Raw genomic sequence first — 72,089 nt, 5'->3', positions numbered from 1 at the left:
CTCTGACGTCTGATAAGCTGATGTTTCTCTAACTTCTCACAGTTTTTGTTGGATGAACACGAGATGATCATCATCGAGAAACCCGGGAGGTAGACAGTGATGATTGTCTTCGCTCTTTACTCGGCACAGGCGTTTCCCGTGATGAACGTTAAAACTTCCTTTCTGCTGCTTCCTGTAAAGGAGTAAAGGTGTGTTTTCCTTTGCTGACAGGTGACTCGTTTCTCAGCCTGTCATCAGAGATTGAAGCCGCCTATAAGGAGTACCTGGCGCACTACAATCATGTGACGGAGGTGGAGAACAGCTACAAACAGAAGGAGGCTCTGTGGAACGAGGTTGTCAGAGTCATCAAGGCTGCGGCGTGAGTTTACGGCGCCTCGTCTCGCCTTGGACAGGAAGTGCTCAGAGCCGAGGAGCTGACTGATGAGTCTTGTGTCTCTCTTGACCTTCAGGCCTGACGTCAACGCCACCTCGTTGAGCTTCTTTTTGGTGATGCCCGTGCAGCGGATCGCCCGCTACCCCCTGCTGCTGCAGACCATCCAGAAGCACACCGACGCCTCCCACCCGGCCTACGCCCTGCTGGAGCAGACCGCTCACACCTCTGTCGCCTTAAACTGTCGCATCAACGAATACAAGCGCTTCCGGGAAGTCGGTGAGGAGCGTGACTAATGGGGCCGGATGTTGGCGTGAGAAAGCAGAAGGTTTTAACTGTCACTCGTGTTTTCTAGCTGACAAATACAGGAAGATGGAAATGCTGACCATCAAGGACAAGATCGTTCGCCTCAACACCCACAGCATCGCCAAGAAGACCGCCAGGCTCGGTCAGCAGATCAAACACGAGGCCGGACTCAAACCTAAGGTAGGCCGATCCCTGAGCCTCAGCCACAGGAAGCTCCGCCCACATGTTTGTGAGGAGCAGCCAATCAGTAGAATGCTGTCTTAAAGGAGGTGGAGCTAAAACAGCTTGTGTCAGACAGCACCAGGATGACGCACAGAAGGATTACTGTGAACTGTGGATCATGCAAAGCTGCTCTGGTGGAGTCCAGGAGTGAGAACAGCAGGTTACAGCTCATGCAAAGCCTCCGTCAGTCATACACTATAATCATACATGTGGAAGGATCAGCAGGGGGAGCAGGCTGCAGACAGGAAGTGTCTGATCAGACCTCCCACTCTCCCCAGTCCACTGCTGTGTTCAGACCCACTCACCGTGGGTGTGAATGTCCGAGCCAGAGTGACTGTACAGCACACATCCTCCATGAGTATAAAAATTACAATCGATGTCTCGCAGTAAGTTACTGTCAGGTTTGCTGTGCTGGACTCTGAACTGTGCAATCAGACAAGTGGGTTTATTTACAACACCGGTGATGTGTACATGTATAGAGTGAGGCAGGGAGAAGGGGGCTGTGAAAAAGGGGAACGCACGCTCAGTCCAAATCCAGAGTCCACACCGTGCTCACTCTCACTCACGCTCATCTGGGAAGGGTCCAGAGACGGATTGTAAAAGGGAGAGGGAGATAGACGTCAGAGCAAGGCTCAGGGAGATCAGCATCAGTCTGAGCCGGGCTACACTAACACTAGTGAGTACAGCGCTCCACTCCAACCGGGCCTTAAGTTTGGGTGGTGTTATTCAGCCGTGGTGAGCCACAGGTGCATGTGCGTGGGTGTGAAGCTCAGGTGACCACTGGAAGGTCTGATCGACCAAATGCTGTTGGGTGGAAGCACAGCTGTGGAGTGGGGACAGTGGAAGGTCTGATCAGACACTTCCTGTCTGCAGCCTGCTCCCCCTGCTGATCTTTCCACACGTATCATTACAGTGTATGACTGACGGAGGCTTTGCATGAGCTGTAACCTGCTGTTCTCACTCCTGGATTCCACCAGAGTAGCTTTGCATGATCCACAGTTCACAGTAATCCTTCTGTGCGTCATCCTGGTGCTTCTCCTATAAGACAAATGTCTTCTGATTGGCTGCGCCTCACAAACAGCAGGTGGGTATCTTCTCTGAACCTCTCGCTCCTACTGACACTGACCCCATTACTACATGTTTTAAAGCAGCGTGTCACAGGTAGCACAGCTGGTTTATGTAGCGCAGCAGTGTGTGAGCTCAGAGCATCTATTTAGACCGGAGTGTTGGATGTCTTGCAGCTGGTGGACGAGGAATTTGATGCCCTGGAAGGATTCTTCTATGTTTTGGAAAACGGCATCCTGGAGCTGCTGGAGAACGTGGAGATGTACCTGCAGCACCTCCAGGTAAACTCACACTCACACTTTGTCCTGTCTCTCGACTTCAAAGCTTTAGTGGACTTTAGTGACTAAATATCAAACCTGAATAAACTCATTGTAAAACATGAGTTTCTCTAACGGTGGGTTTTGGCTGCACGGGTCAGCAGCAGTCACTGTTTCAGGCTGTGACTCACGGTCAGCGTCTGCAGCAGATGCTATAATTAGACGTGCAGTCATGAGTTTGTGAGTCTCTGTCAGGAGGCCACACACATGTTTGTGTACCTTTCTGTTTTCCTCATTCTGTCCTTCACACCAACACTCAGCTCTTTGTATCTCTCTGCTGTTTAGCTTGTTTAGACGTTAGCGAGGACGACCGGCCCACATCTCCTGCTCTCCGTCTGCAGTTTCTTTGTTTCAGCTTCACTCTGATGTGTTTGCATGTACATGTTTGGTTTGTAAAATAACGCGCTGGGGTCGGCGAATCGTGTTTGGGCAGCCGAGCGCTCAGCTGTGTGTGGTTGCTCTGCAGGGCTTCCTGTCCTGCCGCACGGAGGACTTTGACTTGGACATGGACGGAGAAAAGGCACCGATCTGCTACAAGGAGATCACGACGGCGCTCCGACAGTGGATCCTCCCGATGTTTGTGAGTGATTAACTCTGAGAGCGGTGCTGCGGTCTTTACAGGTGCAGGAAGTGTTGCAGCACTGCATCCTGTCGGCTCGTGTCCAGTTAAGAGGACAGAATGAACTACGATCACAGACACAGCACCAAACTTTACAGATTACATCACAGACTTCTCTCTGTGTAAACAGCTTCTGATTGGTGGACGGTCTGCATCCTGCATCCCGCCTCCGATCTCCTCTGCACACGCTCAGAACATGATCAGAGGTCAGACACAGGCCGCTGCGTCTCTGAGTGCGTGCAGAGGTGGACATGCATATTTTGCCCCCTGTGAAAGGATGATGCAGTGAACGACGGTCTGCTGATGTCGATCTGTTCTTTGTTCCTTCTTCTAGGAGAAGAGGATGAGGAAGCTGATCCACCAGCCGCTCTGCGCTCTCCGGGACCTCCTGGTGGGCCCGAGGAACCTAATCAGGAAGAGACTCGACAAGCTGCTCGACTACGAGGTGATCGAAGGAAAACCCAACCTGAGCTACGAGGAGCAGGCTGTGGCCAACACGTACAGGTGGGAACTGGTTTCTGATGGTTCCTGATGGCTGGAGCTGTGAGTGATCTCCTCTACTCCCCTCTCCTCCTGACAGGACGTTGAACACACTGCTCCTGACGGAGCTCCCTCAGTTTAACGGGCTGGCTCTGCAGATGATGTGGAGCACGTTGGGGACGTTCAGCTGTCTGCACAGAGATCTCGCAGCAGACATGGAGCAGCTGTTTCACAGCTTCGCTCAGCAGGTGACGTCCTTACAGACAGGCTGATGCATGAAAACACGTTGGATATCTGTGCTCATCCTTCACGTGTCTCCCTGCAGCTCCCTCACAGCAGCCTTTCTCCTGGTGCATTCTGGGAGTGGGCAGAGTCTTCGGTGCTGGAAGGCGCGAGGAGGCTGCAGCATTTATGTCGAATGCTGGAGGACAAGCTCAACGCGCCGGATGCCCAGGTTAGTGTTCAGATCGGCTTTCATTCATTTATACAGCAGCAAACCACCTCAGGGCGCTTTACACTGTAAGCTACAGAGCACTATGGGTGACAGTGGACCACTCAGCTGACCTCAGACATGTTTGCTTTGAGCTGATTGGTTACTGCTGAGAGGTGAGAGTAAAAAATATAACAGTGATTTTATCATCCAGTAAACATCCTTTTCCGAATATTTAACCACACCGACGCCATGGTGTCACACCGACGCTCCCAGTCTGAGCTTCAGTTTCCTGAGATTGTCGGTGTTCGGTGGGCGGAGTTTGCTGTGTGAGCTTCGAGCATCGTTCGCCACCTGTATTTCCTGTTCTGCCGCGTGTTTCGTGTGAACTGGTTCAGCTGCTGGTCCCAGTAAAGATCTGATGTTCCAGTCACGTCACATTTAGCTGGAGGTTACAATACAAGGTTCTGGCTGAAGAATGTGGCGAATCATCATCATACGTCATTCGCGGGCGATAAAAAGTCAGAGACGAAGACGCTGTGAATGTGCCACTTCTGGTTCTGCAACTTTGCAGCTGCAGAACCAGAAGTGTCTCCTTCTGAGTCATTGTTTTCATTTCTGAACACCTTCCAGGTAAATTTGAACATGTGTGAGTAATTCAGCAGCTCTGCCCTCTCTGAGATCTGACGTCTGCTCGTGTCTTTCAGCCTCTCAGCCCGTCCTCTCAGCGCCGTCTGAAGCAGCTAACGCATAAGCACGGCTCTGGAAAGATCTTCCAGGTGATGAGCACGGTCGTGGGCACCCGGGACCTGGACCTGAACTTGACTAAGGGCGAGCTGGTGGCGGTGATTAGCGAGGCCGACAGCCGTGGAGACAGAAGGAGGTGGCTGGTCGATGCAGGAGGTGAGACTTCAGGTTTTATGACGTTTGCACTAAAACCTGAGAGGAAGAACTGTGGCGCCATCTGCTGGCAAGCCGCTGTTATTACAACTGAAACAGACGAGCAGCCAATGGGATCGCTCTGTGAGGGCACACCGGGTTGGTCTGACACTGTGAACAAATAAATGTTAAACTATATTTACGTCTTCACGCAGGGAAGCGAGGCTACGCTGCTGCCTCGAAACTCATTCGCTATCACCAGCCAACAGACGACCCGCCCCCTTCACCACACCCGAGCCTGGCAGAAGACGTGACCGCACGCAGAAGACACTCCTACAGCCCGGCAGGCAATGCCCCACTGCCCATGAGTCAGCCCTGCTTCCAGGTAATTAAATTCCTCTGCACTGGACTGTCCAGGAGACGGAGGCCGCGTGCTGTCCACCAGCGCAGGACTGCAGGGTGATCATCCAGCTGCAGTCAGAATACTTTAATAAGTCGCCCCGAGATAATAAGAACAGACTGAACTAATTAAATAACACAACATGTTACAAAGTTCGCTCTGATATGTACAAACGGGCAGGAATGACTTCCTGTGTCGTTCAGTGGTGCATTAAGGGTAATGTCAGTCTCTGACTGCGCGTGCTCCTGTGACTGGCCAGCACGTTGTGGCGTGGGTGGGAGGTGTCGTCCTTATCTTGGACAACATCCTCCTCTCCACCTTGACAGCGTCCAGCTCCACCTGTTACTGGCCGTCCCAGCATGCAGCGGCACAGAGGACAGCTCTGGTCACGACAGTAAGACTGAATTTGTTGTTGTGCACAGCAAATGCGACGCTGTCACATCCTCGTAGGCGTTGATACGCTGCTTGATGGAGCGCCAGACTCTCGGCGGTCTGCTCCTGAACAGTAATGTGACACAGAGCGGCTCTACCTGAGCAGGTGATTTAAAGACAGGCAGCTGTCAGTGTTTACAGTGTTTGGCCCACCCAGTAACAGCCTTCACGTGGATCTGACTCGGTCACACGCTGTGGGCTCCTACGACACGCTGCTGATGCTCCAACACAGCATCCAAGGAAGCTTCACGTTTTCATTCAGTGTTTGCACACGTTTGTAGTGATCAGTAAGAATGACAGATACAATCCTGTTCCACCCACAGCCCGTGGGTATTCTGCGAGGCGTTCATGGAAAGATCTGCTTTGTGCCAGTGCATGCACACGTCTCCAGCAGCAGGCCTGTGTCCACCTGTCCTCACACGCTGTCCTTCTGTACCTCAGAGGCGCAGTCCACACCGGTCTCTCAAACCTACAGTTTTTATACCATCATCAGCTGATTGTTTCTTAAACGGTAGAAGAAGATGTGTTCTGTGCTACCCTCGTCTTACACGTGACGACGTGTGCTCGGAGTACTTCTTCTTGTCTTCGTGTTGATGCGTCGCACTTCTCTGAGCGTAATTCAGTGCAAAATAAGCGCCGAGCTGCAGTGTGTGCAGCAGAAGTCTCCTCAGCATCTCTCCTCGTCCTCGTGCTGAAGTGAAGGTGTGTCGTCTGCAGACGCTGTCGTGGTTGTTGATGTTACAGTCGCAGCGTCGCTGCTGTTGAGCACGGTTCGTTAGAAAAAGCCGGGTCAGGTGGTAGTAACGACCCCACGCTGGTGTTTACAGCCGAGTGTGTGTGTGTGTGTGTGTGTGTGTGTGTGTGTGGGCTGATGACACACTGATGTGTGTAATGCTGCTGTATCAGCCTCTGCAGCTGGAAACATCTGCAACTCGCAGTGTCGTTCTGACCTTTATTTAAACGCCGTCAGGGAAGACGCTGTCGCTTTCTGCCTCTGTTTCCTGTGCGGTCTGCAGGTATGAAAGGAGCGACTGAGTGGAGCTTAATCACAGATTGACTCTGTAACGCTGATGATGTTTGGTCCTCCTGACAGCCAGGAGGTGCATGTACGTGATAGAGGAAGGATGTGTGGATACAAATGACGGTGTGGAAGCGGAGACCGTTAAATGCTGATTTTTTTTAATGTTTCCAGGTTGTGGGCGCCTACGACTTCACGGCCAGATCCAAACACGAAGTTTCCTTCCGGGCCGGAGAACCCGTTCGTGTCCTGGAGCCTCACGACAAACGAGGGAGCCCCGAGTGGAGCCTGGTGGAGGTCAGAGGAGGTCAGAGAGGCTACGTGCCCTCCACCTACCTGGCAATCATTCCCATGGGAGCGGGCCTGCCCCCGAACCCTGGCTTCTTCCTTTAGGGGGTGGAAACTGCAGCTGGTGTCGATGAGAGGATGGATGGAAGAGCCTCCCGGGATCAGCTGTTTACAGTCTCAGTGTTAATCCTGCCACTTTATCCTGTTTACGACTGGAAGTGTAAAGTTTCTCCTGTGACGTTTCCTGCTTCCACTTCCTGTGCAGCGTACACAGGAGCGAAGCTTCAGGAGCAGCAAATGAAGTTTACTGACGGTGAAGCGCTCATTTCCCATGAACCTCAGAGTGATGCTGCATACATGCAGGGTGTGAGCTCTCTCAAGCTAACTGTAACGTGTGTGTGTGTGTGTGTGTGTGTGTGTGTGAGAGAACCCTCTTCACCTGCAGCAGAGCTGACGGGTACACGGCACTCTCATCATCTCAGACTGAGTAATGTGATGTAAATGTGACACGTCTCCGAGGCCGAGGAAGAACAAGACTCAGGAGGAGGAGGAGCTGGGAGAGGGGTGAAGGACAGCGGCAGTTTCTGCTTTGCCTATGAGCGGATTTAAATTTCGTTGTGCTTTGAATCCAGAGTTTTACGTAGGAGTGAAATGGGTCAGGACAGAATAACCTCCTCCTGCCTTCACCTGACGATGCTTGTTGCTATGGATACGGCTCAGGGAGTGCAGGTCACGTCTGTGGCGTTTGCTCGGCCGGACTAAAGCTGCAGCAGCATTTCTTGATTCCCGCACTTTTGGGTCAGAATCATTTGAAAGCATCTCTGAGCCTCCTGATTGGCTCTCAGGTCATAGACAGGAAGCTGAGCTCCAGTAGTTTTGCAGATAACAGCAGCTTGAACGTTTGAGCACCACAGACTCTCTCCTGGCCTCCTCCTGTGGGGCTGAGCAGCCTCAGCTGCTGTGAGGGTGGAGCAGAGGGAGGGAGGCCGGGAGTCAGAGCTGCTCAGCTGTTCCCATCAGGCTGAATGTCAGGAGGAGGAGGAGGAGGAGGAGGATGCTTCTCTCCTAAAATACCAGATGTCCTCAGGTTAGTCAGATAGACTGAAACCTCAGCCTGAGAACATTTACCTGATTTCCCCTCCTCAGAGCCCGGTTTAGGATGAGGGGAGCGGTTCATTCCTCAGTTATTTTGGGAAGTTTTAATCCCACAGACGTGCAGATGAAGCTGCAGCGTTCCTTATGTGGAGGAAGTAGATATTTGAACCCATACACACACGGAAACCACAGAGGGAACATTTCTGGCTTTTTCTGTCTGATCAGAAACCAGGTCAGCATCTTCCTCGCATGCTGTTCTCATTTTCACCACCAGAAGGAGGCAGAGACTCGGAGCGTGTGTGCATGATCAGACTAACTGTGTGTGTGTTTGGTAATCGCGGCCACAGTGTGTTTTCTGTGTGGTTTCATGAACCTGCTGCTCAGTTGGTCCTGCTGAGTCATTCTGATGTTTCCTCGATGCTACAGGGCTGCGTGACCTCTGCTGAGCTGCCACAGTTGTGATGTTGAACTCAGTCACACAGCAGGTGGGAGGCTGAGCAGCAGCAGAGAGTGTGGCTTCAATAAAACTAAACTCAAAACTTTTTTGTGGCGTTGCATCATTTCATAATCAGTTGTTAGTTGTGAGAAGAAGCACCTGAATATTTGTGATGATTTACGAAGCTGTGGGGTCCACACCCACTCAGCCCCTTTTACAGTTAAACATCTGGAGACACAGCTGTTCTTGTTCATGTATCATCATCATCATCAGTGTGCACATTTGCACACAGCCTACAAGTTTTCTTTATCTATTGAATAACAAGCTGAAACAGGAAGCTGCAGTTCCTCTGGTGTCCAGCAGAGGCAGCAGTCCCCATACACGCCAGTGTTAAGTAAACAGCCTGATACAGAAACGACATTGGTCTCCATAGATAATTTACTCCTTCATAACAGCTGTCTTAACCCTGTGTTGTACAGAATAAAGATAAGAGGAATAATAAAAAAAAGTCATTATATGCAGATTAGAGATGGCATGATACCACTTTTTTATGTCCGATACCGATATAAATTTGGATATCTGCCGATACAGAAATGAATCCGATAAGTGTGTTTTTTAATCAATACAACTGTTTTTTTTTTAAATATCTTGCTGCTTTTTGTATAAGTTCATACTCAAGTTAAAAAACAAACAAACACTAAAGCTATTCTGTTATACCTGTATGCAAAAAATACACTGCACCCAAAATATTTCATAGTTCAGCAACACTGATCAATCTAATAAACTTAAACCTGCTCCATCCTCCCTATTCTGGTATTTTAAAGAGTACTTAGCAGAAATATTAAACAACCTAACTAATAGGGTTGCAAACTCCCAGCAAAAAAAAAAAATAGGGAACCACCCCCCACCCTCCACCTCATGATGCTTAATCAATGTAATCAACTTTAATTTGATGCAGTGTGAAAAAAAAATCCACAGAAATAAATTATTTTTGAAGAATAATTAAATAGATTCAACATCTTTCTTCAACAGAATTGCAGACTGCACAGATGGTACCTTCCCAAAGGAAAAAGTACTATAGCTTACTAGGGTATATTAGACTTAACAGTTACTATATACAGTGATGGACTTCTATACATTTTACATCAGATTAAAACTTTGGGTGTAAGATTCAGATAATTATTTATTAAAAGCGAGACATTTTAAATGAGAATAAGAAAGAAAAGTATGTCTTTGTGCCCCCTTTTCCCTGTTCATGCCCTATCGGCCCCCTTGGCTAAACTTTGCTAGATCCGCCCCTGCACGTAGAAAAGGATCCTGGTGTAGAAAGTAATATTAAATACATTCTAACGACAGCTTATCAAGGTTAAACGTGCTGCTGTTGTTCAGCCGCTGGTTTCCTCTTTCTGGTGCAAAGTGGGCCAAAAACAAAGAAGAGAGACGGACTCGCGACAGAAAAGCCGATCAGCTGATCATTTATGGGCTCAAAATGTGGTCATAAATATTTTGTACTTGTAAATCAGGATTTGTATGTGTAAAAAGAATTTGTGCGTGCGTAAAAAAGATTTGTATGTGTAAAAAAGATTTGTGTGTGTGTAAAAAAGATTTGTATGTGTAAAAAAGATTTGTGTGTGTGTAAAAAAGATTTGTATGTGTAAAAAGAATTTGTGCGTGCGTAAAAAAGATTTGTATGTGTAAAAAAGATTTGTGTGTGTGTAAAAAAGATTTGTATGTGTAAAAAAGATTTGTGTGTGGACTTAGCCAAAAAAAACCCTGCAAGTTACAAGTACGAATTTTGACCCTATTTTTCTTCCTGTCATCTGATTGGTCAATGTCATGTCAATCACAAATGTAACAATCCAATCAGAGAACAGATGGGTTTGGCTGTCGGAGGGGCACTTTTTTGAACTGCAGGTCCTTGAAGGGTAATACAGTTTGAAGCTGGAGGATCTCTATATAAATATCCGATAGCAGCTAGGTCCGCTAACTTTCAGCAGCTGTTGAAAGGATAAAGTTGTGGTATATCAGTGGTTAGAAATACCATTATTACTTTAGGATTAGTTTAACACAAAGTCAGGGCTGACCCGGGACCATTGCTGTGAGTCACAGTGCGCAGCATAAAGGTCCTTTCACATCGGATGCAGGATGTGCTGCTAATGCTAACTGCTAACTAAAAGCAAAGGATCCAGAATTTGTTGCGCTGGCTGCTGAGCTCTGTGGGTTTTTGCAGCAGCTCTACCTGTACTAGATGCACCTGCTCCTTGTCGTTTCTATCTCTGACTTTATGTCCTCTACAAGAGTTTCTGGTTTTTTTGCTGGTTCTTCAAATGTTCAATAAAAACATGTATGCTAATTCATAACGAAGAAAGCTTTGTAATGAAGACTGTCATTTCCAAAACACTGCCCCCCCGCGGTCCACAGCGCTGTATTAAACACGTAGACCTGTGACACAAAAATCACCAAACTCAGGACGACCACAGACTGTTTTCCTTCGTGGTGATGAAGGAAAACGCTGGGTTGGCATGTAAAAAGGCATTTATTCCCTTCAAAGACCTGCAGTTCAAAAAAAGCGCCCCTCCGACAGCCAAACCCATCTGTTCTCTGATTGGATTGTTACATTTGTGATTGACATGACATTGACCAATCATATGACAGGAAGAAAAATAGGGTCAAAATTCATACTTGTAACTTGCAGGGTTTTTTTTGGCTAAGTCCACACACAAATCTTTTTTACACACACACAAATCTTTTTTACACATACAAATCTTTTTTACGCACGCACAAATTCTTTTTACACACACAAATCTTTTTTACACATACAAATCTTTTTTACACACACAAATCTTTTTTACACATACAAATCTTTTTTACGCACGCACAAATTCTTTTTACACATACAAATCCTGATTTACAAGTACAAAATATTTATGACCACATTTTGAGCCCATAATCATTGATCAGTTTCATGATTGAAGTAGCAGCAGGAGAGAGAGAGAGAGGCAGTCGCTCCATATATCGCTTATTAAGCTTAACATGGGAACGCTTCACAAACATTCAGAGATGAACTTACACACTTGCTTTACTTCTCTCTGGGATAACTTCCTCGGAGATGAAATGCTCGTTTGACGCACACTGCTCTGATGTGCTAAAGTTATGAGCCGAGTTATGCGGTGTCACAAGTTTTGTGAGGTGCTTTTTTGATATTTAATGGATCGGATTACATCTTTTATTTCTCTCCGATATCCAATCCAGGAATTTATGTCAGTATCGGACCGACACGTAATATTGGATCGGTCCATCTCAAAAACAAACAAACAAACAAACAAACAAACAAACAAACAAACAAACAAACAAACAACAACCCATCGGCCCATGAAAACAAAAAATCGATTTTTTGTTTTCATGTCTGAAACAGACAGAAAGCTCAGTGTAGGAAGCATATGTGAGCTTGTCCTTTTTGGATTAGAGGGCTGGGCCCTGTTTCAGAAAGCTGGTTTAGAAAACTCAGAGTTAAAAATGATACTCAGGGTTGAGTAACCCCGAACTGTCCAACTCGGAATATTCGGTTTCAGAAAGGCTGATAACAATTAGTTCAATCAACGCGGAGTTGCTTTAACCCCAAGTTAAGCGCGCGCACGAGGATACATAAAGCCCTGATTAGTGGAGCACAGATTAAGCGAGTCACCATGGAGACGGAGGGAAAGAAGGCGCGGTCAATGTATTTTACAGCGCTTGAGGCCGAAATTCTGATGGCAGCATATGCCGATAACATGCAAATTTTGCGGAAAAAAAGTAACACAGCCGCAGCTGCAAAAGAAAGGGAGCATGCATGGCAAAACATAGCCGACAGAGTCAATGCGTGAGTGTTAATTTAAACATTGATCTAGGGATTTCCACCCATTTAACACGTTATTTTATTATATTTCATTTTATTTTTTATGTTATACATTTTATTTTGTGATGTGATGTGAGCGCATGTGCAACCCAACAGGCCCCAAACGTTCCTGGCAGCAAGTAAAAATGAAATATAAAAATATAGTCCAAACAGGTAAGGTGTAATTGTATTATGAGCCATAGTGCTTGGTCTGTTTGTTCTATGTAAATCAATTGCAGTTAGAGGCCACCTTAATTTTCTTTCTGTAAGCACTTATTGAAATTATCTGAGCACATTACAAGTACATAGTTGCTTACTCTGTATGCTCAAATGTGACCCGTTATAGCCGACAGAAAAAAAGCGGAGGCCCAAAAAACAGGTGGGGGTCCTCCACCACCACCACTCACAGAGACTGAGCAGTTGGCCCCAGCCAAAACAGTGGGCGCCCTGTGGCTGAAGGCATCTCTGCGGGGACATCCTCTGAGTCAATAACCCCACAAGACACAAGTGCCTACATAAGAGGTAAATTACTATACTCCATTACAATAATGAAATAATTTGTTAGTTTGAAATGCTACAGGGAACTATGTACCTGTACATTAATGCTGTGGAAAGACTTCCTGTTCACATAGTCTCCTTCATTTACTGAAGGAGCAATGATTGGAATGTGAGTGCCATCTACACAGCCAATCACGCCTGGGAACCCTGAAAATAAATGTAAAATCTAAGTAGTAGTTCAAGTATCACCACATCATGAATTAGGTTTTGTTCATCCTGATACCTGCAATTTTGTGGAATCCCTCTTTGATAAATCTTGTGGGTCTATGACCGGGGAACACCACAAACGAGTACAGGAGACGTTTCAGTGCAACTGTAACATTCCTGACTGCCCGACAGACGGTAGCCTTGGAAACGTGCTCAGCGTCACCAATATTATACAGAAAGCTCCCGTTTGCAAAAAAAACGAAGTGCAATACAAATAATATGTACAGAACGGAGAGAATGTCCGCGATGTGTCACATGAGCAATATAAGGCCTGAGGATGTTATTCAAATAAATTATAGATTGTGCTGAAAAACGTTCACACAGAAAATCATCAGGAAATGATAAAATGTCCAAACGCGCTCTAATCACTCTCTCCCGGCGGAGAGCTCTGCGGAGAATTTGGGCTTCAACATCTACTGGCTCTTCAAGGAAGGGGCACGCCATGTCTGACACTTCCTACAGTCAGATTTCCGACAAAGAGGCGGAGAAAGTCAGGGTTAGTTGAAGTAAACCTGCTAGGGGGCAGGTTAGCTTCACGGAGTGTGTCGTCATAGTAACTCACCCAGAATTAATCTAAACTCGCTTTGTGAAACCGAAAACTCAGAGTTTTCGTTAACTCAGGGTATACTTACTCAGAGTTTGCACTAAACCGGCTTTCTGAAACAGGGCCCTGGTTTAGTCCACACGCTGTATTGGTGCACGGTTGTGGGGCGTGGCTCCCGGGTATGTATTAGAGGATAAATAATGGCACTCACCTGTTCACCGCACCTGCTGTTTGATGAGCGGAAAGGTAGGGTGAGCATGAGGAGAAGCTTTCTGTTGACCGCAGCTTAATGCACAGTTTGATGCCGTAGGCTGATTCTCTGAGTGAATATTTGCTGGAATAATTGGTGTAACACTTTGTGAGTCGCAGTCATGTTTGTTTGCACAGTCTGAGCACTTGTTGTATGTTTGCTCCTGTGTCCTGTTGTGTGCTTGTGGGCGGTATAATGGTTGAATAAAAGGCGCAAATACTAAATGTTGTAAAAAAATGACTCGGAAAAAACATGTTTTTGTAAGATTTAGAGCTAAATGTGGAAAAATGTTGCCGTTAATTTCGGCATGTTTCAGTTTACAAACGGCGCCCCATATAGAAGTGTTTATTGTTGCAAGTAGTCAGTGTCCCCATGTTTAGCCTGCGGCGGTCGTTGGTTATATTGGAGGAGGCGCAATATCGTGTCAAGAGAAGAGATTATAAGTTTTATATTCGATTATTTATATGGAGATACGAGTTTTTACTGGTGAGCCCGGTTCGCTGCTGCCGTTGTCCACGCAGCCTTTAGAATAAGCTTATGGCTTCACACAGCTGGTTTCAATCAGGAGTTATTTACTCCCCTGTTAGGTTTCAGCAGTACAGCTGCATTAGGCGTTGTACTGATTTGTTTTCTAGCTATTGTGCATCAGGCGGCTGAAGCCATTGGCTTGGGAGTACCGCCGCAGTCCTTGTTTAAGACTGTCTGTCTTGTTCGAGGCTGTCGGTATGGAGGTACATAAATACCCACCGCTAGTATGCACAGAAGACTAGGCTGAGTTAGCTAGTTTAGTTTAACAGGTAGATTAGTGGGGGATACATTTCTCCTGTTAATGGTGTGTGTGGCCAAAGTTTATTGAACTGAATGTCATTAACTGATGAAGCTGTTTGGCTGATAAGGTGCAGTTTAATTTTAATTTTTTTTTTAAAGAAAAATGGAGGCAAACCAATGAATGCAATAGAAAGAAAAGACATCAGAAACGTACTGTTACAGCCTCGGGAAATTAAAGGTTTCAAACAGAATGCCGCGTTGAGATTAATGAAATTAAAAGTGCTATAAAGGTTATTAAAGAATGAATGCAATTTGAGGATAATGTTTCTAATGTCTAGTCTCAGTTAGAAAATTTGTCTGCGTTGCTTGATGCAGCTCATCTGCATGAAGCACTGGTTCCCTTGTTTCCCCAAGAAGAACAAACTGCTTGGTTCTCCAGCACCCGTGCACATAATATTGGATTTATTAAAGGGATTAAGAAGTGGGGACCCACAGAGTACAGACCAGGTGTCTGTGGAAAAACTTGATTTGGGACAGTCAAAATTGTTCTGGTGTAATACCTGTTGGAAAGGGTTCTTGTGTTTCTAGGCAGACTGGGAATGATGGCAAAGGTGCTGCTATAGATGATGTTAAATTCAAATTTGATTTGTCTCATACAAGGAACAACGTGCAATGAAATGCTTGTTGCTCTGCAATGCCTGACCATAAAACTACAGTATAAAAAACAAATATGTGTGTGTGTGGGTACATTTGGGGTGGGGCTCGATTTAAAAAAAATAAATAAAATAAAATAAAATCAGAGGCTTTGTAAATAACTAATCTCAATTAATTACACAAGAGGATTTTCCCCAAAGCTCAAATGTGTTTTATTTAAAAGGGTTTTAGTGGTCAACAGATTAAAATAATAGACGGGGGGGGCATTTAAACAGCATCTCAATTCAAAACAACAATAACATCCCTGGCCAAAATTGGGCAGACTTAAAAATAAAGTGCTATTTTAAGTACATTTTCACAATTGTATTGTCTTTAAATAATAACAACAATATCAACACAAAGTGCTGTTTTTCTTCTTAAAAAAATAAGGCACAAACATAAAAGGTTATTTGAGCAGCTTCACCCTACACCAACTCTGAGGAACCTCAGCCAACATTATTTTGTACGTTAGGCTAAACGGTTTGATCATCCAACATTTTAGTGCAAAAAATAACAAACCCATTGGACTCACAATGCCTCCATGCTTATTTACTGTCTCTTTCAGCCAGTTACTTAGACAAACTGTTCACATGTTCAGAGCAGCTTTTCGTTACTATGTTACTGTAAGTGAGAACAGTCTGTCACATGGGACAAAAGTGGCAGGACCAATCAGATACTTGCAGGCCAGGACAGACAGCTGTGGGTGGGTCCCTGCTCCACCGGACCACCACTGCAGTGGGCAGTCTGTCTCACTGATGGTGCATTCTGCTCTGTACAATGTCGGGGCCCTTTTACACAGGGCTTCCTCATCTGAATCAGAGAGGAGGAGGCACTTTATCTCTGCTGGCTCTTCTGCGGTGGCATCTTCACACTGTTCCTGCAGCAGGGCTGCTCCAAACCTCTTCTCGCTCTCCCCTTGCAAGACATTTTAAATCCTTTAAAGCCTGGGTCAAGCACAGTAGCTGTCTTGAGCCACTGATGGTTGAGTGTAGCTACATGTTGGGATAGGTCTTTTGTGAAGGCAGTCTTAAATTTCACCATGTAGTTTGAGTCATCATCAGAGACCTCCATGGTGTGATGCAGGTGGCAGAAAGCAGGTGAAGCCACTGAACACGAGATGTATGTCTCACCTCCAAGAAGCTCGGTCACAAACCTGTAGTAGACAGTTCAAGAAAATTGGTTTTTAATCTCCACAATAACTGTCAGCTATTGAGCTGACCGTTACAATAAGAAACGGTAACAATAAGTTGAGTAGTTTTCTTTACCTGCATGACTCAAGTACAGCTGCCAGCTTTTGGAGGTTTACCAGCTCTGATGGAGTTAAAATGACCAGCTTGTGCTTTTGTTCGTCTAAAGCAGCAAAAACAGCCTCTTGATTCTTAAGTAGACGAGAAACCGTCTCCTGCGTTGAATTCTGCTGTGTGGAAACATCCTGTGTGAGTGGCTCTTTCTGTTCCCCAGTCTTGTTTGCTCCTGGTGTAGTTCCTCCATATTAGCAGGGCTGTCATGTGGTGGGTGAGAGAGTGCAGTTCTACACCAGGACTATCCCTCTGTAACCAAAGTGTTAGTCTCTAATGTTGCAAATAGAAGTTGGAGAGGTAGGGGCTGTTGTTTTAAAAGCGGCAGTCCCGGCAGGAGCATGTCTTTTTCGCCACGGTCGTCACGTGTTCGATGAATCCAGAGAAATTCTCTAATGCGACGACCATGGCGTGATGTTCATGGGAGCTTTTTATATAAGTGTGCAAACGGAAGAGAAAAGAATTTACTTTTATTTTTGTTTTAAAAGCGGCAGTCCCGGCAGGAGCATGTCTTTTTCGCCACGGTCGTCACGTGTTCGATGAATCCAGAGAAATTCTCTAATGCGACGACCATGGCGTGATGTTCATGGGAGCTTTTTATATAAGTGTGCAAACGGAAGAGAAAAGAATTTACTTTTATTTTTGTTTAAAAGCGGCAGTCCCTGCAGGAGCATGTCTTTTTCGCCACGGTCGTCACGTGTTCGATGAATCCAGAGAAATTCTCTAATGCGACGACCATGGCGTGGGCTCCATGGGAGCTTCCTATAAAAGTGAGCAAACAGAAGAGAGAAAAAAAAATTGCATGAGTGGAAGTAAGCGTCAGTGGCTTTCAAACAAAACCCTATAAATACCAACCCCTTCCTCTTTCAAAGGAGTCTCCAAACTTAGTGTGAGGCATTCTCATTACATTTGGCCCACATTCCCTGTCAAAAGCACCTCCAATCCCACAGTCCATCTCTGACAATGGACGAGATGAAACAACCAGACATCCAGCAAAACGTGAAACTGTTCCACGCTTGTTCTGGAGTGCTGAGTAGGTTCTCAAAACATCCTTACCATTCATTCTGCCCATCCCTGAAGACGTTAACACAGAGGGCACAATGTGAGATCTTTAAACATAGATACATTTATATCCTTTGATTATTGCTCATAAAATGAATCCCATTGAATAATGGTTTTTCTTTGAATACTCTTTGTGATGGAGCACAAAACTGCTGCTACAGTTTCACTGTTGTTGAAAAGTATGAACAGTCATGTTTCGTGATCTTGGAAGGAGTCACGTTCTGTCTGGAAAGACCAAATGTAGGTCGACTCAGTTTTACTACATGCCTCCTCCCCTCAGGCCTCCCATGTTGCCCAAGCCCATAACTACAGCAATGAGCCTTTCCTTCCACTGCTGTCTTTTAGTCAACGGATTAAAAATGCATCAGTTACTTTGTTTGGTTTCACGAATGTGCAGTTCGGTACCTCCAGGACAAGAAGACATTAAACTCTCCAAACCTCCAATGTACGCTTTTATTCTAGAGCAAAGCTAGAGTGTATACTCACGGGGAAGAGCAGCTGCTGGTGGTCCTGGTGGTCGCACACCAGTGTGAGATTCTTCGTTCTGTAAAAATAAAAGTCATTCTATGCATACTCAAGTCATACAGGTGTAAAGACTAAGTAAAGACTATGCAACATAGCAGTTTGACCTGCATTGTTCTGTTGAACAGCAGCTGTCCATTGAACATTGCTTTGAAATCATTAAGGAAAACAGACATCTTGAACCAAGTCACTATAATAGCACGTTTCACAGTTTCTCCCCTCTGCAGCCTGTTACTTTCAGGGGTTGGCCACTGAGTGACATCACTATACACAATCTCATGCGGTTCAACGTTCATCACTGTCAGTTGGCAGTAGAGCATTGGTCACATCCCTGTGCTTCCAACAATAGGCAGATAATCCCCAGTGACAGGATTCCCAAAGTTTTCCAGCAGTTCTATGGAATGAGTTTTATTTATCAACCATCTAGCAGCCTTGTTACAACCTCTTGCAGACCATGTTTCTGTATCTGAACAATGGCCAGCATAGTAAATAAGGAAACCAAAGCTAGTGTGTCTCAGCTTGTTCCTATGCTTCCTTTGCTTTACTAAACTATGGTCAACTATGACAAAACCCCACAACACAAAAACCCATAAGCATGAATCTGAACAGATAAGAGAGAAACCTGGAGAAACCTGAAGACAGACTGAATAGTAGTGCTAACACACACAGAAGGCAGGAAAGTGGAAAAACCTGGGGAGACACAGCTGACACCTATCAGGATGACGCCACAGAGGACGTAAAAACAACAAAACACATTGAAAGCCTAGTTTCCATGTTCAAAATAAAACAGGAAACATGGAGCTGTAGACATGACACAACCTTGACAACATGAACACAACACAGACATGAAATGACAAATAACCAAGGAGACATGGATGAAACCAAAACCAGAATAAAACTAATCAAAAGCAACACATCAGGAGGTGGATACCACACGAGTCCATAACCAAACATTTCTCACCCTCTGCCAGCTGCAAACAAATGCAACCTCCTCAGAGTGCACCCAAATGCTGTGACTCATTTACTCAAACCCTTAACAAAAAGAAAGGCAGTAGGCCCTGTTCAGAGAAACTAAATAATTTAAAAAAAACAAAGGTGCGGATAAAACAAAAAAAACTGGTTTCTTTTTTCCACAATAACCGTGTTTTATCATGTCAAAAACATGACATGAGTCAATCCCTAAGCCTGATGCCTGACCTTTCTCTTTCCTCTGGGCTTTGAGGGCCTGCCATTTAACATCATACAGGATGTTACTTACAGAAAGGCGAGCTCTCTTGGTGACGCGGCGACCACCACGTCTCTTCTGCTTTCTCTTCTTCCTGCGGGCAAAGTTTAGAAAACTTTCTAAGTGTACTTTGACAAGCTTTTAGAAGACTTGGAAAACTTTATTGCACTGCCCTGTCCATTACATCTTCCATTTTTACGATTCTATATCATGTCATTTTTGAGCAGGAAGATCAGAAAGCCCCTGGGGCATTTATCAAAAGCAGTCTGCTATCTGCAATGCAGCCACTTAACTAGGCCTCTTCCTGGATACAGTGGGCCCATGCTTCATTAAACTGTTTTAAAATAATGACAAAGAGAAAAAAAAAAGATACAAAGTGACCAAACAAAGTGAAATGTGTCCACTTTCTGCTGCAACAAAGCAATACTACATGTACTTCTCATCCCTGACAGACACACAGTAATGTATAACACAGGGTTGCATTTAGTAAATAGACGGGCCCCAAACGCACACCGTCCATTCATCACAGAACCTTAATGAATGGATTTACCCCTGCTGGTGCTGCTCCTCCATGGATCGGCTCCCATGGGGAGGCTCCTGCCGGGACGCCTCAGATAGGGAGGCCTCAGGAGTGGTCCCCACCTGCTCTCCGTCAGGTGCGGCCACTACCTCCTCTGCTGCAGCTGACATTTTTTATTTTTTTATTTTATTTATTTATTTTTTTTGTTATTTATTTATTGTTTTTTAACAGTACAATCAGAACACCAACAGAGCAAAACACAAGGCTTAAATACACTGAGGGATAATGAGGGACATGAGGGACACACAGCTGGGAGAAATCAGACTTAACGAGACAGGGGAAGTAAAAATAGACACACTGACAAGAGACACGGAACTTCAAAGTAAAACCGGAAACACACCATCTGAACTCTAGACATGAAAGCTTAAAAGAGACTGGAGAGACAGAGCATAGAGGCCTGAAACACAGGACAGAAAGGCACAAAGAAAGCACAACATGGAACACACGAAGCCATATAACAACACCTAAGAACTAAAACCATATTCTAGGGTAATAGAATAAAATAAACGAGCAGCTGTCATTTCTAGAAATACTGACAAATTTATTAACCCCCCCCCCAAAAATATGGCTATCCAGAGTTGGAACCAGGAAGCAGAGCTGCAGTCTTACACACCACTCTGCAGCTTCTCTCCTCCTGCTATCCTTTCATATCAAACATCCTTGAAAGAGTAGTTGTCAAACAGCTAACTGCTCATCTGCAGAGTGAAGTTTCAGTCAGGTTTCAGAGCTCATCACAGCACAGAAGCACCTTTAGTGAAGGTAAATGGCCTGTATTTGTATAGCGCTTTACACGTTCAGTCATCCACCCATTCACACACTGGTGATGGCAAGCTACATTGTAGCCACAGCCGCCCTGGAGCGCACTGACAGAGGCGAGGCTGCCGGACACTGGCACCACCGGGCCCTCTGACCACCACCAGTAGGCAACGGGTGAAGGACACAACGACCGAGACTGTCCGAGCCGGGGCTCGAACCGGCAACCTTCCGATAACAAGACAAACTGCCAACTCTTGAGCCACGATCGAGGTTACAAATGATCTTCTTATGGCCTCTGACAGTGGACTCATCTCTGTGCTTGTCCTGCTAGACCTCATTATGGTCGACAGTATCGAACGCTGCACTATCCTATTAGAGCGATTAGAACATGCTGTAGGTATTACAGGTACTGCGTTGCAGTGGTTTGTATCATATCTATCTAATAGACTCCAATTTGTACATGTAAATGGAGAGTCCTCTTCACACACTAAGGTCAATTATGGTGTTCCACAGGGTTCAGTGCTAGGACCAATTCTGTTTACATTATACATGCTTCCCCTAGGCATCATCATTTGAAGACATAGCATAAATTTTCACTGCTATGCAGATGACACGCAGCTCTATCTGTCCATGAAGCCAGGTAACACACACCAATTAGTTAAACTGCAGGAAAGACCTGGATGGCCGCTAACTTTCTGCTTCTTAATTCAGATCAAACTGAGGTTATTGTACTTGGCCCTGAAAATCTTAGAAATATGGTATCTAACCAGATTCTTAGTCTGGATGGCATTACCTTGGCCTCCAGTAATGCTGTGAGGAACCTTGGAGTCATTTTTGACCAGGACATGTCCTTCAACGCACATATTAAACAAATATGTAAGACTGCTTTCTTCCATTTGCGCAACGTCTCCAAAGTTCGAAATATCCTGTCACTTAGTGACGCTGAAAAACTAGTTCATGCATTTATTACTTCCAGGCTGGACTACTGTAATTCATTATTATCAGGATGCCCAAAAAACTCACTGAAAAGCCTTCAGCTGATCCAAGAGTCCTGACAGGGACTAGAAAGAGAGAGCATATTTCTCCTGTTTTGGCTTCCCTTCATTGGCTTCCTGTTAAATCCAGAATTGAATTCTACATTGAATTTTACAATAATTGATTACACAGCAGTGGAGAGTAGACTTTATCAAAGTAGATGTGTTTCTGAAAGTGCTGTAACTAAGTTTAAGAATATAATCCACCCACTGTTATCATCTTCAATGCCCTGTACCAACATAGAGCAGAGCAGCTATCTGAACGCTACTCCAACAGAGGTCGATTATCTTGTTAATAATTTTACCTCCTCTCTACGTACGACTCTGGATACTGTAGCTCCTGTGAAAACTAAAGCCTCAAATCCGAAGTACCTGACTCCGTGGTATAATTCTCAAACGCGTAGCCTAAAGCAGATAACTCGTAAGCTGGAGAGGAAATGGCGTGTCACAAATTTAGAGGATCATCATTTAGCCTGGAGAAATAGTTTGCTGCTTTATAAGAAAGCCCTCCGCAAAGCCAGAACATCTTACTATTCGTCACTGATTGAAGAAAATAAGAACAACCCCAGGTTTCTCTTCAGCACTGTAGCCAGGCTGACAAAAAGTCAGAGCTCTACTGAGCCAACAATCCCTTTAACATTAACTAGTAATGACTTCATGAACTTCTTCACAAATAAAATTTTTATCATTAGAGAAAAAATTACCAATAATCATCCCACAGATGTAATATTATCTACAGCTACTTTTAGTACCATCGGTGTTAAGTTAGACTCTTTTTCTCCAATTGATCTTTCTGAGTTAACTTCAATAATTAATTCCTCCAAACCATCAACGTGTCTTTTAGACCCCATTCCTACAAAACTGCTCAAAGAAGTCCTGCCATTAATTAATTCTTCGATCTTAAATATGATCAACCTATCTCTAATAATCGGCTATGTACCACAGGCCTTCAAGCTGGCTGTAGTTAAACCTTTACTTAAAAAGCCATCTCTAGACCCAGCTGTCTTAGCTAATTATAGGCCAATCTCCAACCTTCCTTTCATATCAAAAATCCTTGAAAGAGTAGTTGTCAAACAGCTAACAGATCATCTGCAGAGGAATGGCTTATTTGAAGAGTTTCAGTCAGGTTTCAGAGCTCATCACAGCACAGAAACAGCTTTAGTGAAGGTTACAAATGATCTTCTTATGGCCTCTGACAGTGGACTCATCTCTGTGCTTGTCCTGCTAGACCTCAGTGCTGCGTTTGATACTGTTGACCATAATATCCTATTAGAGCGATTAGAACATGCTGTAGGTATTACAGGTACTGCACTGCAGTGGTTTGTATCATATCTATCTAATAGACTCAAATTTGTTCAAGTAAATGGAGAGTCCTCTTCACACACTAAGGTTTAAATATGGTGTTCCACAGGGTTCAGTGCTAGGACCAATTCTATTTACATTATACATGCTTCCCTTAGGCAGCATCATTAGAAGACATAGCATAAATTTTCACTGCTATGCAGATGACACGCAGCTCTATCTATCCATGAAGCCAGGTAACACACACCAATTAGTGAAACTGCAGGAATGTCTTAAAGACATAAAGACCTGGATGGCCGCTAACTTTCTGCTTCTTAATTCAGATAAAACTGAGGTTATTGTACTCGGCCCTGAAAATCTTAGAACTATGGTATCTAAGCAGATTCTTACTCTGGATGGCATTACCTCGGCCTCCAGTAACACTGTGAGGAACCTTGGAGTCATTTTTGACCAGGACATGTCCTTCAATGCACATATTAAACAAATATGTAAGACTGCTTTCTTCCATTTGCGCAACATCTCTAAAATTAGAAATATCCTGTCTCAGAGTGATGCTGAAAAACTAGTTCATGCATTTATTACTTCCCGGCTGGACTACTGTAATTCTTTATTATCAGGATGTCCTAAAAACTCACTGAAAAGCCTTCAGCTGACCCAAAATGCTGCAGCAAGGGTACTGACAGGGACTAGAAAGAGAGGGCATATTTCTCCTGTTTTGGCTTCCCTTCATTGGCTTCCTGTTAAATCCAGAATTGAATTCAAAATCCTGCTCCTCACATACAAAGTCTTAAATAATCAGGCCCCATCTTATCTTAATGACCTTGTAGTACCATATCACCCCATTAGAGCACTTCGCTCTCGCTCTGCAGGCTTACTTGTTGTTCCTAGAGTATTTAAAAGTAGAATGGGAGGCAGAGCCTTCAGTTTTCAGGCCCCTCTTCTGTGGAACCAGCTTCCAGTTTGGATTCGGGAGACAGACACTATCTCTACTTTCAAGATTAGGCTTAAAACTTTCCTTTTTGCTAAAGCATATAGTTAGGGCTGGACCAGGTGACCCTGAATCCTCCCTTAGTTATGCTGCAATAGACGTAGGCTGCCGGGGATTCCCATGATGCATTGAGTTTTTCCCTTCCACTCACCTTTCTCACTCACTATGTGTTAATAGACCTCTCTGCATCGAATCATATCTGTTATTAATCTCTGTCTCTCTTCCACAGCATGTCTTTATCCTGTTTTCCTTCTTCACCCCAACCGGTCGCAGCAGATGGCCGCCCCTCCCTGAGCCTGGTTCTGCCGGAGGTTTCTTCCTGTTAAAAGGGAGTTTTTCCTTCCCACTGTCGCCAAAGTGCTTGCTCATAGGGGGTCATATGATTGTTGGGCTTTTCTCTGTATTTATTATTGTGCTATCTACTGTACAATATAAAGCGCCTTGAGGCGACTTTTGTTGTGATTTGGCGCTATATATTAAATTGAATTGAATTGAATTGAATTCAAAATCCTGCTCCTCACATACAGATACATCTTATCTTAATGACCTTGTAGTACCATATCACCCTATTAGAGCACTTCGCTCTCACACTGCAGGCCTACTTGTTGTTCCTAGAGTATTTAAAAGTAGAATGGGAGGCAGAGCCTTCAGTTTTCAGGCCCCTCTTCTGTGGAACCAGCTTCCAGTTTGGATTCAGGAGACAGATACTATCTCTACTTTCAAGATTAGGCTTCAAACTTTCCTTTTTGCTAAAGCATATAGGCTGCGTCCGAATTCAGGGGAAGGATGCTTAAAATGCCATATTTGGAGGGAATGACGTCACAGCGACGCGACGAGGATTGTCCGAATTCAAAGATCACTCAAAATGTGGCGACAAATGTGTCCTACTTTTCTGCGAATTTGAGGGTTAGTCGTGTCCGAATTCAGGGGAAGGATGCGCCAATGCCATATTTGGAGGCAATGACGTCGCGGCGACGCGACGAAGGCTGTCCGAATTCAAAGAGTACTCAAAATGTGGCGACAAATGCGTCCTACTTTGCCCTGAATTCTAAGGATGGTCCGATGTATCCTTCATGTCCTACTATATCCCAGGATTCATTGCGGGTCATAGAGATTTGTTTCTGATAACGGTGGTGGTCGAAGCAGGAGAGGAAAACACTTTCAAATGTAAGTATATGAAAATCTGGTTGTACAAAAGTTAAATTGTTATATCGGTCGTTTTGTTAAGCATAGACATGTTTCTTTTCTTTAAAATAACCGTAAACCAGCTTGTATCGGGGGTCCCGCGATTTTTCATGTATTGCCGCTTACATACAGCTAATTTTGATTTTTTCGAATTGGTGATATGTTGTGGGAAACAAAGACCAAACGGCTTAATTTATTAAAACGAGGAGAAAACGATCACCTCTTCACTGGGGTGAAGAGTCCACATCTCTCCTCGTCCACATCTGCTTTTGGGTCCTGTTTCAAAAGACACACCGGCGCACCCCGCCGTGACAGTACAGTTGTCATGAGGGGGGAAATTAAGGAGAAATGTGAGGCAAAGATACATTTTTGCACCCTTACACCTCTGTAGTGTGAAACAAAACCTGGTTAAGTGAATCTGGTTTAGTGTGGTGTCCTTTGAGGCTGTGTTTTTGTGCAACTGCAACAGCAGCTTTTCAGAACGGCACATGGCTGTTTCTCTTTTTCTCTCAGCCAAACGAATGATTCTGGGTAGGGTAAGACCGTCTCATTGGGAACCAAAAAATGTAGTTAAATGTACACTTTACAAACAAGGATGACAGAGAGACGTGATGCTTCTCCCATAATGACTTTGTTAAAGCTAGATTTTAATTTAAAATCTTTCTTCTCGATGCAAAGTCATGAATCTCTAATTTCTTAAAGACTTTGCAGTGTCAGCTCATCACAGTGGAGCACTTACACATGTCAGACTGCAGCTTTACTTCCTGAAGTTTCCAAAACTAGAATGGGAGACAGAGCTTTCAGGGATCGGGCGCCTCTCCTGTGGAACCAGCTGCTTCTCTGCTTTTAACGCTTACAGTTAGAACCAGATCGGGTGACCCTGAACCATCCCTTACTTATCCTGCTGTAGGCTCACACTAACGGATGACGTCCCATGATAAAATGAGTATGCCCCCCACCCAACATCCCATTGCTTTACTCCTCATGTGCCTCTACTGTGTGCTGTGTGAAATGACCAGAATCTCATATCCTGATATGAGACATTTCTCATCCCAATAACGGCATATATCACAAAATAGTGTTTTTTCTGTAAACTCTGTGAATCTCTGATACTTGACTTGCTCAAAGTGTTTCCAGCTGGACGTCCTGTAGCTGGAGTTGATTGTTTTGACCGATGAATGAAACTATATATTTTTAGATATAAGTTGTAACAGCCGCCATTTTCTTTGTGAGTATTTCTTACACGGCGTGCTGCGGGGGAAAGCCTGTTGTAACATTTGAGGTTTATTTGGAGCACCTGACGGCTCATTTGTGCTGCTCAACCCTCTCTGGTAGTAGAGGTTTCCCATGTTTGAGTCTGAGGTGGGGACCGGTTTGCAGCATAATTTGCAGAGTACAGTTTTCTGATCCGTGTCAGACTTTTCCAAACCAAACCATGTCCCTGCTACAGAGGTAGCCCCTCACTTAGGAATTCAATTCAATTCAATTCAATTCAATTTTATTTATATAGCGCCAAATCACAACAAAAGTTGCCTCAAGGCACTTTATATTGTACAGTAGATAGCACAATAATAAATACAGAGAAAAACCCAACAATCATATGATCCCCTATGAGCAAGCACTTTGGCGACAGTGGGAAGGAAAAACTCCCTTTTAACAGGAAGAAACCTCCGGCAGAACCAGGCTCAGGGAGGGGCGGGGCCATCTGCTGCGACCGGTTGGGGAGAGAGAAGGAAGACAGGATAAAGACATGCTGTGGAAGAGAGACAGAGGTTAATAACAGGTATGATTCGATGCAGAGAGGTCTATTAACACATAGTGAGTGAGAAAGGTGACTGGAAAGGAAAAACTCAATGCATCATGGGAATCCCCGAATAAGGTCCTCGATTTGTTTGGACTGGTCCTTCTGTTTGGAGCTGCCTGTCTCTGTCTCATCTGCACTGGCCATGCTGGGATTCTCTGTGCCTGCATCCTCGTGATGACCATCCCAACCCTGAAAAAATATTGCTGTAAACAGCGTGTGAGACAAACGATAGCATATAATATGAAATGATGCATGTTTCAGGTTTGTCATCCGATATATTTCATCGTACCACACAGCCCTTGGCATTTGTCTACTCCAGGGAGGTCAAACTCCTTCAACACTGACATACATACAACCCACTTTGATCTTAAGTGTGTCAGAAAATCCACTTTCTGTAAGTGTAAACTCTTTAGTTTGTGTTCTTTGTTTGAGGAGTCTCTATGTTGTTCTTTTCTGTCTTCACCTTCTCCTCACCCTACAACCGGTCACAGTCGATGACTACCTTTCCCTCTCTCCAAATACATAAAAACTTTTCCAAAATAAGTCTGTTTCCCCCTTTTTCCAAAATGTAGGATTCACCTATATTGACTTCAGAGTTAGACGTAATTTAGCTTTGTTTAAACAACTAAGTCTGGCAAATTCTGCTGTGAATCAGTAGTAATCCATCAGCACCGTCATTTAAGTCCATGATATTTTGATAGTTTGACAGGGACAGGTGTACACGTCTTAACAAACTACATTTAAATTTAGCATTCTGACATATGTCCATGTGCAGATATGAACCTGCATTCTCAGTTCCAGTATGAAGAAAGAAAACAGCTAATGACATCACAGAAAGAAGTGTAGCTCACATCTGCACGCGCACAGTAAACGGTCTTCTGCAGACTCTCCTGCGCACTTTGATGTGGGATGTATTTATCTGAAGTAGCCCCTGCAGAAGTCACGTCCTGCTGAAGTCACGTCCTGCTGAAGTCACGTCTTGCAGAAGTCACACACTTCAGGGTGCAATAAAAGTGGAGACCAGTTCGGTCCAAAAGCTTTATTGCTTTCCTGCTGCTCACACCTGTGAGGTTGGAGAGCACACGGCACAGATACAGCTGCTCAGCTGCTCTGCCCCTGCCTGACCCCGTGAACTCTGCTTTATCTCTCTCTTACTGTGGCCAAATTCATTTTGGGAGAAACAGTGGAAGCTTTAAAAGCTTTGCTCTGTAATGTTTACCTTATAACTTTATAGCACATCCATGGTTTGTTTTTCTTAATTGTGTTTTGAAGGAAAAAGTAAAACCAGTTGAAGCACAAAGATGTTCGATTTTCAAAAGCAGCCTGCTTTTCCTTTGATAGCAGCTTTCCACAGTGTGCTCTGGTCTAGGTCCCTCAAAAAGTTACGGTAAAGCTCTGATTAATCATGCACAACTTTGTGAAGGTTTAGCAATGATGATCATTAGATTGTAACAGGTTGAAACAGAAGGTGATGTTTGTTATCTGCTTTGACTGGAGCTCTCAGGAAAATCCCAGAGAGCCCAGTGTAAGTGGTCAGTGCAGGACTTCCAGGGAGAGACTTAAAATTAGAGGCTGTGTTGGAAGCTGTGCAGACATGGCCAAGAAGACAGTCCTGAAAGGGAAACCTCCAAATATAAATCATGATGTTGTTATTGGCCTATTCTTTTAGTTCTCACAGCTTTAATGTCATTTCAAATGTTGTTTATAGAAGCAATTTGCTAATTAATGTATTTAAATAACACAAAGGTTTTTGATAAAGTATGACCAGAGAGCAAAGTTATACAATAAACTTGTGTTTTCTTACTTGCAGTTTTCAGGTGAAAGGAATGGATTTTTCTTTCCCCTTTGACCTCTGCGTGCATCTTCAGTGATAACACTAACCCCGGCCTATCAGAACATGCTAGAATACTCAAGTCAACAATTGAACAATCATCCTAAAGCACAGTCATCACATTTGACAAGGAGAGATCTTCTGAAAGAACTGAACATGATTTGTTGATGAATGGAGTTTGAGTAATAAATGCTAAACTGAAAAGAGTCCAACAAGTGCAGGAAGTAGGACAGGATTGCCTCGAGTCAAGATGCTGTTGGTGACAGAGACGAAGCAGGCAGAGACCGAGATAACAATCTCTAACTAGCCAGGATGGAGATAGCGAGGACACAGGTCACATGAATCAGAGTCTGACAGGTTGACAAAAGAGCACTGAGATTTAAGGCACACAGAGCAAAGGAAGAAAGGATGAAAATAATACCTCTGCATGAGTATCATATCTATTTACAGTTTTACTTGGAGTGAAGCAAAGAGAGGGCTCAAAAGAGAGGTTTGGGTTTGGCTCATCAGAGATGACTTCTCAGACGGTGAACGATGGTCTAGTGTCATTATTCAGATTTTTAACCAGGTTGGCAATGAGCAGGTGTTTTGTATCCATGTTTCTCAGATCCCCTCCCTTCCCACTCCCCGTCTTACTTTCTGTATCCTTCCACAATGAGCTGTGCATTAACGTTTGAATGATTCATCCCACACTTTAGGGGAATTACATTTTACAATGACATTTCATAACTAACCAGGTGTACTCTGAGAGGACTGTGTGTATACAGTGCTGACTGAAGTTTCTGTCAATTTTCTTTGCCCTACATTAATAATTACTAATTAGACCAGCCTCCCCATATTCTCTCCTCTAAGGTTCAGTAAACATGCCAATACAATCAACCTCTCATTTCATTTTCTTACACTTGAGCAAGCAGAGCTTTTGTCGGGCACTTTGCGTGCTGTGTGCTCACTTCCCACACTTTGATTTAGAAAATGCTAAACTTAATATATGATTTAACCCATTAACATGTTGACATGACACTGTCCTTTTCCCCAAAAACTGCTCTGATCGACTGAAACTAAATTGCTTTACATTTATCTTCAGGACCAGACCTTTCAGTCTGTTATATAGAGTGATCATTACAGATGTACACTGACAAGGATGACATTTGAGTGCCCTGGAATTCAATGCAGTATCAAGTGTGTACTAGACCTACTGGTCCTTAGTGAAATGGACATGTATGCTTACGCTGCAATATCTTGTAGTGCCAGCAGAGGGCAATCATTTTTAATGCTAACATGAAAACAGTCATGGGCAGGTACTGCAACCAGAGCATGCATGTTTGTGTCTGTTACACACGTTGATATTGGGTCGTGCAGTTTCAACCCATGACTGTGCTGATATCATTTTGGTTGGCGGACCAACAGCTGATCAAATATTGGACATGTATGCACTAAAAAAATGACCTCTCCATTTAAAAAGCTTGACATGTGTCTGTTTTTTTTTTAATCTATCAGGTGTTTGTAAAACAGCTGATAAGTGATGTGAATATTTATCCAGGACCTCAAAACAGTTCCCCTCCCTGTTTCCAGCTGTTAGCAGGATGGAGCTGAAAGGAGCATTTTCAGAGTCAGTGGAGGAGTTATTAGTGTTGGTCTCTGGCAGCAAGGTTACATTATTTAATTTTAACAAATCTTTAAGCCTTTAAAGCAGCTATTCATTTATTTTTAACATTTATTTCAATAAAAGTGCAATGATTACAACAGTCTGTTTATGGCCTGTGTAACACATTTCATCAATCAGGTTTAGTCCCAATTCTAGTCTTAATCTTACAAGTTAGCTGTCTCTAAAACAGTACAGCAGTTCTTATAAGTTAAATGTTTATTTACATAGCTCTTAATCCCAGCTTCTTTCTGAAAAGAATTTAATAACACATTATTTACACAGATTATCCTGCAACGAATTAAGCAAAATAAATATATCACCGATCTTTATTCAGAGCTTAATTCTTTCTTATTTAGGAAGAGTATCCTAGTGTAATACAACACTTACTGCAGTAGAGTAAACAGATGAAGTATTTACATAATAAAATCTGAACCAAAACATTTAAGTTGACCAACACGAGGCTGTTTGCTGTCTGACCTCCCCAATTCTTTCTCCCCACTGTCATGTCCATTGTTTAATAAAGGAAATACATAAATGAGTTTATATAAGTCCAACTCTGAATAGGTCACTAGATCCCCGATCAATATTAAGAAGTTAAACTAAAACCAAGTCCATACTTTAAAAGCTAAAATTATATACATTGCAGTTTTTCTTAATTTGGTTCAAATCTCACAGCAGCAAAGTCATTCTCACCACTTTTAACTCAGTTCTCAAAGGACTCGGAACAAAATAGAAAAACATACTTTCAGTGTTTCGTCACAGCCAAGTTTCCCTTTCAAGCTAAGGATGGTCTACTGGACTGAGACCTGCTGACTGTTCAGGCCACTGCAGTACAGTGTTTCTATTGTTCAGTCCTGGTGAGTCCATGCGAAATGACAGAATACATGTCCATTGGTGTAGTTTAGTTTGTGTAGGTGTGAACTCTGACCAAACAACTGAACATCTGAAGGAGGTGGTCTCGGTTCATTTATATTGTGAACGGGATCCAACCCCAAACCAAACCAACTACCAGGTGTACGTTACAGGTTTGAGCTAAAAACATCCCGTAGCCATGTATGCTCTGTATTGTCAATACAGGGAGGTGCTATAGAAGTGCAAAGGCCTGTAGGGTTAGCAACGAGCCATGAAACAAACAGAAATTATCAGTTTTCTCACACAGCACCTTCTTCCTGTATTTACTGTTGTTGCCCCACCCCAGCCACATCTGGCTAACGAGCAGTGACTAATTTAGGTTCTGTTGGAATCTCTCTGTGTAAAAAAACAACAACTAAACGATAAGTGTGAAAATGCACGTATGTGGTGGAAGGTTTTTATTCATTCATCACAGAGATGAAGTGATCGACTGACTATTTATGTTTAGACAAATGTGAAAAAGGTTTGGATTGTTTTAATGTCCTTTGGAGACTCTGTTATGTCTTAACTGTTTTCTAAGAATCCCTTTTCTGTTGTGAGATTTGCACCAAATCCATGAAGGAAAACTGTAAATATCTCTTTAACCACAGGAGCTAAATGGCACCAACATTTGTACCAAACCGATTGTGGCAGGATGAATGTTATCCCTCGGTCCAACCCACTTTCAGCCTGGCGCATTAGGGGGCGCTAGTATAAATAGTGGCCATTTGAGTGTCCCTGGATCGCTTACCTGTGATCTCCTTTTTGGTCACCTGACTTCCCTTTGGTGTTGCCGAGATTATTTGCGGGTTACACTTCTGAAGCCTCCATCGCGGCTGGTAGGTGTTTACTCATTGTAGTGTGTACATTACCTTACTTGGTGGTAAACGGCTATTGTTTGTAGGTCGTAGCTGTAGAAGCCTCCTCTGAGCCATTCTGCTCATGCTTTATGACGCGGCTTACTCGGTACGTAATCAACTTTTGTTACGATCTCTGCCTTTTTATTGTTCTTTTACAGTAATTACTTATTATGCTTTGCAGGAAGTGTGGGCCTTAGTTTTACGCCACGCTACGCGAACCGAGGTGCTGCTTTGCTTTGCTTTGTTTTTGCTGTCTGTTCCGGCTGCGAAGTTTCTTTCCTACTGCTGCCAGCCTTTAAAGTGGACGTCGGCGTGGACAACAGCCATATTCATGCCACGCGGGTCGGCTGGCGTGCATACTGATTGACGGACTGGATAATTAACTTATAGTCGTGCAGACGGCAAGTTGGAGCAATACGGCGATTCCGTTTGCTCCATATTTTAGAGTTTTATCCAGATTGTATGTTGTTTTACTGTTGTTTGATTTGTAGTTTGGATTTTTGTTACGCCACTGGTGGGAGGCCCTTTTTTCTAGCTGCAGATTACCAGTGTGGTCCTGCAGTTGGGTTATCCCCCAGCGCTACACACTAGTTTGTTGTAATATATTAAAATTTTCTTTGTTTCTTTTATTCAGATGCGGAGCGCCGACGTGGAGGAGACTAGGGTGCCTTGGTGGTGGAATCCTTTGCGTGTACACACCTGCCTTGTTTAGTTTATTAGTGTGAGTGTGTGATAGTGTGCTGCACGTGTCTTGGTGTGTTTTCTTTTTTTTAGTTTGTGTGTGGCATCCCTGCCCCTCCACTGGTAAGCCTCAGCTATGAATACCTTTTTAAGCATATTTGTACATGGCTATTTATGATTGTGCTTTTATACGGTGTTTTAAATAATTATTAATAAATTGTCAACTTATCATTGAACCTCGTCTCTGTACTGAGTATAGCGAACCTAAGTGCCTTTTTGGTGTTTTAGTGTTACTTCCAGTATTCTCTGGGTGAAATTCCCAGGGTGGCGTTGTCTTTTAAAACTGTGAAGAGTATTTTATTTCCACCTGGTGCTGCCACACAACCATAATAACTTTCTGGGTAAATGAGCGAGTACAACTAGTGCTAACCAGTGAAGTCAGTTCTAACCCCCGCTGGTCACAACTGAAGGGTGTTGTTTCCTGAGTGTAACTCAATCTTAAACTGCAGTACAGTAGAACAATCTCAATTACACCTGAACTGTGGACCACGTAAAAGATGGATGGAGTTATTATTAAGGCTCAACTTTGCCATCTTGACCACACAGTCTTGTTTATTTTGTTGTCATCGTAACTTGTCATCCATCCAGCCAGCTCCTTCCACTTGGCCTGTTCAGGTTGGAAAGGCTGGGGGATATCTCAGTTGTAATAAGGTGAAAGTTAAGTTATTTTTGGGACAATTTCTTTTAAATGAATGGTAAAGAAGAATGTGAACAATTTATTAATACCAAAGACTCATACAAAAAGAAGTAAATGCCTATTGATGTGATAAATCAGTTCAGAGGTATGGTCATTTAGACTTCAGTACAGCCAGAGTTATTTTTGTAAGACTAACTCCCAGCTGGACGTGAAATAGTGCAGGTTTAAGTCACTTCTGCACAGGCTTACTTGTCACACCCATAGATCAGGGCTCTCACACTCCAGTCCTCGAGGGCCGGTGTCCTGAAACTTGTCCATGCGTCCATACTGCAACACACCTGAATACAATTAGCAGGTCATTAGCAAGACCCTGTAGAACTTGACTGCATGCTAAGGTGGCAACCCCTAACTCCACTCAAGTAAGTTTAAATAAATGGAAGTGTTTGGAAAAATGTACTTCTAAAGTACTTTTATGGCACCGTGTTCACTCACTCATGAGCTGCTGTAACATGGCGTGTAGCAGTGGTCCAAAATTCGACTCCCCCCTTGTCAGACACGAGACATGCTGGTAAAAGTTCGGCGTGACTAGTCCGAGGTTCGCTTTATTAAAGTCTCCTGCTACAATGAGGGCTGCGCCCGGGTCCTTGTTTTGAAGCAAACTCAGCACATCATGTAGTTCGGACAAAGCCATACCTGTGTCCACTTGGGTGGGATGTAGACCACTGTGGCGATGACCGAGGTGAACTCACGGGGCAGATAGAAAGGGCGGCACTTACTGCTCAGGAATTCCAGATGTGGCGAGCAGCCGCTGGAACGAGTAGAAATGCTCCTGGCATCAAACCACTTTGTTTACCATGAAACACACTCCTCCACCTTTGGTTTTGTTTGACTCTGCCGTTCTGTCCGCGCGGAGCACAAAGAACGAATCCGACGGAGTTACGGCCTGGTCCGGCACGGTGGGGGTCAGCCATGTCTCGTGAAGCACAGAATGCTGCAGTCCCTCATGTCACGTTGGAAGGTGACTCTTGGTCTTAGGTCATTGAGCTTGTTCTCCAGCGATTGTACGTTGGCCAGTAGGATGCTGGGCAGTGGTGCGTGTGGTGTCTCAGTCTGCTCCGAACGCCAGCGCGTTTCCCCTGGCGCTTCTTTGTTCTATGCCTCGGATGAGCAGCCCATCCTTTGTTGTTCTCCACGTAGTATCTCTGGCGGCCAGGATGGGTCGGGTTTAAGTGTCCAAGATTAAATGTGCAACCTTGTCACCGATGTTTACAAATGATCTGCTGTCGTAGACTATAAAACTAGAAGATTTTGGCATGTAAACCAGAGCAAAAAATAAGTAAACTAAAAAGGTGCATAGTCGGAGCGGAGCGGTCAGGAAGGCGTCTGGACGTGACCGCGCCATCTTAATAAAACGATGTATCAGAGGCATCATTGTGGAGAAAAACAAATATTTTCAGCTTTTATTTACATTTATTCGTTAAGTCAAAATTTGCCAGGGGCATGAATAATTATGGACTTGGCTCTTTTTAATTGTACATCGACCTGGGGGCCAGTGACTTGGTTAGGGCCAAGGTTGGGGTTACACTGACATCTACATTGAATATGAAATGTTTGTCTATGGAAATATTATAATAGAACAACTGTATGTACACTGTATAAAAAAAAAAAACAAAAAAAAAAAACAAAAAAAAAAAAACTGTCAAATTTACGGTAAAATACCGGCAGCTGTGGTTGCCAGGAATATACCGTGGAAAAAAATGTGGGATCTGTAAAAGACAATACGGTATACTGGTTTTGTAACCCTAAATTTTAAGGTAGACAACGTATTATTTTACCAAAATCATGATAGAAAAAAACAAATATATTTGTCAATTATACAGCAATTTAATGTAAAAAATGCAACTTTCCATAGCTTTTTACGGATATTTGCAGTAAAAAAAAAAAAGTTATAATATAATATTTACAGCAATTTGTTGTTAATTTAACAGTAATAGGATAGACCCTACTATTGTAAATAACTGTAAAAATAACAGAAATATGTTCAACCTTATTAAAACCTTTGACAGTAAAAAACACAGTGAAATTGTATAACAAATTACAGCATTTTATTTTGACCAGATACATTTTACGGTAAATTCCTGGCAACCACAGCTGCCGGTATTTTACCGCTAAAAATACAGTACAATATGAGGAACATAAATGGTTTACCGTACATTTTACATTTGCAACCGCTAAATATAGAAAAATCTAAAGATGCTCATATATAACCAAGGTAGTGAATATTACTGATAAACAATGAGAAAATTTGACATACCATTTGAAAACAGACTAAACATATCATTTTCACTATTCCTACAAAACAGCATAGATCTTGAGAATACAGCATGTGTCCATATATATGGCTGGTAATCCATGGAGTAATGAATAAACATGAAACAAAATATTACCTGCCCCTGACCTATCAACAGTAATGAGTCACTGGGTCCTGCCTTGGTGAAGGAAAGGACTCAGTGGAGTTTCTAATGCGCATGGTGTCGAAGATACAAGCTCTGCAGGAGTACTTCAATGTCCATCAGGAGTTCACTTTGGACTGGCAGGATCCCCTCTGCAGCAAAAAATGGACAAAGTTTGATCAGCGCTTGAGCAAAATGCACAGAAATGAACAAAACGTGCTGCCAAAAACAGATCTAATGATAAATGATTTCTTAAGTGTAAAATATACAGTTCTTAAAGGATAGCTATTGTCAAAATGCAACCTGGGCTGTTTTTTTTTTTTTTAACTGTAAATGAGACAAACATATATCTAAAAGCATAATTACGACAAACGAGCCGTTTTTGAGATTGACCGTGATTTTGTTTTGTGGTCAATAGCCAGTGAATGGGAATACTAGGGGGCCGGGGCATAAATTTGAGCGCATCAAAATCGATACAGTAAAAAAAAAAAAAACAGCCCAGGTTGCGTTTTGGCAATAGTTATCCTTTAAATCTACTTATGTAAAAGTGATACATACAGGGAGTGCAGAATTATTAGGCAAATGAGTGTTTTGTCCAGATCATCCTCTTCATGCATGTTGTCTTACTCCAAGCTGTATAGGCTCGAAAGCCTACTACCAATTAAGCATATTAGGTGATGTGCATCTCTGTAATGAGAAGGGGTGTGGTCTAATGACATCAACACCCTATATCAGGTGTGCATAATTATTAGGCAACTTCCTTTCCTTTGGCAAAATGGGTCAAAAGAAGGACTTGACACGCTCTGAAAAGTCAAAAATAGTGAGATATCTTGCAGAGGGATGCAGCAGTCTTAAAATTGCAAAGCTTCTGAAGCGTGATCATCGAACAATCAAGCGTTTCATTCAAAATAGTCAACAGGGTCACAAGAAGCGTGTGGAAAAACCAAGGCGCAAAATAACTGCCCATGAACTGAGAAAAGTCAAGCGTGCAGCTGCCAAGATGCCACTTGCCACCAGTTTGGCCATATTTCAGAGCTGCAACATCACTGGAGTGCCCAAAAGCACAAGGTGTGCAATACTCAGAGACCTGGCCAAGGTAAGAAAGGCTGAAAGACGACCACCACTGAACAAGACACACAAGCTGAAACGTCAAGACTGGGCCAAGAAATATCTCAAGACTGATTTTTCTAAGGTTTTATGGACTGATGAAATGAGAGTGAGTCTTGATGGGCCAGATGGATGGGCCCGTGGCTGGATTGGTAAAGGGCAGAGAGCTCCAGTCCGACTCAGACGCCAGCAAGGTGGAGGTGGAGTACTGGTTTGGGCTGGTATCATCAAAGATGAGCTTGTGGGGCCTTTTCGGGTTGAGGATGGAGTCAAGCTCAACTCCCAGTCCTACTGCCAGTTTCTGGAAGACACCTTCTTCAAGCAGTGGTACAGGAAGAAGTCTGCATCCTTCAAGAAAAACATGATTTTCATGCAGGACAATGCTCCATCACACGCGTCCAAGTACTCAAGAAAGGGTATAAAAGAAGAAAAACCAATGACATGGCCTCCTTGTTCTGAACCCCATTGAGCTCCTGTGGTCCATCATCAAATGTGAGATTTACAAGGAGGGAAAACGGTACACCTCTCTGAACAGTGTCTGGGAGGCTGTAGTTGCTGCTGCACGCAATGTTGATGGTGAACAGATCAAAACACTGACAGAATCCATGGATGGCAGGCTTTTGAGTGTCCTTGCAAAGAAAGGTGGCTATATTGGTGGCTGATTTGTTTTTGTTTTGTTTTTGAATGTCAGAAATGTATATTTGTGAATGTGGAGATGTTATATTGGTTTCACTGGTAAAAATAAATAATTGAAATGGGTATATATTTGTTTTTTGTTAAGTTGCCTAATAATTATGCACAGTAATAGTCACCTGCACACACAGATATCCCCCTAAAATAGCTAAAACTAAAAACAACTTCCAAAAACATTCAGCTTTGATATTAATGAGTTTTTTGGGTTCATTGAGAACATGGTTGTTGTTCAATAATAAAATTATTCCTCAAAAATACAACTTGCCTAATAATTCTGCACTCCCTGTAGACAACGCAGCCCTAATCACAATCATAATTTGTTGGAAAACGTATTTAAGTTTCCTATTGATTTATCATAGAACTTGAAGTTAATGGCTGAATGCATGGTGATGAGACCTATCATTCAATCTACATTTTATAGCGTATGAAACTGCTCACCTGGACATGAACCTGAGCTCGGCTGATTAAGATTAGTGTCTCCTGTCCATCTTTCTTTAGCAAAACTTGAATAATACCACTGCTTACCTCTTATTGAATCTTTGGGTGCAGACTTAATTGAAGAGCCTCGTATAAACAGGCAGGGTGTGATGTTTAGGGAAACCAAAGAATACAGGCGCCATCATTTCTGCCAGAAGACTCATGGGGTGCAACGAAGCTTTCATTGTGGACTGGCTAGATACCTTCTGCATTCAGAAAGAAAACAAGAAGGGCATACACCATAAACAATAATAACTGACAAAAATAATGAGACAAGAAATTAAAGTAACAAAATAAGTGCAAATCAAGTTTCCCTGTGTTGCAGTGTAGCTGAATGTTTTTCAACAATTTGATTTACGGTAAAACACATACCAAATATTTCCAGCCAAGGTTTGTTTCAATCTTCAGCATGTTTTTCCTGCCATTGTCTTGAAACTGTTTCATCTGTCCCTCTCATTTGATGCTGTTTACAAAAACAAAACAGCAATATTGTAAAGGGAAAAAGGAAAATGAATTGAATGGAAAAAAAAAGAAAAAAAGATTATGACCTGAAATCTCACCATTTCCTGAGAGTCACAGGTCCTTTGAGTATCCTTATGGTTTCTGCTCAAATTCAGTGTCTGAAAAGGGCAGGAACAAAACAAACCTTTTTAATCATAAAGAGAGAGTTCTGACACTGACGTTCACACATTGCACATGTAAACGAAGAAACCACCGCCACACCAGTGACATGGGTGGGGGCAGAGTGTCTTCGGTAAAAATGAGCCTTAAACGCGCCATACCTGGTGTATGTCTGCTAGCAGCCTGCTTCAATACACCGAAAGAAACAACGTGGCTCATTCCGATGCAGTTTACAATGAAGCACGTAGCCCCTTGATGACTGAACTACCTTACCACAGAAATTACAGGTTAACATAACTCCATGTACTTTGGTAATTCCTCCCTAGCAAATTAAGCACGCTAAACACAGAAACTAATCCAGAGCAATGCTTCCCTCCTGACAGTAATGCTAACTCAACTCACAAATGCTAACTAAATTCACAACCTCACTCATAAAAAACTGCTAAAATTATCTATAAACGCTGGGCTGGTGGATTTTTATAACAGAGATAACTTGAAGTTGCATGTACTCACCTCGAACTAATTGTAAGCTGCCAGGATGTCTACAAATTCCGAAGATGCTGTGGTCCAAGCAGCAATAAATGGCGCTAATATACGAGTTCAAAACTGTGTCCGTTAGCGAAGCCAACTTGAGTCTCCTGCATGAAAAAAAGAGCGGTTGGCACACAGCTCAGCAGCGCGCCGCGCTATTGGTCATTTTCAGGTGACGTCATCCCGCAATGTAATGTCGCTCTTTGTTTCTTTAGGAGGTTCGAATTTGATCAGAAGTCACGTCTGCAGAACGCTGCAGCCACGTCTTGCCTTGCTTCCCCTTTTTTGGTGAAATGGTTCGCTCATACTGCACAATGTTGCTACCAGAATTTTTTTTTCTCTGCAATTCGAACGTAAAACGTCTGTACATAGTTTACCAGCAGTTTAGCTACCAATCAACAGCGATCACACAAACTCAAAATTTAAGGCGGACCCACTTAAGGTGGTCTGATAATATGGCGTGAAACACAACAACATAAAGTTGTTTTAAAATAATAATTAAAAAAGATTATTGAAATCAATTTTATTCACAACCATAAACTTTATTTTTAACATCTTCTTTTGCTGTTGATTTTTTTATCAGAAGGTTAACAATGATATACTGCAGGCCTAACTTTTAATCTGTATATCAGTATCTGAATTTTAAAATAAAAAAAATACTATCAATTTTATTGTCTTTCACTGCTGATATTTGCTTTTTTTTTTTCTTTTTAAAAAAATGGTATTTACTGGTTGTATTATTACGGTGGACCCTATTGTTTAACATCTTGCTTCTGTAAAAATGAATGTTTTTGTTTGCTTAAAAATCTACAGCTTTATACTGTGAATTCCAATGTGTACAACCCGAAAAGATGTAGTTTTACTCAAATAATACCGTAAAATCTAAGTTTTTCAGACATTTTCAACATTACAATATTTAATTGTAAAATGTATGCATATTTATTTGTTTTCACAGACAGTATTTATAATTTCAACATTTTATCACAGTTAAAAACAAAGTTTTATCCAGTCTCACAATTAACGGTTATTCAATCTATTTAATACAGTAAAAGGAAGTTTTTGGTTTTACGCTCCATTACCGTTGGAATTTGATGGTGTTTTGCTGTATATTTTACTGACTTTTTTTACAGTGTAAGAGAGTTAATTTGAAAAGTCCTTTATGCCTAATTAAAATTTCACACTTTTCCTTCTAGAAAGTGTTTATCAATCACAACTATTTTTTTCAGTTTGACAAAAAAAAAGTTCTCTGTCTCCTCGGTGCATTTAAACCCCTGTTCCTCCCTGTCCTCATCGTCTGTTGTCTTCGTCTCCGTTATCAGTCATCATAATTTTACCATCTCTGTGCAAGTCTGCAAATTTCTTTATTAAATCATAAGATCGTTAAATTCATCAAGTCTCTCTGTGCCTGCGTCCTCGTCACAAAACATGACATCACTGTTTTGTACATTTTAACACAATTTAATCCCCGCATTTGTGAAAGAAAAGCAAAACACTTTTTGAAAAGTCTGTAACAAAACCATCAAATCTGATCAAGGTTATTTAAATGCTGCAAAAGAAGAATGGATTGGGGAAAAAATGCATATTCTAACCTTAATTACTGGGGGAGAATAATGAATAGAATAAGATAAGATAACCTTTATTAGTCCCACACGTCGAAAATTTGTTAATGATGCTCATAGTGAGTAAAAAGTAAACTGAGTGTGTTTTTTGGACAGAGATTCACTTTTATTGTGTATGTATAATATAATACAGATACATAAAAAATGCACCCCAAAAATAGGAGAGTCCTTGAAATGTACAAAATATGAATATAAAAAAATCATAAAAATGGAGGCAACTTTGCTTATGGTACAATGTATACTATGTATAAAAAGATCTTTACTGCAGATACTACTACGGCTGTATGGCAGATTTTTTTCTTTCATTTTAACCTGTGTCGCCCACCTGGAGGTTGGCAAATCACTTTTGGTGGTCAACTCTCTCAAGCAGGTTAACAGTTTGTTTTGCCTGTCACTGTTCCCTGTGTGTTTTCTTACCTGGTTCTTCCTGACCTTGTACTTTCTCCTCATGTTCCCCTCTTTCCTCTCTCCCTCTTTGGACTGACAATCATACACAAATAGATTGAATTCAATTAGATGAAAAAATTACATTAATATGAAAAAAAAATACTATTAAGATCACTAACGAAAAGTCCTCTCTCAGTGTACTTTCAACCAAAAGGCATATCCATTATGAACCTGGCTGTCTCTCTGCGTGCGTGCGCGCGCACACACACACACACACACACACACACACACACACACACACACACACACACACACACACACACACACACACACACACACACACACACAAAAAAATAAGAGCTATAAGGTTAATGGGCATTCAGTCAGTTAGCTAGTTAGTACCTTGGGTTTAATATCGGCACATATGAGAAAATAAGCAGTTTCTCTCCTTCCATTTCAAACAGGACAGTGGTAACAACAGTAGGCTACGGACAATGTTAAGTTTTAGATTTTAAATAGGCTGTATACATTTCAATGGGAGCAACAGGACGGTCAAATGTCGCTGATTTTACTACAGAGCAGGACGGATTGTAGGGTAGCAAACATAGTCGGAAAACATGTTTCCCACACTGCAGGTTACCTGGTGTAATGTTTTTCAGCTAAAAGGAAACATGGTCTGACTCCTATCGAACTCTATAAAGAGTAACTGAAGGTTAAATGCAGCTAATATGTCCTGTTTTAAGCCAAGCACTTACCATCGCTCTGGCAGCAATGGCGCTAGAGCCAGAGCAGGGGAGAGGCGAGCTGGAACAAACCATTTTGGGGGTGGGGGGGATATCTATACTTTTGTTGTTAAAATATTACGTCTCAACCAAGTACTGTATGCTTTTTATATTTTTAGTAGTGTATCACACAAACAGCAGATATTGTCAAAAAGTAAGAAATATTTGGGGGTGCTTTGATTTAGCTTTGGGGGCTAAAAACACCCCTGTCCTAAAGTAGTGTCATGTAGAAATATTTCAAGCAGAGGGTTGTCTTCAGTTAGTATTATAATTTACCTTACAATCAGTCCTACTTCATTCCTTACTCAGTTGTTTGCTATGTGGACACAGTTCACAGTGGGGACAGAGAGGGGACGAGGCAGGAAGGGTCAGGGTTAGCTGTGAACAGAATCTGAACTGAAAACTTAAAGTAGGAGAAAGAGAAACCGTCTTTATTGGTCACATACACAATCATACAGAGTACAGCATGCAGTGAAATGTGTCGCGTCCGAGCTGCAGACATAGCTACGCCATTCCAGGGTTTGGTGTTTGGCATGGGGGGCAGAGCCAGGACCCTTACTGGATACTGGGAGGGAAATGAACTCACGACTTCCGCTCCAAAGGTGTGTGGTCTTACCACTACACTAAGAGGACTGTCCGTTAGTACGTGAACCACATTCGTGGTCTCACTCTATGAGGCAGGTGAAAAGAAAAATATTAAGTATTTAGGTATTTGGGTCGGGGGTAAACACTATGATAACAAAACTGTGTTTGCAAAGGTTACAAAGACGTCTTCAAGCAGATAGGCGATTCCTGCTGTCATGTACTTTTCTTACCCTTCGCATGCTGGTCACATTTTTGGTGGGTCTGGTAGACCAACAGCATTATTGTGTCATTAAATCAATAGAGCCAAACCTACTCATGTAAAAAAAAATACTTAAGTGATGTTTACTTGGATCGTTGATCTTTGGAATATTTTTGCTATTTTTTTAGAACCAATATATGGAAAAATGTTGGACAAATTGAAATGAAGCAAGGTTTGTGATCACTACTGATGTTTACATCTTCAAACTGGATTAAAAGCAGAGATTCCTGTCCGTCTGTAGACCACACGAGGGACAGATTTGCTGTATTTCTTGGACTTGACTGATGATTGTTATGTACATTGTGTCTTCCTGTAGAATAGTGTTTAGAACAGTGATCTGTTTTGTTTTTCTACTGGATCTAGAACAGAATTTAGATCAGGAACATTTCCTGATAAGGGCTAATTTCTTAATGACGTCTGGGAAAAAAGTTAAAAATCTGATTTCATGTCCTGGACAGGAGTAAATGCAATTTGTAATACTAATGGGCAGACATTAGGGCAAGAAGGCCAATCAGGTTCACCATTTGTTGACATCCATACACATTTCAGGCCTTGCTGGCTGTTGATAGGCTTCTTTTAAGCTTGTGCTTGTGGTCAAACTGACTGTCACTCTCTGTTCCATCCTTAATTTGAAGTTGGGATACAGTGTGAGAAAATACAGAGTACGTTCAAAACACAGGCTGGGAACGTGGCAGCAGACATGTAGGTGCTGGAAACGTACAATGTTGGAACCATACGCACACACACAAATAACAGCAAGCCATGCAGGAGGAATACAGAGTGATGGACCATAGCACCTCCACACTTTGATGACCCGCAGGTTCAGTGTACATCCGAACACTACATAAATGTGCAGGGGAGGAGGGATTATAGTGTGAAGCAACCAAAATCTGCTTTTTGACATGTTTGTCACATAAAATGAGCCAAAGGAAAGGAATGTGAGGTTGAAATAATAAACCGCACAGTTTTTCTTTTAGTAAACATTAAAAAACCTAAACAGGCCACAAGGATTAAATTATGCTCTGTGATAAAAACCAAATTTCAAAGCTTTTGTTAAAAATTTCTTTGGAAAGACAAAACAAAAGTTAGACCAGTGAGTTGTTGAGTTGTATCAGCCCAGTTGTACAGACTAGTGTTTGAAAGTTTATTTTCAGTTTTCTTTTAAAAAGCTAACCTAACACAACATCAGATATTTTAACAAATCTAGTGATGCTTTAACATCAGGTTTTTGAGCAGAAATATAAAAATATGCAGAAATCTATTCAGTAAAGGAAAACATTTTTCAAAGATGTTTTTTTCAAAGAAAAGAACAGCAGCGTCGCTGTAGAGCTCTGCTGCATCATGTGGGTGTGGAAACGTTAAAAACGTGAGAATATTGAAACATAAGAGTCTACGTCACCAACACTTTACCATCTTGAACAGAAACCACAAACTGAGGTACAGAGGTCTCATTTAAAGTTAGTGCTTGATTGCCTCAATGAAAAAGATTGCATTGGTTTAAATCTTTGTTTTTCAAGTGAAAGATTAGCAACAATTGTTGCCACATCTGTATTTTCTTCTTACCTGTTCTTGCAGTCACTCGCTAGGGGGCAGTGACATAATACACACACACACAAAACCTCTTCAACAACACCTGGACCTGCTCTCTCATCCCCATCTGAGAAGACTTTCAGTGACAGAGTGTAATGGAGAAAATCTCTACTGTGTCTCCTCCTTGTTACTGACTGCCCTTGCATCACTGCCCAACAGGTTAGAAATACACATACACACAACTGTGAAATGCAGCGCTGTTGAGATCAGAGAGGATCCAGCTGGCGGTAGACGGTGCTGGTCAAAGGTTAATGGAGAGAAAGCAGAGGAGAAGAGGACAAAAGGGACTGGGTGAGGGACGTAAGATAGGGGTAAACAGGAGCAGGGGAAAGACTTGGAGCTACAGAGATGGATGAAAGGAAAAAGATGGAGGGCAAATGGCACACGGGGGGGAGAAAATTAAATTTAAGCAGCTGAGGAAGGAGAGTGGTACGGATACAGGCTATCAAAACGAGGATATCTAAAAGAACAAGAGTTAGCAACTTGCGGAAAGATCACAACTGTCTTTGGAGAGAGACGCTGTTATAAAAGGCATCGATTCAACATTCAGTCTGGCTCCATCTTTACCTTATATGGCAAAATTTGATTATCCACTGAAGGTGCTGAAGTATGATGCCAAATAGATTTCAACTAACAAAATTAACTCATGAATTGTGTTTAGAGTTTAAGTCGATTGTACGCACAGCAGCACTTTAAAGACGGGGAAGCAGCTGTTGTGCTATAAATGCACATCGGCTAATGTTTCTAAGGGGTCCTATTGCCAGCAGCAGTTTTTCAAAGAAACCAGCTTCCCTCCATCCTGTGAGGTGGCACAGAACAAAATGAAACCATTCTTTCACTGCAACGACTCCAGACTGCAGGAAGGATTGCCTGAAGAGATGGGACTAACTACATCAACTTTAAAAAAATATATAACAGTATAACAATATAGTTTTGTGTGTCAATGTCAAAAATATACTCACGTTGTGTTTACATGCTTCTCTCTAACATCTCTCATCTCCACTGGGTCTTGTTGATTTGTGGAGTGCCTCTTCTGAGCACGCAATCATGTTGGTGTTAAATTAGTAACAAATTAGTAACAGTAATCTTCCTCCTGAACTGATAAGAACTTCTATCATGTCCATTTTGCTGAAATTATTATAGACAGAACAGCAACTGCCAAGGGCTAGTTATTATATCTGCATATTACGACTAATTCAACTACTGTGTTTTTACATGACTAACTTCAAACATCTGCATGCTCTTTTAGCCTTTCTGAATGGGAAGAAAACATAGATCTATGAACTGAGGGGCATCTACAATCATGCCTCACCAGCTATACCGGGTCCTGTATTGAGGGTTGTTGTGGAGATGTGAAATAAAGTCTCAAAGAAACTTTCTTGCTACCAGTTGTCCATCCAATAAACCCGGGACTGTTACTGTTTCAGAAGTGAGAGGTTAACTTTTCACTTGGTTCCTTGGTCCACTTATAAAACCTTTTGGGTAGGTAATGTTAAATATACAAAGCACAGTTGTGCAGATTTTAAACATCATTGGAAGTATTTATGCATTTTTATGCATTATTTATGAAAAGTATCCATTATTATTAACATTTTTGCAGATGATGATGATTTTTTGGGATAACATACTCCAAAAATACTTTTCTGTTCACTTCCAAATCAACAGCTCAAAAGTTCTATATCACAGGAGAGCTGACAGTATGCAATAGGGAACATGAGCAAAGCACTCACGTTCTTACTGGAGTGCATCAGTTATAATCATACAGTCCTGATCAAAAGTTTAAGACCACTTGAAAAATGACACAAAATCATATTTTGCATTGTTGGATCTTAACAAGGTTCCAAGTGTTGCTTCAACATGCAACAAGAAGAAATGGGAGTGTAGTTTCCTATTGGCTCAGTACAGAATGTAGCTTCCTGTTGTTAGCTGACAGGAGTGGCACCTGGTGTGGTCTTCTCTTGCCACAGCCCATCTACTTCAAGGTTTGACGCTTTGTGTGTTCAAAGATGCTCTTCCACCTGAGTTACTGTTGCCTTCCTATCAGCTCAAAGCACTCTGACCTCTGGAATCAACAAGTTGTTTTTGCCTGGAGAACTGCTGCTCAGTGGCTATTTTCTCTTTTTGGAACGTCCTCTGTAAACCCTCGGGGTAGTTGTGCCAGAAAATCCCAGCAGATCAGCAGTTTCTGAAATACTGAGACGAACCCATCCGGCACAAGCAACCATGCCACGTTCAAAATCACCTTTCATTCCCATTCACCCAGTGATTGGCTGATTTTCATCATTGACAGAACAAATCTGATAAAGTGGTAAGTGCAAGTGCACATATATATAAACTTGCGACTACGACACCATCTACACTTCTGATTGGTGCTTCTACAGACATGCTGAGCATTCCAACAGCAGTAGATGCAGTATTTTCATGGTGGGCTGGTATTGATTCACAGAAATGTAAATATATATTTTTGAGAGAATTGGAGCAGCATTACAAGCTGGTGTAGATCCAATTAAACACAAACTGGTGTGTGTGCACGTGCGCATTTATATCAGCCTCTTAAGGCCATTCAGTACATGTATATGTGCACACACGTACACACTCAGTCAATGCTGATTTGATTGTTGAATTCATTACAGGTGGGTCTACGGCAACTTGGCATATATAAACATGTCATTCTGCAGCTTGAATGTCATGTGTTAGCACATGTGTTCAAGCATGAGCACAGTCTCATGGTACTGATATGTGTTCCCCATGGCATTGTATTTTCTGTGCACATTCATTTCATTTGCCAACTTGAAGTCCTCATTTAATGAACTAGTGGGCCTTTTTTAATTAGGGATCATATCATGCTTGAATGTATTCCATGGCTGATCTGCTTTCTTCATTTTCTTTGATTTAAAAAAAAAAGAAGAGTAAAAATGTTGAAAAAGTATGTTGAAACATATCACAGTGGACAATGCACACATCCACAAAACACAAGACAAGTTCAGCTTTCTGTATTCTACACTGTGCAGTTTGTCTTTACTCCTCTGTAGTAATCTGACTACTTACAGGACTGCAGTGGTGATTTCACTATGGAAGCATTGAACTCTGAATCAAACTGACCGTTATTGCAAAGCTGAGCAGTGGTGATATGAGTTAATCAAACAGGCCTGTAGGCAGTGCATCAGGTCAGAAGCAAGCTTGTCATTTTCTTCAATATTCACAGGGTTATGTACCATGAATATATTCCCAAGGTTAGAATTTACAGGGATTTCACAGCATTGACATTTGTTATTGTTAATTTATTTTAAACATGTAAACAATATACAGGTATATTTAGTAATGAAAATAAGAGAGAAAAAAATACTATGCAAAAGTCAGTACACTTCAATATTGCCACTGTTCTAATTCATTTACATGTGAAAGGGAGTGGGAAGAAGTGCACACTTATTTAATCCCACAACTTTGCCATAAATTATTAGTTAATATTTAGTCAGCTTCCTTACTGATATAATCTGTAATAAAAATAGTGAACAGATTTCTGATATACTATATACTATAATATCACATCATGAATTTTTTTTAAATAAAGACATTCACTTAATTTCAATATTTTCCTTTTCTTTATAGTTCGAGAAGATCATATTTTTGTAACTCTTTTTGAACTGTTTTATGTTTGGACATTACTTTAATTCCATATTCAAACTGTTCCTTAGTTTCACTCCATGCACAGAAACACAAAAGCTTGTACGTACCTTCCCTGTTTTGAAGTTACAAAAACCCCTTAAATTATAACTTCCTTCTTTCAAAAGAAAACATACTCTGAATATTAGCTGGCAGTTCCTTATTTTTTTCTTTGAATAGAATTTGTGCTGTTTGGAATTTCACTAGATCGGCAATTTTCAATATTTCAGACTGCAAAAATAGTGAGTTTGTATGTTCCCTATAACCTGCATTGTGGATGATTCGAACTGCTTTTATTACATTCTAAGGCATTCGAGGAGTCCAACCAACACAAACTTTGGGAAGCAAAAACATGAAACTCACAACTCATTGCAAATGTTTTTCACACCAGAGACAATCGCTGCTTAACTTGTACTCCAGATATGACTGCCCGAAACGGTGTCCTCTACTCCAAACTGAAACTCAAATTAAAGAACATCTTGTTTGACACAGTAGAGAACATCAAGTGTGCCTCCAAGAGTAGATCTGAAGGGACTGATTCATATTTAGCAAAAACTGTATACTCCACCATCACTACCGAATGACCAAGGAACACAAGACTCTGATAAATACTCGAAAGACAATTTTAGAATGGCAGCAAATGCACACGACACAACCACAAATGATGAATGAAACAGTAAACATTCAAACAACATTAAAGTAACAGATGAAAAATGAACACAGAGATGTTTGGACTGACTCCAAAGAGATGAAAAATTTCACAGACAAAAGTACAAATAGATGCAAATCTGTTACAAAAGTGTATAAACAGCTATAGTGAAATGTGAAATTATTGTAAAAAGACAAAACTACAAAAGTACCTTTGAGATAATTTTATGAAGAACAGATGGTGAAACTGCAAAGACATGGAAAAATATTACAATGACAGGCAAAACAATTACAGAGAGAAATAAAATGACCACAAGATATTTGACCCTCTTTCCCCACCACCACCATCACCACCACCCCACCGACAAAGGTCACAGCGTTGGAGGCTCCGAGTTTGTTTAACATTTATTATTCTGTCGCATAGGAGAAATGAAAATAAGATTTAGAGGACAGATGAAGAAAAAACAGAATTATAAGATAGGAGAGGATGAGAGGAGAAAGAGATAAATTAAAAATCCAGCCCAGGGAACATCTTGGGGAGTGACAGAGAGTTTTTTAAAGAGAAAGAATGAAAGAAGAGAAGGAATGATAGAAGGAAGGGAACATAGATTAGGAAAGTTAAAAGAGTCGGAAGGTGAAAAAGAAAGCTCAGAGATAGCACCTGTAAATCAATCTTTTTGAAGGTGTGATTCACTAACGTGGTTTCCAACTGCAGTGATTTCTTCTGATGCCTTTGCAGTATAACAAAATGTCAGTCAGGATTAAGAACTGGGGACATAGAAGAACACGAATCTTTGGGATTCTCTTCACTCATGTAGGAAAAGAACTAGAAATTAATTAGTTCAGGCGCCATTTGTCAGCTTGACAGTTTGTCAGCTGTAACAGCTCTGACGTAGCAGAGAGAGTCACTCAGGGTGATGAAGACTTTTTAAAAAACCCTGTTTGATCCAGTTGTGCCGACTGTTTTTTTAAAGTGTGGCTCATGTTTTCCATGTTATCCTAAGCCTTCCTAGATGAGCCTAAAGATGAAAACTGTCAAAAATATGTTTTCATTTTCCTTTACCCTGCTAAACTCTCACTATATGTTTTTACATACATGTTTATGGTAGTGTACGACAAACGCTAGCACTCCTCAGCTTGAATAAAGCTTTTGAGAATGATCTCTGTCCAGTGAGCAATATAAATGCACTCAAGGATGCAGGGGATTAATGGAAGAAAAAGAAAAATGGAAAGCCAGAGGCAGGGATAAATAGAGTCAGGCTGGGCTGGGGAGATGCACAGATACATTGATTGAGGAGAGGCCAGCAGGAAGAACAAGTATAGATACCTAAATAGAAGGCTTGGAGATTGAACTACAGACAAGCTGAAAGAGATAAATGAATGGGCATAAATACACACAAAGAACTGAAGGCTGGATAGTGACTGGCACAGCAGCATTCCAATTTGATATCTGTTGCTGTGATCTAATGTGATGTTTCCATTTTTCTATTATTCTGTCTGTTCTGTCATGGAGTAGAGTACTTGCTATTTTCTTCCTATAAAACATATTTAAAAATGTACACACACACACACACACACACACACACACACACACACACACACACACACAATAAGGACATATTTCCCACTAATATAAGGTCACACTTAAACTACTTACTGTTGAGGTGCCTGGGTCGCCGACCCAGTGTTTTGTGTTTTATTATATTTCTTTATTGTTATTATTCATGGTTTCAGTTCTTTTGAGGTTATATTTTGTTTTTCTGGTTTCAGTCAGTGTGCCTTACTCTGTTTAGTGGCAAGTCTGTACCTTTCGTGTGTTTCCTGTTTTTTTTTTTTTATAGTCTGTGTTCAAAGGAGTTTGCAAAGAAAAGCGTCTGGACTTCTTTAAGTTGCTTGAAGACGTTTCACCTCTCATCCGAGAAGCTTCTTCAGTTCTAAGGTCAAATGGCCGAGAGTCCCAGATTTAAACCCAGTGGGAGTGTCCCCCCAAGGAGGGACAAAGGACCCCCTGGTGATCCTCTAATCACATGCGCCAAGGTGTGAAACCGGGTGTGGGACCTAATCAGCCAGGGTTTCGGGTGAGCCCATTGTGAAACCTGGCCCCACCTTGTCATGTGAATTCCTGAGGTCAGATGGCCCAGGATGTGAGTGGGCGTTAAGTCGTCTGGGGAGGGAACTCAAAACTGGATTATAGATGGCAGACAGTTGGTGTCGTAAACCACCGCCTCTGTTCAAAGATGGTCGCTCACAGTGGACATAGATGGCTTCTTTCACTCCTCTTTCAAACCATCTGTCCTCTCTGTCCAATATGTGAACATTGGCATCCTCGAAAGAGTGACCTTTATCCTTAAGATGCAGGTGGACTGCTGAGTCTTGTCCTGTGGAGGTGGCTCTTCTATGTTGTGCCATGCGCTTGTGAAGTGGCTGTTTGGTCTCTCCAATGTAGAGGTCTGGGCATTCCTCACTGCACTGTACAGCATACACCACATTGTTCAGTCTGTGTTTTGGAGTTTTGTCTTTCGGGTGAACCAGTTTGTGTCTGAGTGTGTTGCTGGGTCTGAAGTACACTGGGATGTCGTGCTTGGAGAAAACTCTCCTGAGTTTCTCTGATACACCGGCTACATAGGGGATGACAACGTTGTTGCGTCTGTCTTTCTTATCCTCCCTCGCTGGTGTCTGATCTTCTTTTCTGTGCATCTTTGCTGACTTTATGAACGCCCAGTTAGGATAACCACATGTTTTCAGTGCTTCCTTTACATGTGTGTGTTCCTTCTTTTTTCCCTCAGGCTTAGAGGGAACATGTTCTGCCCGGTGGTGTAGGGTCCTGATTACTCCAAGTTTGTGTTCCAGAGGGTGATGGGAGTCAAAGAGGAGGTACTGGTCCGTGTGTGTGGGCTTCCGGTAAACTTCAATGTTGAGGTTGCCATTCTCTTCAATGTGCACAGCGCAGTCCAGGAAAGGCAAACAGTAATCCTTTGTGTCTTCCCTGGTGAACTTGATGTTTTTATCCACGGCGTTAATGTGCGCAGTGAAGGATTCCACTTCTTGTGTCTTGATTTTGACCCAGGTGTCGTCTACATATCTGTACCAGTGGCTGGGTACTCTCCCTTTAAAAGAGCCAAGAGCCTTTCTTTCCACTTCCTCCATGTAAAGGTTGGCTACAATAGGTGACACGGGGGAGCCCATGGCACAGCCATGTTTTTGTCTGTAGAAGCCTTCGTTGTATTTGAAGTATGTTGTGGTAAGGCAGAGGTCTAACAGTGTGCAAATCTGGTCGGGTGTGAAGTTGGTCCTGTCTTCCAAGGAGCTGTCTTCTTGTAGTCGTTTTCTGACAGTCTCCACTGCTTCCGTGGTGGGTATGCAAGTGAAGAGAGAGACTACATCAAAGGACCCCATGGTTTCATCTGGATCCAGGGTAAGTTTCTGGACCTTGTCGGTGAAGTCGGTGGAGTTCTTGATGTGGTGTGGGGTGTTCCCCACGAGAGGTGCAAGGATGGTAGCAAGGTGTTTCGCAATGTTATAAGTGGCTGAGTTTATGCTACTGACTATGGGTCTGAGTGGGACCCCTTCCTTGTGGATCTTAGGAAGTCCATAAATGCAGGGTATGGCATCCCCTGGATAAAGGCGGTGATATGTGAGGCGGTCAATGGTTTTGTCCTTTTCAAGGTCTTGAAGGCAGGCTATAACTTTCTTTTTGTAGCTGCTTGTGGGGTCTCGTTTTAAAGCTTCGTAGGTGTTGTTGTCACTGAGGAGAGTAGTGATCTTTGTGTGGTAATCCGTTGTGTTTAGGACCACGGTGCACCTTCCCTTATCAGCTGGTAATATAGTGATGTTGTGGTCTTTGCTCAGAGAAGCGACGGCCTTCTTTTCTTGTAGTGTGAGGTTAGACAGAGGGACTTTCGCACTGGAGAGGGTGGCTGAGACTTTCATCCTGATTTGCTCTGCTTCTGTCTGTGATAATTTATTAATCCGTATGGCCGTTTCTGTGGCTGTGATGAGGTCCACTATGGGCAACTGTTGCGGAGAAATGGCGAAATTGAGTCCTTTGGCTAAAACCCTCTTTTCAGGTTCAGTGAGATTCTGGTCTGAAAAGTTCTTTACCCATTTCTCCCGACTGTCTTCAGGTGTGTTTTCTTCTCTGAGTTGTGTGGTTTCAGACTGAGGAGTGTGGGTTTTTGAAAGCAAGGTGTGAAATTTCCTGCGTTGTATTTCTTTTCCTTGAGAGTGTTGGGCCCGCTGAGCCTTGTCCACAAACTTGTGAACCTCTTCTAAGATTGGAGAGGGTAGAAGGGTTTCCAATTCCTGCAAGGTCTGGCTGATCTTGATCTGGAGGGCATCTATAGTGAAATGGACCTGTCTTATCCTTTCACTTAAAAGGTGATTCTGTGCTCTCTGTAGAATCAAGTCTGCTCTGTGTCCCCTGACAGTGGATCCAAGGCGCAAGCTCTTAGGAACAACTCTGCTTTGTCTGCATCTTAGGTTGAAACGAAGGTGGTTCCTATAATCCGCCAGTTTCCTTGATTCCCTTTTATACTCCCGTACCAGTTGAAGGGTGTTCCTCCCAAAATGTACGGCAATATGTCTGTGAAGGTTCTCACTCATCCAGGTCATCGTAATCAAAGGAGTCCATCTGCATCTTAAGGATAAAGGTCACTCTTTCGAGGATGCCAATGTTCACATATTGGACAGAGAGGACAGATGGTTTGAAAGAGGAGTGAAAGAAGCCATCTATGTCCACTGTGAGCGACCATCTTTGAACAGAGGCGGTGGTTTACGACACCAACTGTCTGCCATCTATAATCCAGTTTTGAGTTCCCTCCCCAGACGACTTAACGCCCACTCACATCCTGGGCCATCTGACCTCAGGAATTCACATGACAAGGTGGGGCCAGGTTTCACAATGAGCTCACCCGAAACCTTGGCTGATTAGGTCCCACACCCGGTTTCACACCTTGGCGCATGTGATTAGAGGATCACCAGGGGGTCCTTTGTCCCTCCTTGGGGGGATACTCCCACTGGGTTTAAATCTGGGACTCTCGGCCATTTGACCTTAGAACTGAAGAAGCTTCTCGGATGAGAGGTGAAACGTCTTCAAGCAACTTAAAGAAGTCCAGACGCTTTTCTTTGCTAACTCCTTTGACTACGATGACCTGGATGACTGAGAACCTTCACAGACATAGTCTGTGTTCGTTTGTCTGTGTCGTCATCTCCATCTTCCCATGCTGTGTGTTCTGCCTGTCAGCCTGTTTTTGCTTGGTTTATGTGTCACAGTTCTGGGTCATTTGACCCAGCATTTTCGGTTGTATTTTGGTATTTATCTGTATAATGGTCTATGTTCTGATTCTTTACTTATCCTATTTTGAATATTATATTCTATGTTTCAGTTTATTCTGGTTTAGGGTTTTGTTTTTTTAAACATTTTTAAACATTTAGTTGTTCAAGAGCAACAAGACTGACGGAGTGTGTTTGAGGTAACCTCACAAGTGTCACAGATGACACATTTGGCGTTTTTTTTGCTGGTTTGTCGCTAGCGGCTCCTGAAAAGCAAGTCTACCACACATCTGTTCGACCAAAGCCTGTTAATCTGCGACGCCAGTTAATCTGGAACACCGGCCCTCGTTCCCCTTTTTCGTCTCTTGAGGGTGGAAGTCCTGCGGGTTGTGCACAGTAGCACGCATTCAGGTGAGGAACACACCAGAGGAGGAGGAAAAGGTTTTCTGTAGCTGTCACGCTAGCTCGCCATTGAGTCTTTGATGTTTAACAGTGTATCCCGATCATAAATTAAAGCAGCAGAAGCAAAGTCAGGATACAAATGAGCAAAAATTATATTGCAAATAACGAGTGACAACATTGAAAAACTACACTGTCGCCTCCAGCGAACTGTAGCAGCGGCAAAGCCAAACACAGGGGCCACTGGCGCCAGTGTAAAAGGGAAGATCTCAATTTCCCAGTCGCTCTACCCTCACCTGTGGTCACGAATATTAGGTAGTGACCGAAAGAACAAGATCGCGGATACAAGCGGCTGAAAGGAGGTGGTGGGGGAGGGGGAGGTCTGGGCTTCTCTGTTTAGGCTGCTGGCCCCAGAATAAGATGGACGGATGGATGACACTGTTTCTTCTTATTTATAACATTTGTAGTGGATTCTCTATGTTCATATTTGTTTTTGTACTCACAGGGCGATCGTGGCTCAAGAGTTGGGAGTTCACCTTGTAATCGGAAGGTTGCCGGTTCGAGCCCCAGCTTGGACAGTCTCGGTCGTTGTGTCCTTGGGCAAGACACTTCACCCGTTGCCTACTGGTGGTGGTCAGAGGGCCCGGTGGCACCAGTGTCCGGCAGCCTCGCCTCTGTCAGTGCGCCCCAGGGTGGCTGTGGCTACAACGTAGCTTGCCATCACCAGTGTGTGAATGGGTGGATGTCTGGATATGTAAAGCGCTTTGGGGTCCTTAGGGACTAGTAAAGCGCTATATAAATACAGGCCATTTACCATTTGTACTGTAATACATTTCGGGTGCTGTTAGAACCATGTTCTAAGACAAAATAGATGGCAGCTGCATAGTTACCAAGTTAAAATTCTGACAGCTTCAGTATTTACAGATGAAAAATAGCTGCTTGACTCCTACAGCAGCCTTCTATGTCTCCACTGAACCCTTTCTGACTACAACACCAGTTGTAATTATCCCCGCAACTGTGTCATCACCTTTTCATGCATAGATGATAATTAAAAATGTCACTAATTACATGGTCAGATCAACAAAGACCAATTCTTTCGGCCAGCTGCAAAATAAACAAGACCTAAAACGGGCTGAACCATTAAACTGTCTTCTCCTCATTACTTTCTTATATACAAAGTATGTGTGTGAGATTCATTAACCATCACTGCAGACAAAAAACATATTTGTACTCTAAACCAGCAAAACCTAATAAAATGCATGGACTTCATTCTTTAGCCCTTAAAATATTTTGAAATATAATAAAATCCCATGAAGCATTTTTCAGACATTTTGGTCGCTCTTAACTTAATAACGGAGATTTTGTACAAATGAGTTGCAGCTCTGTTTTATGTTTCCTCTTTCTTATATTCTAACACTCTTATTTTTGAAAAAACAAAAGAAAACAACCTAGATGAGTGTTCAAAGGTCGTTGGGATAAAAAAAGAGAAAAGCAGATTAATTCCTAATTAGCCTTTGTTCATTAGACTTTAGTGATAATGGGGCAAATGGTAAGATGCTAATTAGAGTAAAATGCTAATTAAAAGTAAACTAATATTCTCTCCCAGCGAGCAGCTTAGTGGGCCCTGGAGGGAAATGTACGGCATAGGGTAATTTGTGATTCCTAACATTGAATATATCGTATATGAAAAGTAAAAAGGTGATATAGTGCTGGTTTGAAAACAAGCTTTTGAACTATTCTAAATACTAGACACTGGAATTACAAAGAAAATATAATTGTGAATAATCAGTTCCAATATTGGTCAGAGTGCTGTGGACCGATGCAGACCTGTGAAAATACATGCTATGATTCAACAGACACACAATTTATCATCATTGAACTGAAACAGGTGTTTTCTGTCTGACTTCATCAGTCTCTCAAAATGCAGAGGAATCCTGGCTCAATACTAAATGCAGCATTACCTCAGCAGTTGAAGGCATTCTGGACTTTAATCCCCAGCAAACTGTCGATACCAAAACTCAGTGGTTGGGGGGGGTTATCCAATATAGGTCCCAGTTCTGCTCTTGGACTGATAGCCTGGTGTTTAACTCTGGAGTATGTTAGTAAGAAGTTGATGGGCAGCTCAATGACTCTAAAGTGCCCAGGTCCTATAACGGCAGAAAAGCCTCAGTCATCGTTGTGCTGATGTGCTTTGTTTGGTTTTTGTGCATTATGGTCAGACATCTTCACTTTGGTGCCACGTTGCACAGTCTGACCTTCAGATGAAGATGCTGCTGGAGGTCCACTCCTGGGAATGTTGGCAGTTGTTTTCCAGTTGTACATAATCATCTTCACTGTGAATACTTTAAACATTTGTAATTGCTGCTGACCCCGTCCACTGGTGTATATTTAGCAGCTGTATTAGTAGCATGATCTGAATCTTTTGTTACACTTTGAAGTTCATCAAAATAATAACCATATTTCTCTGATAATGATAATTATTGTTATGATAATATTTTAACGATTAGAGCATTTCTCAGCCAAAGCCATAGTAGTTCTCCCTTGACTAGAAAATTCACTTTTATGTGTAAAATCAGTGGAAAACCTTTCACCCCATTTATTTCCCACCCCTGGTGAATCTATCCACACTAGCTTCTTTCTTTGAGGTGGAGAGCCACGATTTGGGCTGTACTGCAGTTGCTTACCTTATAATGATGAGTAGAGGGAAAGACATAAAAAAGAGAAGAACAAGGAAGACAGTGAGCTATAAAAACAGAAAGGTTTATTAAGTCTCAAAGACTGATGAAGGAGGACGTTTCATCGATCATACAGGGAGACTGAGATTAGCAAGAAAGCAAGGCGAATGGTTATGAGTCAGGATAACATCAGCAGCTCGGGAAACTTAGAAGAAATCAAGTGAGCTGTTGCAGAAAATTAGTTATGGGTCAAGATCAGAGGTAAAGACTCAGTTCTATTAACTTGACAAAGTAGAACAGCAAGCACTTTGCATTTTGGTAATTTGGGCAATTTGCCAGCTTATTTTACAGCGAGTGAATCGAAAAAGTCACAAGGTGATGATCGGGTCACAGATTAGTCTAATAAACACCATCCAATATTAATTTCAGTGTTAGGTGGCAATGCAGTATTCAGTCATGTGTTATAATGTCTGCTTCAGTAGCTGGGGGCTTAGAACGGAGAGAATATCACAATTAGAATGAAAAATAAACCTGATACCAGACAGAACATGAAATTGAAAATGAAAAGAGGTGAAGTGTGTGAAGAAAGGGCAGCACAGGGGTACATGGAGGCACAACAAAAGGAGTCTAACAGAAGACAGAAAGGCTCTTAAGGAAAGAGGAAGTAACAATATTAGAGAGGTCACAGGTCAAGTATGTGATGCAGAAATGAAAAATGACTGCAGAGGAAGGAGTACAGACGCTTCAGAGGTCACAATCAACCACATTTGAGAAATCCTGTGATCAATATCTTGCACTTATTCTGATCAATATGTAAAATCCATAAACAGACTCCTGATTGTCAGTAAGACCAATGAAACGTGTCTGTCTTAGCACCTGTGCACATTTTCTTATTTTATGTAGCGCTCACTATAAAAGTTTTAAAAGCACAGCACAAAGGGGTCTATGAGCCAGTCCTCTAAAAAGGAGGAAACCTAATTCCAATCTGTCCCGTCAAAGTGTCAAAAACTGCAGTTCCTGAAGCAGGCGCTCAAAGATGGGTCCAAAGCTGTGAAACTATGTGCTCACTGTCAGAATGTGACTGACGCGAGTGATAACTTCAATTCAGTTTGATTTATGCAGCTCCAAATCACAACAGTAGCCTCGAGGTGCTTCATACTGTGAGGTAGGAACCTCTGCAATAACACAGAGAAAATCTCAGAAGTTCACAAACCGCTTTGACGAAGCACTCGGCAACGGTGAGCAGGAAGTAACCTCCCTTTTACCAGGAAGTAACCTCTTACAGAACCAGGATCAGGGAAGGAAAGCGATGTGCTGTGATCAGTTGTGGTGAAGGTGGAGATAGGACAGAGAGAGAGAGACATCATGCCAGTTAGTGTAGGTGTATAAACACATAGTGAGTGAAAAGGTTGTTTAACAAGAAATGGCCAGTGGATCATGGGAAGCCTCCAACAGCCTACTGCAGTAACTAATGGAGGATTTTTTCAAACTGGGACCGGATTTGACAGATCAGAGTGTGATATGACGTTAAAAATCATTTCATATCCCAATAACAATATACATCACAATATGGTGCAGTTTCTGTAAATTTAGGGAATAGTTTATATAATCACCTCATATGTTTTACACTTAAATAATCAAAAATGAAAAAATATGGAACGTATGTAGCATTATCGGTAGTCACACATACTAGATGATGCCACGGAGCCCCCACGACTAAAGCAACAAGAAAAATATTGCAAGAAACAGTGTATTAATCACACAGGAAATAATCGAGTATAACACGAAATAACACATTTTAATATTGTTATTCAATATTTATGCAGCCCTAAAAGTGGTGCCTGAATGCTGAAGGCTCTGCCTCTGTTTCTGCTTTGAAATATTCTAGGATGTGTGTGTCTGTGTGCTGCACCAGTTTTATGGATGCATGTTGATAAGCTTGCTAGCATAAAGTGCTAATTTAGCAATCCATTCCCATTCATTTCCTATGGCCGATTGCAACAAACTGCAGACCTGTTAATATCGCTGAGAACACGTGCTTTACATAGGTTTGGTTCCTCGTTTCAAGGACTTGAAGTGCCTCCCCAAGAGTGACAGAGAGAGAGTGGGTAAATGTTTACAGAGTTTTTGTTAACATGAATGTTCAACATGTTCAATAAACATGTTAAGTGCGGATATTTTCTCTTTTTTCTCGAGTCTGTTTGCTTATGCAAAATGAAATGCCATTAATAAAGAACAAAACCCACTAATATTGCTTGACAGCACTAATATTATATATATATATATTTATTAGTTTATACTCACCTATTAGTATATAGATTTTTTAAAAAGTTGTATTTCACAGGAGAGAACCTGTGTTCAAAGATTGAAGAACTATTCAAATTCTCTTTGAATTTAAGCATTTAAAATTCTTTGTGTTTATTCTGCATTTACTTCATTATATTGCATAAATGTCTGTTACAAGCTTAAATATAAAGTTGAAAAAATGTAAGGCTACTGATCAAGTAATTGTGATTAATCACGATTAATTACAGAAGATCCTGCGATTAATTAGTTAACTTTTTTAAATCTATTGACAGCACTACTAAAAAGATTTTGGGATTTAGCAATAAAAGAACTCATAAAAAATGAATTTGCTTAACTGGCAACAGGTCAGTAACATGACTGAGTAAAAAATTTGCACTATTGAGAGGCAGAAGTTTTAGATGTAAAGATGGTTCACAGCATCTACAACTCACGGGACGATTTCAGCTTTCACAATTTCAGTTTCAGCAAACCTGAAACTTTACATAAAAAGCAAAAACGGTTCTTTCATCCACTACTAAACTTTACTGACGACAAGAAATATATTGAGTAACTGCGTCACATCTTCCTTTTCAAACTTAGGCTATTTCTTCTTGGCCTTTGAGACGCTGATACAAGTCCAGCTATTGAAATGGGAATCTCTTTGAGAGCTTGGAATACCCACACAAAGCTGCTGTCAGCTGCTCTCTTGTCACAGTGGGATCCTCTGCATATTTGGTTTGGCAGAGTTTTATACCAGATGTCCTTTCTGACGCAACCCCAAAGGGATTTGTGTCTCTGGCTGCAATTGAACCAGCAACCGTTTGCCTGCTAAGCAAATGTATAAATCATTACATGACAGAGCCATAGGTATTTCAAAAAGATACCGTGAGAAAAATCATTTTAATAACCACGTTTAGTTATATTGATCGTGTATCATCTTAGCCAGAATGAGTCAGTTTCTCTTGTAGTGTAAATCAGTTTGGGAGCAACACCAGGAAATATCTGAAACAGGAAGTGGTTATAACAGGAAGCCTGGCCAAGTTAACAAGGAAGAGTTAATAGGGGGAGTGGGGGTGGGAAACACAAACAAACACTGGAAATCTTGACAACATTATCAGAGTGACAAGAAACTAAGTGACAGTGGGGTGAGTGATCAGCAGACTGAGTTCAGGTGGAAGCAGCAGTGGAAGACAACTCAGGGCAGACGATAAACAGGACTGAAAATTACCAACAGGAGAATATAAAAGTCTCAGGAATAGAAGAGTGAAAGTCTCATTTAAAGGAGACCACACCCATAGTTATGTTTCAACAGTGCCCTCTAGTGGAAGCAGCTGCTCTGAATGAAGCAAAGGGAGAGGTGGGTGATGCAGGTCAGAGGCAGATTTTGACTGCTGTATTTCTAAAACATGTTGTTGAGATTCGATCAGTCACATGACTCATGTCGTAGATGTTGGATCAGTCATATGACTCAGTGAGCTACTCCCCTTTCTGTGCTGCGTGATCCATTCTGACTGTTTCCTTGGCACGGGTACAAGATAAACATTACTGACAGAGGATATAAATAAATGTATATTCCAGTATTTTAGTAAGTACTCTCTCACTGTCTTTGTTCCAGGCACTCTGTGTGAGGTATGCTGTGCCAGAGCTTACAGCCTTAGTGCCACCATGACTGTGATATATGGCCACCTCTCCTTCAGTAATTAGGACTAACCGTTATGATTCACTGAAGCTGGCAATTCAAATTAAAAGCAGTGCATTAGCAGTCCACGCTAACATAATTAGCTACACTTTGAAGGCAGTATAATCACAGAGCAGGAACCCCTGGGCCTCCTTGCCAACACACAGGGTTAGCAACACTGAAGTGATTAAAAACCTGTCATGTATGAACGAGGAAGAAGAAATCCAGTGGATGTTAGACTAAGTGGCAAACACCCTTCTTATTTGGCAGGTGATTCATACGAGTGGATTACGTGCTGTAAAATCTCCATCAGTTTATCCAAAGTCGTGCTGCTGAATATTCTTACATACAAACGATGAAGAAAATGTAACACCTTTGGCATTAGCAATAGTGAATTACCACCTGACTCATTTGTATGAAGCGATGGAACTTAACATCCAGTACATTACTGGTAACCAATTTACACCGAGCTATTCTACAAAATGTTTTCAGTCCTTACAGAATTTCGGCCTGTTTGAACTGTTTGGGTACAAAAATGAAGTGTGTTTAACTAAAACATACAATGCCACAATGTATGAGACTTACTATTATTTGTAACATTTGACCTGTGGGTAAAACAAAGACCAACACGGTACGGGGTTGAGCCTCATTTTTTCCACTCGTGTTAGCGTTGCTTCCAATAATACCAGGCTTCTCCAAGAGCACCACACCCTTCTCGGCTTCTCTGACAAATTCAGAGGTAACGCCACACATCACCTGACCATAAAGAAAGAAAATCCCTTTCAGGTTCTGTTTGGAGGAGACTCTTTCTCAGCCATCTCTGCTGATAGCACAATGATCTAACTAAGCAAAGCTACAGTACATTTTGAAGTTTCTGTTGTTGGTGCTGAAACAAACTAGAACTTTCTTTTTGCCTTCACTTACTGACTGCTAGATTCCACATTTGTTTTTTCTCGGTGGTGTTCATGCTGTGCAGTGTTAAGAGAAATATAACGTGTTAATCTGAGCAGGTCATTTCCTTTCAAACTGTGAGCTCACAGTTCTGATGACTGTTAAAGTCATTCTATTATATCACTTTTCTAAGTACTTATCGCTGTGGTGTAGCAAAGATTTACCACAGAGATAATTGAAACCAGATTTTTTAGTGTAAAGCAGCTTTGAGGTTAAAATGACTTACTCTGGGTTGATGATTGTCATGAGTTGTTTCTGCTGTTTTACCCAACAGAACAAAGATCAAAAGCCCAATCCAGAAACACCTGCAATGTGTGTATAATACTTTAGTGCTAAAGATACAGATGACTATAGGAAATGTACTCTCCCACTGAGGAGCTGTGACTAAGTGCTCCAAATGAGGGACTAACAGGTTCTTGGATGATGGGCCATCCAATTCCGCAACATTCAGTTTCAGTTACTGCCTCAGCATAAACTTTGTGTTGATATGTTCGCCCCTTTCTTTCTAAAAAAAAGGTGTTTCTCATTTACAACAGATTTTTTTCAGTTTAACAAAAAGGATTAATCCATTAAATTAGTTTCAGTTTTTCTCTTATGTATTGTGGAGAAGGAAGTAGTATGTTTTGTTATTTTGATTTATTATTTTGTTATTATTGGTATTACTGTCATTACTGTTGCATCATAAACATATAGCAAGCATATGTATACAAGAAGTATTGATATTGCATTCAAATGTTCAAATATATTGGTATCATATTAGTCTTTATTACAGGTCCAGTAAGAACCACTTTAAACTGTTGAGTTGAATCTATAAACCGAAATGAGACAGGAAGTTATAGGCTTTTGAAGTTGTAGGTTTTGCAGAAGTGAAACCGAAAGCAGAGTGAGCGCAAGCCAAAGAGTAGGGTGTTTATTATGCATTTATCTTTGATTTAAGCTTTTAGTAGAGGCTTTTGATTAAAACATTTATTCAGTAGATTACATATATATTTCCAGTTAGGTTATTATATGTAAGGATGAGCCTCTGTTCTGGTGAAAGGTCAGAAGTGTAATGGGTGAGATGTGAGAGCATTTAAGGGCGAGACACACATACAGACACAAATAGTGAGAGGTCATGACACGTACGCAGTACACAGCATGCACGCGCCCCCGCACGTGCACGCACACACACATACACACCATAGTAGATCTATTTTGGTAGGGCAGAAGTGAAGATGTATTTTTGCTGCAAGTGCAGAATTGTGCCGACGTACTTAGAGGAAGTGCACCAGATGTCCCAGAAGATAAGCGACAGCGAAGGCGGGCTGACAGGAAGCACCTGGCGTTGACCCGAAGAAGATGTTCTGTTTTAGACTATGTTAAGAGTCATTGTGGTTTTGGAGTGACGTATGCTTTGTTTAAATCTGCCTAGCAACAGAAAAGGGGGCTGTACTATCTTAACCCTATAAAACCGTTGTTTGAATATGGTAAAGCAGTTCAATACTGATTGGGTTGTTGAACTCACACATGTGTATTCATTAAAATGCCGTCTAAATTGCACACGCCTGGATCTGTGGTTATTTATGGATTCCTTCTCTCAACATTGAACCCTAACAGTATGCTAAAGAGAGGAAGTTCTGTATTTCTTAAGTCCTAAATTAGAGTCTTGTACTGTAGGAATATTTCAAGCAGTGGGTTGTCTTCAGTTAGTATACAGGAGTCATTTACCTCACAATCCATCCTATTTAAATCGATTCCTTACTCAGTTGTTTGCTATTGTTATGTGGACACAGTTCACAGTTTTTCCTGAGCCATTAGTGGGACAGAGAGGGGAGACACAGGAAGGGTTAGGGCCAGCTGTTAACAGGATCACAACTTAAAATAGGAGCAAGAGGACTGTCCACTGAACCACAGACCGTCTCACCCTATCAGACACATGAAAGGCAAAATATTCTTTGCCACTATAACGTCAAAACTGTAACTGCAATAGTGTTAATATTTGTGAAAGGTTACAAAGACACCTTCAAGCAGACAGACAATTCCAAGTCCCGGTCTCATTATATGTACGTTTCCTTAAAACACGTATTGATGGGTTGGGCACACCCACTGCATTTTCGTGTCATTAAATCAATATCGACATAACCCTGTCTGGCTTTATTCCCAGTGTGTCTTTCGTCCCCCTAACGTCCCCCACCCCCCCAGTCAGGTTCTGCCAGAGGTTTTTGCTAGGAGCTGTATTACAGTGATGTCTCACATACTTTGACACCTTACTACAGAATGAGTGACAGCTTAACAAGTGGTAAAGATGTGGTGTTGATACTGACAGCCCACTGAGAGCAAGTGCATATGGTTGCATGTCTGTTAGGAGAGACATGCAGTCAGACGGACACATGTGCTAATGAGCCGTCAGTACAGTGTCTTCAGTGTTAGGTGACATCTGTATCAGTGGCAACCATCTGCAGCTCTCATCTGCAGGAGACTGAAGGACAACAGTTTAATATATTGTTTGTGAATTTGTAAATCTTCCACATTTTGGTTTTTAAAGACTAACGACTTGAGACCTGTGGGAGAATTCTGTGCCATATCTCTCTTGCAGCATCTCTGTGTAGAGAATGGTAAATGGCCTGTATTTGTATAGCGCTTTACTCAGTCCCTAAGGACCCAAAGCACTTTACACATTCAGTCATCCACCCATTCACACACACACAGGTGATGGCAAGCTACATTGCAGCCACAGCTGCCCTGGGGCGCACTGACAGAGGCGAGACTGCCGGACGCTGGCGCCACCGGGCCCTCTGACCACCACCAGTAAGCAACGGGTGAAGTGTCTTGCCCAAGGACACAACAACCAGCAACCTTCCAATTACAAGATGAACTGCTAACTCTTGAGCCACGATCGCCCTCAAAAGAAAAGATTGCCAATGAATCTGGCACAACCTCAAAGAGGACATAAGCATTAAACATATAAACGCTAATTTACACCACTGAGCCCTGCTCTCAAAAACTGACATAGATGTAACTCTGTGAGGCTAGATTTAAGAAATAAGTACTTAAAAGCATTTTTAGCCCTATTTTTTTTCAGTAGGGAACGTGACGTCATGTGTTCAGTCGGTTGGTTGCAGCTAATAGCTAACGAATGTCAGTCTAACTAGTGAAAGAAACGGATAACTCAGAGGAAATTGAAAATGTGTTTAATGGGATCACTTTTGTGCTGCCCTTAACTGCAAAAATGAGTTTTATGTTAAGAAACTAAAGATATACTGTCCACTTTCACTGTCTCTTTAGCAGTAGTGGCTCTATGTTGTTTGCCTAGCTGCACTTAAATGGGAAAATGTTTGGGTTAGTAAAACACTTCATGAATGACCCTGCTTGAGTCAGGTGACAGGTTCATCTGGAGTCAGAAACTGATCCAGCTGCACTGAGTGGCACTGACGTGATCAGCACTATTTTATTCATTAAAATCCAAACAGTTTACTACATACACAACTACACCACAAACATAGCTGAGGCTCTTCCTGAACCACGACTGGGAATCGCATCAGCAGTGTGTCTGCAGGAAATAGATCAAAATGTGCTTTGGACAAAAAAAAAAAGAAAAGCGGAGGCTCTGAGGAAGACATGGCACAGTTTTTGGAGACCTTCTTTTTCCCCCTCACATCATCTCACTGACTGGAATACTTCATATTAAATGTGAGGAAAAGCAACGTAAAAGCAAATGTAATTGAGGGAACTGTAACGCTGACACGTTAATGGATGTTAAGATTTCAAATCGTCTTTGGTAAAAAACTATAATTCAATTCAATTTCAATTCAATTTTATTTATATTCAATTCAATTCAATTCAATTCAATTTTATTTATATAGCGCCAAATCACAACAAAAGTCGCCTCAAGGCGCTTTATATTGTACAGTAGATAGCACAATAATAAATACAGAGAAAAGCCCAACAATCATATGACCCCCTATGAGCAAGCACTTTGGCGACAGTGGGAAGGAAAAACTCCCTTTTAACAGGAAGAAACCTCCGGCAGAACCAGGCTCAGGGAGGGGCGGGGCCATCTGCTGTGATTGGTTGGGGTGAGAGAAGGAAAACAGGATAAAGACATGCTGTGGAAGAGAGACAGAGATTAGTAACAGATATAATTCGATGCAGAGAGGTCTATTAACACATAGTGAGTGAGAAAGGTGACTGGAAAGGAAAAACTCAATGCATCATGGGAATCCCCGGCAGCCTACGTCTATTGCAGCATAACTAAGGGAGGATTCAGGGTCACCTGGTCCAGCCCTAACTATATGCTTTAGCAAAAAGGAAAGTTTGAAGCCTAATCTTGAAAGTAGAGATAGTGTCTGTCTCCCGAATCCAAACTGGAAGCTGGTTCCACAGAAGAGGGGCCTGAAAACTGAAGGCTCTGCCTCCCATTCTACTTTTAAATACTCTAGGAACAACAAGTAGGCCTGCAGAGCGAGAGCGAAGTGCTCTAATAGGGTGATATGGCACTACAAGGTCATTAAGATAAGATGGGGCCTGATTATTTAAGACCTTGTATGTGAGGAGCAGGATTTTGAATTCAATTCTGGATTTAACAGGAAGCCAATGAAGGGAAGCCAAAACAGGAGAAATCTGCTCTCTCTTTCTAGTCCCTGTCAGGACTCTTGCTGCAGCATTTTGGATTAGCTGAAGGCTTTTCAGTGAGTTTTTAGGACATCCTGATAATAAAGAATTACAGTAGTCCAGCCTGGAAGTAATAAATGCATGAACTAGTTTTTCAGCATCACTCTGAGACAGGATATTTCTAATTTTAGAGATGTTGCGCAAATGGAAGAAAGCAGTCTTACATATTTGTTTAATATGTGCATTGAAGGACATGTCCTGGTCAAAAATGACTCCAAGGTTCCTCACAGTGTTAAATGAAGGACATATTGACATATTGCAATGTAAAAAACTGTAATGTTTTTGGTGTGATACACATGTACTAACCTGTTATGTAGTAAACTGTTTGCTTGTGTTGGTAAAAGAAAGAATATTTTATTCCATAGAAGAGTGCTGATTGCATCATGTGAACAGCTGCTTTGTTAGCTGATTGCACAGCTCGGCACATCGGCTTGGTGATGACAAGCTGGAGTCTAGCTTGTTGGGCTGGTGCCTCAAACAGGCTCTCCTTCACACAGATTGGAAAAAAGGGCAAAATATAACAAGATAAAAACCTTTGCTAACCCCTAAGAACACCAAGGTTTGTTATTATTATATAAAAAAGATATTTAGTTTCCAGACTAAAGTTGTTTTTATCAACAGGTTAAACACAAGAAGTTAACTTGTCAACAACACAATACATACATAAATAATAATAATAAAAAGCTTGGAAAAAAGCAAGGTGGGATTAAATACTTTATTTTGATCCTCCTTTAGAGTTATTAGATCCACAACTATTTGACCTTTTTTCACATCATAATGGCAGAATAGCTTTTCTCACAGATAAACAGACATCAGGGATAAATAATGATCAATTAGACATCAGCTGGCAATCTATATGTATCAATACCTTTTCATGCAACACAAAAATGCAACAAAATTTACTTCAAGGTCTTGCACACAATACAAATCCCACTTATAAATTGTAATGAGCTTTAGTAACATTAAGACTTGTTCACAAAATCGAAAGCTGCCTCTGGCTTTGGACTGGGGACTAAAGGAGATATATGCCTGCCCAGGGTCCTCAGCAGCCCCCCTCTGTTGTACTTCAAGATTACTTATCCTCACTGACCATACCAAACACCTCCAAAGGTTTATCGTAATAACTCTGATTCTCACAAAACCCCCCAAAACCCAGAAAAGAAAACATTACTTAGGACTGCCAACCATGGTTGATACACACAACTTAGCCTATCCTCTTGACTGTATTATTTATTGTTTGTTCCTCTGTTTGTTGTGAAATCGTCTTATTGTCATCTGTCTTTGTTATCTTTAATTTATCTTTAAATAAACGAATAGATGAAATAGAGTCATTAGGTTGACTTGCCTTGTAAGTGTAAACCTCTACACCAAGATTAAGGATTGCCTGTTTTAATCTATGTCATGTGCTCTTCCTCGCCCTCTGAGGACCCACACCTCTAGGTTTATTGGGTGAATGTCATAGGCATTCAACCTACTGAGTTCCTGTTTGTCTTTCTTTCTTCTTTTTCTTCTTATCATTATTGGGTGAATGTCGTAGGCATTTTGAGAGTGGGAGACGCGAGGTCAAATCTTACCCATGGCAGCATGTTTTCAGCAGACAGCACAGCTGTAGTTTATCAGCTGGCTGTTTAGTTTAGTTTATCTGCTGCTTTCTTGCCTGTCTATGGCAGCATGTTTTCAGCAGATAGTTCATCTTCTTCTGAATGCTGGTTTAGCTCACTGGGGTGAGCAGGCGTCCTGAAAGCAAGTGGCGCAGGTTCAATTCCTACCTGTGGCCCTTCAGTTTCTTTCAGCAGATAGTTCTGCTTTTTCAGCTGTTTTTGGAAAGACGATTTCTGCTACACGGCATTCACTCTGCATTTTCACAGGAAATGCAACTTTTTCTAGTTTCTTTTCTTTTCCACTCACATCAGTGATCCTTCTCACAGGGTTTAGGACTTCTGTAAGTCGTCCACTGTAATCTGTTTCTGCCATTTTAAGCTGCATGTAATTTCTCATATTCTGGTCACCGCTGATTTCCTGGTGTTGTTCCCCAAGTTCTCTAGATCTTCACTTACGGAAAGCAAATGAGTTAAACTTTATCAATATGACATGTATTTAGCACTTTAAGAGACAAGCAAAACAAAACAGTGTATCAGACCTGCAATATGTCCTTCATTCTGTATTCATTGGCAGCTTCATGTTTTTCCACAGAGAACACAGAGTGGTGGTGCACAGGGACAGCTGCTAATTAGGCTCATTTGTATTTGCCTAACAAACCTCTTCAAAAACAGTATGAAACTGCATTTCCATAAACCTGTTTTTGGCTTTTACAGCTCCCTTCAAATAAACAGCTTTGTCTAAACACGACTCTTTGGTTACAGTAATTGTAAAAGAACAATTTAACACTGACTGAATAGACTGAACATTTTCAGGAAGCCTCCACACCGAAACAATGAGAGTTCACATAGCCTTCCCCACTGTTAGGTTTTTCTTCTCATTTTGAGGAATGAAAGCCAGCGTGCGACCGCTTAGACAGACTCTTGAGAAAACTGCTGAGACATTCCACTCCCACTGCTCCTGAAGTGACCCACTTTCATTTCCAGGTTTATTTCCCTTAAAGCAAGCACTCGAAGCATCACTCAAAAAGTGTTAATTCAGGTTCTGACACCAGTCGCAGGTGTCTGCACAGATCAGGTGAGCCTCATCTACGAGGTACTCATAAACTCAAATGTCATGTCTGCTGGCATGGAAATGATACTGAAAGGAAAAACAGGTGAAGCCCTCATAGACAGTCTGATTCGTGAGGAAAAAAATACACTGAATAAGACTTGTAAGATTCTCCTCCCGACACATCTTCAAGCTTCCACATCCCCAGTTTGATCCAGGAAGGACCACAAATCAAAACATATGCAGACACCTGCTGTGTTGGACCCTTAAGAATGAGTGCAAACGTTCTATGTATCAAATCCTCCAGCCCCTGGGTTACATATAAACGTCATGTCACAATGACAAATTAATTAAATGAAAGTAATGAACTAAACTAAACTACTGTTCAGATCTGTCCCATTCAGCCGTCCGATGGCAAGAAGTGGAATAATCACATAAATGCGGTCTGCTGGTGTACATGGACACACATTGTCCCATTTACTTTAGCACAGCGAGGATCATTTTGAAACCATTTCAGTATGAATAATGTGTTGTGTATGCACCATTTATCTACCTCGTCAATCAAACTGGTGAAAAAAAACGTATGAGTGTTTCATGAGCTGCTGTCAGATTCTGTTAGCAGATTTGAATTTGAAGTTATTTTGTGTATTGCAATCAACGGTGCTGGTGTAAATAGTGGCGGAGGATTAATTTTTTTTTTTTCGAGATTCAAATCAAATTGTAGTTTGAGTAATGCAATATCAGTTCATGAATTCATGAATCAATTTTTTAATGTATTTTGCCAGAAACACCAGAATCTCAGCTTAAAGCTCACAAAACTATTTCAAAAACCATCAAACAGCTAAAACAGCAACGATTCAAGAGCAGGTAAGCAGAGATGTAAACACAGAGTGTGGATCTTTCACCCAACAGTCGGGTGCTGAAAGCCGACAGCTCACAGATTCTGAAGCTGCAGGTTTTGACCAAAACTCACTGAACCAGCAGCAAAGCAGATCCAAACTACGCTTCATGTTTGATAAACATTGTCACTAATTTCTTTTCATTCTCTCTCACTGTCCTTAGACAGCTGTTTACCATCAAAAATCTGGTTTCTGCATTATTCAATTGTTTATTACACATAGATTTTTTCAGTTTTTCATCGACTGCAGAATATTTTTAAGGTTATCTGCTATAAAATGCCAGGACAGGACAATATCCTTCAACAGAGGTGTAAGCATCACTGCAGATGCCTTTGTGTCAAAGTAACTGAGGACAAAACACAGAAAAACATGAAGCCTTACAAGTTTGTTTTTATAGCCTACATAGATATAAAAATATGGATATGTACTGATAAATGATCAGAATGATAATATTTCTGAGTCAAAATCAAATTAAATCAAATCAGTTATAGTAATCGAAATTGATACCCATCACTAGTAAATGCTAATGTTCATTTTCTTATTGTGTATGCCACTCTGCACGTGCCTTTGCTTTTAAATGGAAAAATAAATAAGTGAAAAATACAAAAATAAAAGCAAAGTGTGTAACTCATGTCAAGGCTGCTCCATGTTTATTCCCACTTACAAGCAGAGCGATAAGTGCTGTTGAATTTCAGAAAAGCTTATTTTGAATAGTTTGAAGTAATAAGGGTGAAAGGACTAATATACAAAAGTACATCTTGATGCATTCTCAATCATCCAGGAAAGTAAATCTCCAAAAGTTGAATCTGTTCATCTGGACGTAGCGTTTTGTGGGAGAAATGTTTCCTCACTCATCCAAGTGACTTCTTCAGTCGACAGTCGACTGACGACTGCCCTCCTTTGTCCTCCTGCCCATGCCTTTTCCCCCGTCCAGGTTCGTTTGCCTTCTCCACAGTCCCCCCCCCCCACTGTGCTGTTCTTGGTGTTGTGGCCTGTGATGGTTTTCACACCATTCCAGACCTCCCTCATATTGTTCCTCTCCAATTTCTGCTCCACCTTCCTCCTGTAGGTGTCCTTTGCTTCCCTCAGGCAGCGTTTCACCTCCTGCTGTGCTGCTTTCATCTCCTCCTTCACTTTGCTTTGTTTAGTCACATGTTTGTAATGCTGCCATTGTACAGATTTGAACTCTAAAAGCCTAAGATCAATGATTCCCTTATTGATTGAGTGATTGATCCTTACTAAGACTGAAGTAGACATACAGTATATTTGGAGTCAAACACATGGAACACATATTGTGTGTTCTCTCAAGTACTTGGCCAAGCACACACTGACAGACACGCAGCTATTTTTCAGCCACGATGCAGTGCGGCAGCAATGGCATTACAGGACAAATCCATACCACTGGTCTTTTTCTCCATAGACACACAGGCAAAGATTCCATTATTCCCCCAGGAAGCCCTAGGACACACACACACACACACACACACACACACACAAATCTTTTTGTCGGTGCTTTCTTTTTTCACAGTTTTTTATAACTCGATCTTAGTATGTGTTTATAGTTATGAATTCACAAAAACTGTCCCATCACTTCTTACCCCTCT

General features: G+C 41.9%; 1 protein-coding gene and 2 long non-coding RNA genes across 14 annotated transcripts in view; 2 read left to right on the top strand and 1 right to left on the bottom strand.

The window, feature by feature from the left end:
• arhgef37 (Rho guanine nucleotide exchange factor (GEF) 37) overlaps positions 1-8,464 on the top strand; it is a 15,347-nt gene extending 6,883 nt beyond the window's left edge. For all 10 annotated transcript variants that reach the window (XM_005463793.4, XM_019346790.2, XM_013266451.3 and 7 more), the window contains 11 exons: positions 211-358; positions 450-649; positions 726-856; positions 2,140-2,244; positions 2,747-2,860; positions 3,234-3,403; positions 3,480-3,627; positions 3,705-3,833; positions 4,517-4,712; positions 4,904-5,073; positions 6,713-8,464. In XM_005463793.4, the coding sequence (XP_005463850.1) occupies positions 211-358; positions 450-649; positions 726-856; positions 2,140-2,244; positions 2,747-2,860; positions 3,234-3,403; positions 3,480-3,627; positions 3,705-3,833; positions 4,517-4,712; positions 4,904-5,073; positions 6,713-6,931 (1,730 nt within the window). In that variant the 3' untranslated portion in view covers positions 6,932-8,464. The remainder of the gene's footprint in view (positions 1-210; positions 359-449; positions 650-725; positions 857-2,139; positions 2,245-2,746; positions 2,861-3,233; positions 3,404-3,479; positions 3,628-3,704; positions 3,834-4,516; positions 4,713-4,903; positions 5,074-6,712) is intronic.
• Positions 8,465-27,046: 18,582 nt separating this feature from the next.
• LOC109195161 (uncharacterized) lies at positions 27,047-36,230 on the top strand. The gene is made up of 3 exons (XR_002056861.2): positions 27,047-32,213; positions 32,279-32,340; positions 32,416-36,230. It is a non-coding gene; the product is annotated as an uncharacterized LOC109195161 (long non-coding RNA).
• LOC109195160 (uncharacterized) lies at positions 35,701-39,761 on the bottom strand. 3 transcript variants are annotated; one of them, XR_003213964.1, is made up of 5 exons: positions 39,477-39,761; positions 38,903-39,231; positions 38,715-38,805; positions 38,391-38,548; positions 35,701-36,217 (listed from the first exon to the last, which is right to left on the bottom strand). It is a non-coding gene; the product is annotated as an uncharacterized LOC109195160 (long non-coding RNA). The 3 variants fall into 3 exon arrangements; XR_002056860.2 differs by having other exon boundaries at positions 38,903-38,962; positions 39,477-39,742; XR_002056859.2 differs by lacking the exon at positions 39,477-39,761 and having other exon boundaries at positions 38,903-39,406.
• Between the last annotated feature and the right edge of the window lie 32,328 nt (positions 39,762-72,089).

Source organism: Oreochromis niloticus, linkage group LG2 (assembly GCF_001858045.2).
Source record: "Oreochromis niloticus isolate F11D_XX linkage group LG2, O_niloticus_UMD_NMBU, whole genome shotgun sequence".
NCBI lineage: Eukaryota > Metazoa > Chordata > Actinopteri > Cichliformes > Cichlidae > Oreochromis > Oreochromis niloticus.
Note: the sequence above shows the minus strand (reverse complement) of the source record. Positions and strands in the feature narration are given on the sequence as shown.